This window comes from Staurois parvus, unplaced genomic scaffold (assembly GCF_062004578.1).
Source record: "Staurois parvus isolate SC_StPar_1 unplaced genomic scaffold, SC_StPar_1.0 ptg000151l, whole genome shotgun sequence".
NCBI lineage: Eukaryota > Metazoa > Chordata > Amphibia > Anura > Ranidae > Staurois > Staurois parvus.
In genome coordinates this window covers 13,367,657-13,439,745 of record NW_028317947.1, presented here as the reverse complement: position 1 = coordinate 13,439,745, position 72,089 = coordinate 13,367,657, and the positions used below count along the sequence as shown (strand labels likewise).

Below are 72,089 nucleotides of genomic sequence, written 5' to 3'. Positions count from 1 at the left end.
ATGTACAGCAGTGACTTATCTGCTGGCTGTAAGTGGTAGCTAATATAAAATTATACATAAAATTCCACTTCATGTCCCTTGCAAAAAAATAAACACATGTAGCACTACCCCCTTAGGAGTCGCTGACCTTTGGGTCCCCCTATAGTTCTGCACAGCCAAGCAACACACATTTGCACACTGGAGACAGTAACCAGTCCTTGAGCTTGGTTTTGATGTTTTATTAAGGGGTATTGAACTTGGATGGGGTTGAGGGGTGCATGGGATGTTCAAGGAACTGTGAACTGCGAGGACAAACTCCTTAGCAACTATGTACAAGTCTATGAACAAATGAACGTCTCTCCTCTGAGAGCATTCCAGTCCTCTCGTGTACCTCTTCAGACCCTAGATGAATTGTCCTCTTACCTGGCTGTACTGAGGGTATTCCCTGGGCAAGGGGACCCAGAGGCTGACAACTTAAAGAGTCCCAGCTGAGGAGCTAGTTGGGCTTTCCACATGACTGCCCTCTCTCCATTTTTGGCCCAGGGAGTATAAGATTACTCACACTGATCTTCCTGATAACTTATTGGGTCAGTGGCTGCTTTCAGGCCTTTCGCTGGGGTGGCTCCTTCCGTTCTGCTCAGGTTGTCCCTCCTGGAAGATGGTGATACAGTGGAGACTCCCTTGTCCAGCACCCCCCTGTAGGTAGGCTCCTTCCCTGGGCCCCCTCCCAGGCTCCACACTTCAGCCTCTCACTCTATCTTCCACTCGACACACTGACTGACATTCCCAGGCCCTCTGATTCTTAAGGGTTGCCTTCATCACCATGCCCAACCACCTGCCAGGGGATTGGCCAAGGTCCCTCAAGCATAGAGATCATAGATTCCTTCCTCCCTACATCTCTGCTCCAGAAAGCTCTCAGGTTTCTGGAGAGGTGGGAGAGCTCCAGAATCTCTGACCCTCAGAACCTTCCTAGCCTGTCCTGAGGTAACCTATGCCTCACTTACAGGCTTACTCATTCCAGGCTGCTACTCAGCCTCTGACTGACAAAAAAAACTTTCTAGCTAACCTGGAGGGTGCTACACAAAGTTTGTAGCAGGACCCCCGTCAAGTTTGTATTGCTGTCTGAGATTTCCCTTCTCTCTTTGTCCTCATTGCAATTTTCCTTGAACATGAAGTGAGTGAGAATCAACAATTTTACAGTTGCCACCAGAACAAGAGTAGATGGGAGCCTATAAATGTCATAGATTAAATCCTCTCAGTTTGGGGAGATATCCACTCACTTCTTGTTATGTCTTAAGAGTAGGAAATAAAGTGAACTCTGACCAATGAGGACACATCTGTTAGAGGTTCTAACCTTTCTTTACTCTTTTTTGAAACACAAAAAAAATTGACTGGAGTTCCACCTTGATATTTAATTATAGATTCCCTATAGAATTTATAATTACACTAATTTGTACTAAAAAAAAGACCAAAAGAGCTTTTTGAACTTAACAATAAACTTATTATGTTAACACAATTCTTTTTCAGAAACTTCTATGAATGTGACTTCAAAATGCCAAATTGGGACCTCTCTTCCCTTCCCTAGCGGTTACTTCCTGCAGAACCAATGGTTCCCCTCAAATTGTAATCTTTCTTCCTTTGAGCCCTTAATAAACATAAATAAATGTTTGGCTGGCAAAATGATATATTTGATGGGCGATTCAACAATTCGTCAATGGATAGAATTCTTCCCAAAAGTCATAAAGAGTAAGTATCCATGTTGATATTTTAAAGCATAACCCCTGGGAATGCATGATTTAAATAGTGGGCTTCTAATGGTCTCCAGGTGACACATTTTTAAGAAGTCTACTTCTTCACCTAAAAGTGGTATAAAACACAAACACAAAAATGTACAATATAGCAGAGTACCAATTCTTTAATGTGCTGGCTGTGTTACTTTTCTATTTTTTTTTTTACTTGGGGGTCCGACCAGTAATACACTTCCTGTCTTAGGATGTTTCCACCCTGGATGGGGGAGATACTTTGGACAACAAATGAATCAAAATAAACTCATGTGCTGCTATAAAATCTAAAAGTTAAACAAGAGACTAGAATTAGGGAACTACACATATAAGTGAACTCAGACGCTAAAACCAAAACATAATTTATAAAAAAAAACAGTGGTGCGGTGCTCCTAACTGTATGTCCTAATAAAAAAGTAGTGTATTATTAATTCATAATAAAACCTATATATAATATATCACAAAGCATAAATAAATAAACAAATAAATCCAGAAATTATTATACTGTATATGGTGCAATATATAGTGCAAACAGTGTACCCTAGGCTGCTCTCCAGTGTGTGTCACACATAAAAACATGTTAAGTGATCTTTTCCACATATAACATCACTAAAAATCATGTTCTCTTGAAACATCCAGTGCATAAAGTGTCCAACATATTCAACTTGAAAAACGATAATATGATCCAGTGTTTGATCCAGAATATCACCAATCTACCAATAGGTGCAGTGCCAACTTGCTTTAACCACTTGCTGACCAGCCATAATACATATACTGCAGCTGGGTGGCACCTACAGGCAAAATCATGTACATGTATGTCATTTTGCCTGCTATGGTTCACATATGGTTCACCACAGATTGTAGGAAACAAATTCATTTTATTCCCCTATCCACACAGTAAGTGATGATGGGGGAATTCCTCCCTTGAATCTATTGTGTGCTCCAGTCCGGGGGATATGGGGAGCCATCCCTGCCAGGAGAACACAATTATTATTGCTAGTGACTACTAATTGCATGCTAGAAATCTGACATGACAATCAACGGTAGATCTTCTTAAGGTCAGTGTCAAGACCATTCTTGCAAGACAAAGCATCCAGTAAAGGTGGTGTTATGTGTCTGAAAAACAAAAGGAAAGCAAAAGGACCAGACTTTTAAGATACACAATGACATGTAATATTTAAAACCATGTTGCGCATGCGCCGATCGCCGGGAAAATGGCCGCCGCGATAATCGCTGGCGCCTTTTCCACAATAAACTGGACATATAAACAGCTCTTTTGGACGTCCCTGCATATAAGCCCAGGACCCTTTGATAATGTGCACCGCACGAAACGCGTCAGAAGGCTGCAGTATCTGGACGTCTGACCACCGCAGGTGGTCATCCTGATTATTATCTGGTCAGTGTTGCATTTGCATTTTTACTTTCACTATACATGTTGTACCTTTAAATAAACTTTGTTCATACAGTATCACACTATGTGGTGTCCCTTATTGGGCTCTCTTCTATGAGAGTCCCCACTTGCAGAATCTGCTCTAAAAGGGGACCCCGGATGGTGACACGCTTGAGACACGCTTATGAAATTTGAAGCATATACCCAAGGTGCGATTGGAAGGTGTAGGATCCTGTCCCTATCTTGGCCATTGATGATCACTATCTGATACCACAGGATAAATCCTACATGCGTTTTTTGACGCACTTCTGGTGAGTGCGCATTTTCACCATGTGATACACAGAATCTCATCCCACGCACCTACTAGGATCTATTGGATCCCCATGTTTGACCTATTTTGGGACTTGTCCATCTCACTTAACTTCACCGTAGTGTGATTTGACATTTGCACTTTATTATATATGTTATATATGCCATTTACTATTATAGCACTGCACCTTATATATGGTTTTAGATATATATATGTTTATGTACTTTATTGGAAGGTTCTCTCTTGGTTACCTTTTGGTGTTCTAGCCACTTTGAGATCTCCGGATAGCGCTCGCATATTATCTATTTAATATTTAAAACCTGCTTTTTATTTACCACTGGAAGTAAAACATACATGTAATACATTAAAAGAAAGAAGGTTCACATGTCTATTTGATAGCTAATGATCTCATTTAGAGAGTTTAGTCACACTCCCAGTCCTAGTTTCTACAATCACATATGTTATGTTAATACACAATATACACTCACCGGCCACTTTATTAGGTACACCTTGCTAGTGTCAAGAAAATATTCATTAAACCGACACCACCAGCCTGATCAGCTGACATAAGGCAAGATAGAGCCATGCTTTCATGTTGTTTACGCCAAATTCTGACCCTACCATCTGAATGTCGCAGCAACCAGTTTGCCCATTCTCCTCTGACCTCTGACATCAACAAGGCATTTTTGTCCACAAAACTGCTGCTCACTGGATATTTTCTCCTTTTCAGACCATTCTCTGTAAACCTTAGAGATGGTTATGCATGAAAATCCCAGTGAATCAGCAGCTTTTAAAATACTCAGACCAGCACATCTGGCACCAACATCCCTGCCACATTCAAAGTCACTTAAATCCCCTTTCTTGCCCATTGTGATGCTCGGTTTGAACTTCAGCAAGTCGTCTTCACCACGTCTACATGCCGAAATGCATTGAGTTGCTGCCATGTGATTGGCTGGTTAGCAATTTGTGTTACCAAGCAATTGAACAGGTGTACCAGTGAATGTATACACATTGTACTGTATATTGTACTCAATCATTGTAGTGACAGCATAATTAGGACATCAAACTGGGAGTGGAAATAACTCTCAGCTGGACGCTTCTCCTGGAAAAGAATTCTGCTTCCTCAGGAGTATGAATGAGGTATATATTATTTCACCTGGAACCATGCTGACAAGTGATTCCGGGGCAAATACCATGATAGTGCCAAGGAGATACAATGAGAGAAAACACTACACTAATACAAAACTTCAAACTACAAAACAAAACTGCATGAGAATGGGGGCCAGTTCATAGGATTTTTGGACCTAAGTATTAAGGAGGTACTGGATAGATGTGGTCTCAGTAAGCCTTATACATATTACTGAGCCACCATTAGACCTAAGTATCCAGAACGTACTGGAGAGAGGTGGCCTTAGTAAGCCTTATACATATTGCTGAGCTATCACCATTGTCTATAAACAGTAAGAAGCAAACATGAGCAAGGAAAAACCTTAGCTCTAAATCCCTCAGGAACAGTCATTGAAAATGACTGTTCCTGATCTATTATAACCAAGTAAAAAGGGTTCTAGTCCACAGGGGCCAAGTGATATTTTCCTTGATGTAAAAAGGGAAGGGGGTGGTCTGGTATGGTGCTCACCCCTACAAGGCAGTGTTATTTGTCTGGCTAATCTCATGAGGGCCACATCAACTAAGGGGGTTGACTCCAGATGCTAAACATACTCATTCCTGAAGGGATGAAGCTTCCCCATCCTGCTTTGGAGCAACATTATTAAAAAAATATATTAGGAAGTCTTCATGGCTTTAAGCCACTTCAGTGTCCAATCAATTTACCTGGTTATCAGTTGTAAAAAAAACACCTTTCATTGGAAAGAGAAAATCAGACTCCTTGTTAAGACATATTAAAGCTCAACTGCAGGAATCAGAAAAAAAATCTACACTTCAAGTAGTTTCCCCCCACAATGCAAGGGTTAATTATTGTTGCTTATTATGTCTTGAGGGTAAGATATACTCAGCACTGTCCTCTTCTCCACAAATCTCCAATCTGTAGGCTGCCCCTTGGCGTTCCCCTGTACAATGCAAGGCTACAGGCTTTAAGTGTATATGGAGAAGGCAGGAGTGCAACGTGGCTGGGAGGACCTTAGAAAAGAAGCTGTGAAGGACCAGTCACACTGCTGGAAGAAGCCTGCTGGAATGCAGGATACGCATTTTTCCTTTTTCTGGCACCCATAGACATAACGAGCATTCAAAGGAGAAGTTCACTTTTGGGTTTCACCCATATTCAGGGTGTGACATGTAAAATGTTACAATTGTACCAGCCCCCACACCCCCCTGATCTCCCATTGTGACAGCTAGCGGGGTTCTTCTTTTTTTTGTGCCTTGAGTTGGACATTAAAGGACAGCTTTACTGGTAATAATGCATAGCATCTTGCATTTCTCATTGTGCCTTTTCTACTTTGCTCTGCAAACCACTATTCACAAGCCTTCACAGTTCACCACTTCAAATAGGATACTTAAAATCCTTTATTATTTTATGTTTGGCGGTCAAGGCCAATGTGCTTTGGCTAGAACCAGTCTGATTATTGTATAATAAAACAGGGCAGGAAGACACATGCTGAAGCATAACCAGAAGCACCAGGTAGTGTTGCTGGCATGATAACCTTTTAAGAACATAAGAAAGTTTGTGGGAGGTTGGGTTGCAGAGGTGCTTTCTCTTGTCCTGCATGGGCAAAGTGACAGCCAAGGATTAGGATTAGACTTTAGGGGGTGAGGTGTTATTTTAGGTATGAAGCAGATTAAGCATTACATGTTAGGGTTGAAATGAGCGTTTTAGGGGGAAGGTGAGCAATTATTTTTGGGGGGTTGATTACGGACCATGGTCAACTCATATAGGACAGATTACAGGTGGGGATGAAGTGCTGTTTATTGGGGCACTGACATAAATCCTGGGTGAGTTATGATGCCTAATGTACCCTTTACAAATTGCTCAAAATAGCAAATCATGGGCAGAAAATATTTATTGAATTTAAATACAGGTTTATCCTGACTGAGCTGCATTTGTTTAACTTTAAATCACTATATTATTGTTCGTGTTGAGGTTTTATAGTGTTTTGGTACTGTTTCTCAAAAAGTTCTAAAACTAGTCTTCTGCTTAACAATAAATCAAGATTTATGTGGTGGATTTTTGCCAAAGTCTGAAAAAAATGGACTAAAAAATATGCTTTTTATAACACATAACCATTTGATTTTTTTTTTTTTTTAACAGATCTGAAATTTTTTAACACCCATATAGATGGTTGGCATAAGACCTACGTGTCATTTGACTTACAAAACAACATCTACATTCAGTGGAAGAAACATGGACATCCATTTGTAACTATGAGCTATTTCAATGTCAAAGATCACTCCTACGTCGCCAATGAACTCAATCGGCTTGGTGGTGGCTCTAATACAATTGTTGTGTTATCTTTAGGACAGCACTTCCGGCCCTTTCCCGTTCCCCTGTTCATCAAAAGGCTTCTCAGCATACGAAGAGCCATAGAGAGCTTGTTTTTACGAAGTCCGGATACAAAAGTTATCATAAAGTCTGAGAACATCAGGGAGATTAACCCTGATGTAGAGAGATTTAGCGACTTTCACGGGTATATACAGTACCTTTTAGTAAAGGAAATCTTCAGTGGACTCAATGTTGGGATGATAGATGCTTGGGACATGACCACAGCAGATTGCTCTAGAAATGCCCATCCGCCGGAGCATGTTGTCAAGAGTCAGATCAACTTGTTTTTGTCATATATCTGTTAAAGACTTTTTTAATATATGTTTAATTTATTTTACTTTTAATATGAAAAATGTATTGTTAAAGCTAAACTCCCTGCAAACAATTAAATTCCCAGTTCTGTAGTATGGTATGGCTGATTTAATCTGCTATAGGATTTATGCTTTGGCCAAGTCATTCTGGATTTACAAAACCCTGTGAGACAGCAAAGCCTGGTTAGTGACATCAGTTTTCTCTACTGCAGATATCCACGACAGTTAGGTCACATTGCTGCCCCAGTTCGTGATTGGATAGTGAGAGGGGACAAGCAGCATTCTGGATTTCCCTGTCAGTAAAGGCAGTATACTTGATTGGCTCCTAGTGCCCTTCCCTCACAGTCTGAAATCTACTGTGTAGTGACTGGGGGTGCATGTGTGCAACAGACCTGGATGGCTACATTCTAGACCTGCTCTGCTCACCTCCCTAAACAACCATAGCTGCAGCTAACACTATTGTATCCCTTCAAAAACCTTACCTTTTTGCGCTCTAATCTTCTAACCATCTACTCCAAACATGGGATAGACTAACAAAGCCAAGGCCAAACCACAAAAACCAAAAACCAAACCTGAAGCTTCAGTGTAGAACTACTGAAAAGATGGAGCTGGCTCTACCTGTTAATGTAAGTACTAGAATCCAAGAGTTCTGAAGATGGCCTCATGTAGTTCCCTTCAGCATTACAAATGCCCTGCCCTGGAGCAGAGGCTCCTCTGCTAGACAAAATCAGAGGTAACATTCAGGAGGAAATAACTGCTTCTTGCAAATTATCAATCGAACTTCTCAAAGATCTCCAAGACCCTGATGACCACAAGTCCCTTTTGGAACACAGCATGGACAACACCACAGTTTTGGATGGTCACAAGAGCAGCCTGGAACAACTACAGGCTGAGCTTCATACCCTCCGCAATCAGCTGGAGGATGCAAGAACACCATCAGCTGTAGCAACATAAGGATATGCGATCTACCGGAAAGTGTGGTTGATCTTCAAGATTCCATCCTATCTCTTGTAGAGGAACTGGTGCCTGAAATGCCAGCTGAATGCCTGGAGATGGATCGGGTCCATAGTGCCTGATAGTTTACACCCACCCCGGGGATGTAGTGGTGACATTCTATTACCAGGTAACCCTCAAAGCATCTAATCTTTTTTCCAGGGTCATCAATATCAGATTTTTTCAGACCTAGCTCAATCAACCAACATCAATAGATGATCTATGAAACCCCTTCATCAAACCCTTCAGGCCCACTGAATCCATTATAGATGGGGTTTCCCATTAAAGAAGTCAAGCAATTCTTACTGGATCTCAGTCTGTTAACGCTATTCAAACCATTGTCTCAGCATCGCACCTCTACTGATACGAAATGGCTGGCTAAATCTTCTTTACCACAACAGAGCATGAAGGAACAATTCTCAAACAACCGGAGATCCCAAGCTATGGTACCCTAAAGCATTTAAACTGACAAACAGACGAGGAAGGATGCATACAGTATCCTTCTGATTGAGCTCTCAATCTTTTCTTTAATTCTTGTTAACGTAGTCCTTTTCCTATACAGCTGATTTATGGCTGACAGCATGTGTTTTTGATGTTCATATTAAAGCCTTATGGTTTTGATTTGTACACTAATTTCTGCTTTGGCCTGGATGAGATGCTTAGAATGTCATTGACCTCCCATTCCCATTTTGGGTCTAGGCATTACTCTTATTGCCATTTCGGTTAGAATTTTACAATGATCTGTTACTTTTATACTCTTCTTCTATGGTGCATGGACAGATTGATCATTATGTGTTGATATGAGCCACTACCAGGGGCGGACTGACCATTTGGAAACTCGGGCACCGCCCGAGGGCCCAGGGTCAGTAGGGGGCCCCATGAGATGCCCCTGGTACCTTTTTCATAGGCTTTTTTGAGTTTGGGCAAGGACACAGGGGCCCCATGATCCCCTATTGCCCGGGGGGCCCCATGAGTTGTCAGTCCACCCCTGGCCACTACCTACTTTTTTGACACCCTCACTATTGCTATGACCATGCTAGCAAAATGGTCCATTTATTGAACTCATGTTGTGTGTCTTGGTTTAAACCTCAGTTCTTATATTGTACTTTTTCAGTTAAAGCTGTGTGTATACTGTATTGTTTCATGCTGAGATCAGACTAAAATAGCAGTGGGCCCTGACAACTGCACAACCAGGATCATATAACTCTGTTCCATTTACTATGCAACAGTTCTGCTGATGTGGAACGCTGATAGCTATCCTTGCTGATCCTTTGTAGGTACACTATGTATTTCCTATGGTTATTATAACCTACTATCTTCACCCTGGGTTTGTGTTGCTCCTATTACACTGTTCAACAAATTTTTATTTTTTGCCAGTTTTGGAAACAAAAGGATCCATTTCTTAATGAATTTCACATTCTGAGTTCAAATATAACAATGAAATTTGTCAACTGGCTCTAGTTTTTCTGTAAACGGAAAGTTTTCTACTATAGGCGTAATGACTACATAATGCACAATAATTATATAGATAGATGTCTTTCCACAAATATAAAGCAAGTGATATTGACTACATAACAAAGCCTAAATGGCATAATATATTGCATAGGATTACCAAGAAAAATTATAGCCATAAGCTAAGTTGAATCATTTTAATACTTAGGATTCTCACTAGTTTTGTCTTCAGTTTGTGTTGGTTTTGCTTCTCTTGGCTTTTCTCTTGTATTCGAGGAAAGGGCTATCTCTTACAACTGCACGTGACTACACGCTTCAGGTTCTTCCTCACTTGACTCAACCACGAAGGATTCTGGTGCTTTAGGAATTGGAAGCCCCTCTCCATGAGGAACTGGACGTATTGCCGATGGAATATTTGGATAGTGCACAGATAACTTTTTCTTCTTATTTAGCCCTTTTACAATTGGAGGCACCATACAAAAGTAACAATTACTAACATGATCTGTTGGCTCTCTCCAAACCATTGGCACAGCGAAAGGCATAGATGCCTTTTTTCCATTCAACCATTGCTCCAGTGCCGTCCCACAAGAATTGCAGCATATATGTGGTGCCCAGCTCTTGTCCTGGTCTCCTATCTTGCAGCCAAAATACAAGTTGTAGGCTTTCTTAATCATTCCTGTTATCCTCCTTTTTTGTGAGATAAAAGTTATTTCACCGCAGATATAGCAGAAATTATCTGCTTTATTCACACAAGTTCGAGGCATTACTGAGTAGCCTATATAAGCATAAAACGAAATGTAAAGACTCTGTCGAACTACAATCAGCTACAGATACTGCAGCTTTTATGCAGTGAAGTGATGCAATTAAAGGCTAATATTGCATCATCTCAGTATACATGCAATTTTCTATTGGTCACCAGTATCAATTGCGCAATATGCAGCTGAAGTTGCATCATAATTTTGAATGGCTTACGTCATTAGATGGGTGAATATATCATGGAAACTAGAGCCAATCAACATTTTTTAGGGTCATTTTCGTTTTCAGCACCCCAAAATTATGTAAGATTAGCTAATTTTATGCCCAAAACTTTTTACCTGTTGAACAGTGTTATTAATATGTTTGCATTTTGTTAGGCTTTTTATTGGTCGCTGACTGTTTGCTCAGAATGGCTGTCAAGTGGTAACCCATGCCATACCCCTATCTTCTTCCCCTCCCTTCACCTATTCCCCTATTCCCTAATTCCATACACTTCTGTAGCATGGGACAGACAACTAAACAACTTCTCAGACCCAAACATGTATGGATACAATTCTCAATGCCTAACAGAATGGCTTTCATATGATCATATGAATACTAATCTACATAATAGAACTATTAGCTTTGGGGAGGGGTCCATTTGAAAGCCACCTACAAGTCCTGATTTCTTTGATTACGTTTTTCTTAGAGTTCATGGTACGTTTTTTGGGTACTGTACAGAATATAGTCATTTGTGGTTAGATTCCAAAGATGGCATTTCAGAGTCAGATTAAATGTTCAACTTTTGTTTTTGTATACTTAATCTTAAAAGTATTGCTCAGGGAAAGCATATATGGTGAAGTCTTCCACCACAGTTGATGGTTTAATACCACTATACGTGGCTTGTAAATTGTACTTATTTTATCTCACATGATACTACTTGTACTGTGATATACATGTCTGCCTATTCAGATAACTCAACCTACCAAGAACAACTGCCCTTCTAAAATAATTTCCTATCCTTCTTCGCCCTCCCCTCTCTCTCCCTTTCTTCCTTTTTCACCATGTCTTCAGGTTGAATCCTCCTTAACCTCCACCTTATCTACATTCCACTTCCCCTCTTTTCTCCCCCTCCTACTTCTACCCTCCACCCCTTATAAACCGGTCATTCAGGGCCATATCATTCAGCATGCTTCTTGATTGGGAGAAAAAGGAATTCCCATATTGAATATCTTGAAAAGGAATTAGAAATAGCTTCTAAACTCTTGAAAACAGTATTAAGCTCTGCCCATGTTTTATTTTTTTTCCTTTTTGTTAATGGATCCGAAGTGGTTAATACCTTAATGTGCTAGTATGCACTGAATTATAGCAGATTATGACAGAATTACCTGTAAAGCGAAGTCTTCCAGTGCTGTGCTGTGATGGTTCCTGGCGCTTCCATCTTCACCTGGTTTTCCGTCTGGGTTCGGGCTACTTGAACAGCAAGGCCACGATGACGTCACTTCCATGCATGCTCATGGGAGTCACTATCGCAGCACAGTGCTCTCTGCAGTCATAATACAGGCATTGTGCCATGAATGCAGAGTTAAGCACGCATCAGCAAAGGTCATCGGCCAAACCCACAAAACTATCTCATAAGAGCACAGATTTAAAGGTACGAAGTAGCAATACATTTTAAATACTTAAATAAAAGAGAAACTAAAAAGTCTGGGATTAATACCACTTTAAATAGTCAACTCGCAATAGGCAACACGTTGAACTAATACATACAAATTTTTCTCTCCGATCTAGGCATTGTATATGCACATCAAGTCCTCTGCACATCCTAAATCAATTCCAACATGATCTTGCAAAACTATACATTAAATCAAATGAGGCCCCAATGAGTGATATTCTTTCCTTTTTGAAAGAAGACCCTCATTCCTACAATAACTAACGATCAACGAGAGATGCTGGGCGCCGATACAGCAACCGAGGAAGTACTCCAAACTATCAATGAACTTAGCATTCCAGCCCTGATGGCTTTTTGGCTTTGTTTTATAAAAAAATATTGTAGCACCTTATCTCACAAATGTATTAAACCACTTGCCTACCGGGCACTTTTACCCCCTTCCTGCCCAGGCCGATTTTCAGCTTTCAGTGCTGTTGAACTTTGAATGACAATTGCGCAGTCATGCAATACTGTACCCTTATGAATTTTTTATCATTTTTTTTCACACAAATAGTTTTCTTTTGGTGGTATTTAATTTAATTTAGAAAAAAAAAGTTTCTCTTTGTTTCTATTATAAAATTGTGCAAACAGGTAATTTTTCTCTTTCACTGATGTGCGTTGATGAGGCTGCACTGATGGGCACCACTTATGGGTACTGCTGAGGCAGCACTGATGGACACTGATTGGCAGCACTGATGGACACTGATTGGCGGCACTGATGAGGTGGCACTGATGAGGCTGCACTGGTGGGCATTGATGAGATTGCTGCTGTTTGAAGACCACTGCCCTAGTTCATGCTCTGACCTTTTATACGTGTGGAAAACACCAGTAATTTGTTTGTTAGTAGCAATCTATTTCTACATCTTGCCTAGCAGGTATTAAAGTGTATGTTTTTGTATTAGAGGCAGGGAGCAGTGGGGCCAGATTTAGACCTTGGGGGGGCTAGGGCACTTCAGGTTCGGGGGGCCTCTTATACACAGAGTTGGTTTACATTCTTAATGACAGTCGCACATTTTTAAAATGCATGACACCATGTCATTCTGAGGTTGCACGTTCCCGCAGTTCGCTTGAGCCACCACAATTTGTTTTAAAAAGTGGTACAAAAAACGTTTACAGATGATGACCAGCAAAATATTACTTCCCATGACACATTTATTAAAAAAATATAAATTTTTTAATTTTTTATTATACATATATTATTTTTTATTTATTATTATTTTATATATTTTTATATTGTTTTGTATAGTTTTTGTATAGAGGTGGGGCCCTTCTGTCAGGGGGCCCAAGGCAGTTGTTCCTTTTGCCCCATATAAATCTGAGGCTTGAAATGGTACTAAGTAAATATCCCTAATTTGTCTTGAAAAAATGGGGATGTTCTCAAATTCCACAACCCCTTTGTAAGCAACTGACTGGAAAAGTACTTTGCAGAGATTAAGAATCACATTGTTTCTACGTATAGTTGCACTGCAATATCAGGTTTCACCAGCACATACTTTTATAGCGATATTAAACCCAAAACCAAAAATGAGATACCGTATATTCTAGCGTACCAGTCATTAGATGTGGTAGCTGCATTGGTTTTTATTTCAAGGCTATTTTTCCTTTTTGCTTTCACCTGGTAATATGGCCAGTAACACACCTCCTGTGCTAGTGTGCTCCCACTCTCTATGAAGGAGTACAGAGGGGACACCTTTGAACAGCAACAGTGTTAGTCTCGGGGACGGGACTCGAGTGTCCCAGGTGTTAGATGGACTAACAGATTTACATACATTAAAAAAATGAAGCTGAACTCCAGCTAACAAGCTATAATAATTTGCAGCAAACAGTTTTTTTCCATTTGGGATAATGGTTTTACATAAATAAATAAATCTGATCATTGTAAGCACCCCTGCCAATGCCAAATGGTTTGTATCATTCCTGTAACTGATATGTCTTGTTCCAGAACTTGTTCTTCTGAAAAACAACAGACTTACTTGGTGGATCACCAGATGAAGATAAATGAAAGAAGGACTATAAAAGAAAACTAATGCAAACATCACATCTATGAGTTGGTAAGCTGCAGTATAATAAATGTTCGCTTTTGGGTTTAATACTACTTTAAATCATAGCTGTTAGACCAGGTAGAACCCAAGAGGAAGGAATATCTTTGGTTAGTGAAATTAACCAACAAACCGGGAATTTCAGGGATAGATGAGAGAAGATGGCTGGATTTGGATTTGTTAGAAAGCTTAAGCTTTTCCCTGGAACCACAGTTGTTCCATTGCATGGGTGAGAAGTGGGGTTTATTTTTTTGTGAATATGAATATTGATTGGCTTTAGGAGCGTTACATGATGTCATTATCTATTTACACGCTATTGACTTTTAAGTTACTATTAGTTGCAATTCATTAGAAAAAGGAAAACTCCCTAAAAATCCATACCAGACTCCAAGCATGGAGCATGACTGGCCAGGAAAGGCGTGGTAAGCATGTAGATGTCTTCTTCTGAACCCTACTGAGCCACATGCCCTCAACAGGACAAGGGCCTCTTCCTCACAACCCTACTGGTGGTTGTGGGGGCTACAGATGGGGAGCTTAATGGAACATGAAAGCCCCCTACATGAATGAGTATGGAGTACATACAAAAAAAGTTGTTAACTTAAATTAGACACTCAAACATCTGACAATTCTTTTATAAAGAAAAGCAAAACTCCAAAAAAGTCCCTCATTGTAAGTCCATCGTCAATCATGATGCCCTCCAAATTTCCAGTAAAAAAAAACGTGAACCTGTACACACGACTGATCCTGATGACACCACCAGCTTAATGACCATTCCCCAAACTGTCACCAGTTATGTAAGGGAAGGGGCTGGGATAGTGTTGACATTATTGCCCAAATTTCGGCTAGTTGTCATTGATATCCATGCCCCTTTACTTATGTTGTAGGGATGCTCAGTGTCGTCAGTGGTTCCTAGGGATTACTAGGGTGCAAACACTTACTGCTTCCTTAGGAACCAGTGACAGCGGGAAGCTGGCGTATATAGAAGCAGTAGAAATACTTTACATAATACATTTTATATGATGCTTGGCTCTTGACTAAGCAGGGACTGAACGGGCAAATGATCTGCTCATCCGTAATGGTCTCCAGAACAGAAATCTTCCAATGGGGAAACCAGTTCTGGTGACAGCTCCCTGAGTAGATATTTTTTCCGACTTTAAATAGATATGCTGTCACTTACAGTTGTGTTTCCTTGATAGGAAATTAAGGTAAATCTCTACAATGAGACACAAATGGCCAAAACCTTAAGAGTTCTAACTTTTCCATTTTCATTTTAATGGTAAAAGAAAGATATTTATTTTAAAAAAAGTTATATGTTGTGATCTATGTACATATGAATGAAAAACTACAGAGAACATTATTATTTTCACCAAGCTGCTCATAATCACTTATTTACATTTCTAATAAACTGTAATATTCCTTTCAAGGACCTCTGTATTGAAAAATCTTGCAATCAAATCAATGAAGAGAACTTGTGAGAGCTGATACATTGTTTGAGATTTCAGTTCAGTACACAGGACTTTACAAGTGCACTGGCTTTCTTGCACGATCAACAGGTATTTTTCTCTATGTGCAATTTTTTTAGCCTGAAACAAGGAAAACTAACATCTCGTTTGCAACCTAATAGATATTCTTGAGTTGGGAGGGGGAAGAGTGTCTCTACTGTAGTCGGTCCAGCCAATTCTTTTTTTATCTCTTTTCTTTCCTTGATCTTCTACTTTCTTTACTGTTGCTTGGACCTTTCCAGCCTTTAGGGTTCTTGATAGCATATCTGGGTGCGATACCTTGGACATTCCAAATTGGACGGCAACTGTACTGTTTACTATTGTCAATATACAGTATTACATTTTTGTTCTTGGATTTTTTGTTCTTGGATCTTGGATAGGCCAATCAACAAAGCTTGGGTCCAAAATGTAATAACCCCCAGTAGCTAATGTAATTTTGTTTTAAAGAAAATCTGTACCGAATGAAAAATGTAGACTGCTATTACTGACCTCTCCATCTGCATCATGCCAATTCAATGGCTTTAGAACTTTGAAGATAGCTATAAAGAGGTATGCAGATCAGGACACCTGATTCTGGTAGCAAGCACATGTGGCTTTGCATGGACCTTCTCATTTCAGTTAGTTATGTTGTTTTCCTGTGGAGGGAGTGAAGATCCAGGATGAAACGTGTTGAATCCATTAGCAACAAACATTAATTTCTTTGTGGTGAAGTTCTGTTCTCTTGAATATTTTGGTAATGTTGCACATCTGAAAGACTTATCTGAAATGGTCTCTGTAAGCTGTGTGGGTTTTAAACTAATTGCTGCAATGTATGACCAAGCATCTAAACTAGTTGAGTCCTTTCTGTTGTTGAGGGACCACTTTTTGATCCAACAAAAAGATACACTTGGAGAGGTATATTTTTATGTGTATAAAGGCAGAGAAGCAGTAGAAAAATAATTGGTCTAGGTCTCAAAATTGTGGGTTCCTTATTAGGCTACATGTGGGTTCCAGCGAAACCTCTTTGTTCTGCAGGTGTAAATACGGAAAAGGACTGATGAAAGCCAAAGGTGCCAAAGAGTGACATTATTTTCATTTTACTACCAATAAAGTCCAAATACTTAATTACATACAGTATGCTGTCTATTGCAAACCATTTGCTGATAACACACCCTAATTGATCACCCACTCCAAAACATTAGTATGTTTGTGTCTCAGAGTGGCAATCCTCAATAATGGATATGGAAAAAGCTTAATGAAAAGATGGAAAGCTATGGAGCATTGAGTTCTTCCCTCCAAAAGCAATCATGCCAAAATGTAAGCTCTACTAACTATATTGTGGTTAACATTTAGTTAATGGTTGTTTCTCTTAGAGGAATCTATGGCCTTTTTTGTTCTTGTTGTATACTGTGCCTGCAAAATGTTGATGGTCTCATCCTACATACAATATCATCCCATTACTACCTGACATCTGCAAATCTTACTTTGACATTGCATTGTCTCCTTTGTTTTTACAATGCTGACTTTGATATTTTCTTGCTATGACAATATGACATCAAAATTCTGTGATATCATAGTACTCATAGTACATATCAAGACATCATTATATTGACTTCTGCATTGTCAATAATAGAAAAAAGAAACACCAGAGGGCGCACTCTGAGTGTAGTATTAAAATCACATTTATTAATGAACTGAAAGACAAATGGAAACTTACCAGGGGCGGACTGACCATTTGGAAACTAGGGCAATGCCCGAGGGTCCGGGGTCAGTAGGAGGCCCCATGAGATGCCCCTGGTACCTTTTTCATAGGCTTTTTTGAGTTTGGGCAAGGACACAGGGGCCCCATGATCCCCTATTGCCCGGGGGCACCATGAGTTGTCAGTCCATCCCTGCAACTTACACTTGTATTGAAAAGAATGCACTTATCATATGACTTCAGTCAGGCATGGTGGTTACCCTCTCATCAGTAGCAGTAGTGGAGGATCCAGATCAGACAGTGGAGAGTTGGGTATGCCAGAGATATCAGAAGCCTCAGATAGCGTGGTAACCAGTGAGGAATGATGTCACATGTCGGAAGGTGTGAAGGGGGTGTGGCTGTGTTTTGAGGTCACTCAGCTTTTTTGTCAAAACTGATCCTACCATCCATATGCAGGTCTTAAATAGCTGGTAGGACTATAAGACCCAATTAAACTACCAGCAATGATGGCACTTTATACTGACTATAAATGTCACCAAGGCACTATTTGGTATGCAAATGACTATATAAAATGCTGTTGGAGTTGTAAAGGAAGTAGCAAGTATTAGTACTGAGACTGCTGTTGGGTGCCGCCATCTTAGATGTGATGTTGGCAGCCACAGCAGACTCAAAGCTTTCACTCAACTGACACTGTATAGTATTCCCTTTCACTGCTTCCCCAGCAGCTACTTAAACATTTATGTAGAAAAAAGGACAACCATCGGGGGGACATCCCATACACATGTAGGGGGCCTGAGTGTCTCTAGGTGCCCCAACCAGGGTAGGGTTGCCCCCTGTCTTCACACTCCCCTTCAATTGTAAGCTCCACTGTTCCCTGGCAGACTGGCACTATTTGGGTGGTCCCACCAATCACTCGCACCCACACACAGCTGTAGGCCGCGCTCTCCCCTGTTCTCTGGTCCACAGTGAGGCCCTGCCCTGGAACGGTCCTGCTCAGTCGGTGAAGCTCTGGTGTGAATGGTGGGATGTCTGGCATGAGGGAGGGTGCCATGCAGAAGAAGTGCTAGTTGGTGTTGGTAGGAGGAGGGGTTGGTAGGTCCGCTCTCACTATTCAGTTCATCCAGGTGAGACTGACATGGAGCTGTGCTGGAATGTGTGAGGAATGCAACTGGAGGCCACACAGGGACGGGCTGCATGTGTGATGGTTTAGGCAGCTTATGGGGCCCCCGGGGTCCACACCGTTCTGCTCTTTTATATTGTGTAGGAGGAGCCACAGGGACCACACTGTGCTGCACTTATATTCTGTGTTTTAGGTCCTTGGGGCCACACTATACTGCTTTCCTACATTGTATTCTGGAGCACCCAGGGGCCACATTCTGCTGCTCTACTGTACTGTGTTTTGGGGCCCAACACTGTGCTGCTCTTCTATGCATTGTCTGGGGGCTACACTGGATGCTGACAGTATATGGGGTGACACTAGGTTTGTCACCTGTCTGGGATTCACCTGGACATTCCAGATTTTCAATCATGTGTCGAGGTTTCAGTCTGCTTGAAACCCAGACACCTTACTGTTCTGTGGGCGTACCAAAAGTGAGGCCTCCCTGTCACATCTGGACAGGAGGGTTGGCATTTATTAGAACCATTCACCTGTATTTTCCTGGGTTGAAGGACATGGGACTGAAGAAGGAAGAGGAAATGGGATGGAGGACATGGGACTGGAAGTGGAGGAGCACATGGGATGGAGGAGGAGAATGTGTGATGGAGGAGGAGGGCATGGGATAGAGGAGATGGGACTAGAGAAGGAGAACGTGGGATGGAAGAGGAGGACAAGGGATGGAGGAGATGGGACTGGAGAAGGAAAACTTGCAATGGAGGAGGAAGAGGGCATGGGATGGAGGAGATGGGGCTGGAGAGGGAGAAGGAGGAGGATATGGGATGGAGGAGGAGGAAGACATGGAATGGGGGAAATGAGACTGGAAGAGGAGGCCATGGGATGGGAGAGAAGGGACTGGAGGAGGAGAACATGGGATGGAGGAGGAGGAGGACATGGAATGGGGGAGATGGGACTGGAGGAAGGCATAGAATTGAGGAAGAGGAGGACATGGTATGGACGAGATGGGATGGAGGAGGAGGACATGGTGGGACTGCCAGGGGACGGGCCCTAGGGAATGTTGGTGGTCAGGGCCGGGGGCTGGCCATGCCTAAAGCTGTGTAAGGGGCCCAAAAAATTCTGATGGCTGCCCTGTGTAGGAAGGTGAGGAGAGTGAAGGAGGAGAGGGCTATGACAAGCAAGGAGGCAAGGAGTGTTAGTGAATTGACATATCCTAGCGAGGTCACATTTTTTTTTAGAAAATTTAAACATAGTAAGCCAATAAAAAAAAACTATAAGTAAGCATTTAAAATACTTGATCACTCTGCACATTTACCTGCAATTTTTTACATCGGTGACAGGATCTCTTTAAACTATGTTCCATTTTGACACAGTATCAGATGCTAGCTGTCAGACCCAGCTGTTGCTGACAGCTCTGGACCCCACTAATGAACAGAAATCAATTAGAGCAATTCCTGATCATGTGATCACTTTATCAGCTATGACATAGGGATCACATAGAAGCTGGAGATTCATACAATGAAAAAGAGTTTTCAGACTACAGATATCACTGCATAAACTGCAATAAAGAAGAAAACTACATACAGTATGTACAAAACCATTATACATTATAACTAGAGATGAGCGAAGTATTCAAAAATTCGATTCGACTGATTCGGCGAATTCGTGGAAAATATTCGATTCGAGTCGAATATATTCGCTGTGAATTTAACTTAAAAAAGGGTGTTTCTAGGCTTCAGAGAGACTTTATATTAGTGCAGAACACTGTACCTTTAATTTAAATGCCCTTGGAGTCTGCTGGGGAAGAGAAATAATACTGTCAGTCAGTATGACATGCAGATGAGAGCCGTCGATCTTAGAATCACCACACACTTCACTCATTTGGCCAGTCACAGGGCCAAAACCAGTGTTTGGAGCCACAGTGTGGTGGTGGAGGCAGCAGCAATGGGAGGCCATACAGCAACCTATGACAAAATGGAAACCAGCAGGAGTGTGAGGAGACCTGAAAGTGGCACATGGCAGAGTGGGAGCAATGGGAGGCGGTACAGGGACCCATGTCACCCTGTGGACCCAGCAGCAGCATGACCAGGCGGTACGGGGGCCCATGGCAGATTTGGGGCCTGGCAGCACCTATGGGAGGCCTGTAATCTGCCAGCAACCTATGACAAAATGGAAACCAGCAGGAGTGTGAGGAGACCTGAAAGTGGCACATGGCAGAGTGGGAGCAATGGGAGGCGGTACAGGGACCCATGTCACACTGTGGACCCAGCAGCAGCGTGACCAGGCGGTACGGGGGCCCATGGCAGATTTGGGGCCTGGCAGCACCTATGGGAGGCCTGTAATCTGCCAGCAACCTATGACAAAATGGAAACCAGCAGGAGTGTGAGGAGACCTGAAAGTGGCACATGGCAGAGTGTGGCGATGGAAACAGCAGCAATGGGAGGCGGTACAGGGACCCATGACACACTGTGGACCCAGCAGCAGCGTGACGAGGCGGTCCGGGGCCCATGGCAGATTTGGGGCCTGGCAGCACCTATGGGAGGCCTGTAATCTGCCAGCAACCTATGACAAAATGGAAACCAGCAGGAGTGTGAGGAGACCTGAAAGTGGCACATGGCAGAGTGGGAGCAATGGGAGGCGGTACAGGGACCCATGTCACACTGTGGACCCAGCAGCAGCGTGACCAGGCGGTATGGGGGCCCATGGCAGATGTGGGGCCTGGCAGCACCTATGGGAGGCCTGTAATCTGCCAGCAACCTATGACAAAATGGAAACCAGCAGGAGTGTGAGGAGACCTGAAAGTGGCACATGGCAGAGTGGGAGCAATGGGAGGCGGTACAGGGACCCATGTCACACCGTGGACCCAGCAGCAGCGTGACCAGGCGGTACGGGGGCCCATGGCAGATTTGGGGCCTGGCAGCACCTATGGGAGGCCTGTAATCTGCCAGCAACCTATGACAAAATGGAAACCAGCAGGAGTGTGAGGAGACCTGAAAGTGGCACATGGCAGAGTGGGAGCAATGGGAGGCGGTACAGGGACCCATGTCACACTGTGGACCCAGCAGCAGCGTGACCAGGCGGTACGGGGGCCCATGGCAGATTTGGGGCCTGGCAGCACCTATGGGAGGCCTGTAATCTGCCAGCAACCTATGACAAAATGGAAACCAGCAGGAGTGTGAGGAGACCTGAAAGTGGCACATGGCAGAGTGGGAGCAATGGGAGGCGGTACAGGGACCCATGTCACACTGTGGACCCAGCAGCAGCGTGACCAGGCGGTACGGGGGCCCATGGCAGATTTGGGGCCTGGCAGCACCTATGGGAGGCCTGTAATCTGCCAGCAACCTATGACAAAATGGAAACCAGCAGGAGTGTGAGGAGACCTGAAAGTGGCACATGGCAGAATGTGGCGTTGGAGACAGCAGCAATGGGAGGCGGTATAGGGACCCATGACACACTGTGGACCTGGCAGCAGCGTGAGGAGGCGGTACAGGGGCCCATGGCAGATTAGGGGCCTGGCCGCAGCAATGTGAGGCACGTAATCTGCCAGCATCCTATGACAAAATGAAATACACCAGCAGTGTGAGGAGACCTGAAAGTGGCACATGGCATGACACACTGTGGACCTTGCAGCAGCGTGAGGAGGCGGTACAGGGGCCCATGGCAGATTAGGGGCCTGGCAGCAGCTATGGGAGGCCCGTAATCTGCCAGCACCCTATGACAAAATGGAACCCAGCAGCAGTGTGCGGAGACCTGAAAGTGGCACATGTTTGTGGCATGATTCATGGCGGATTTAGTCAGTTGTGTCAGGAACTGGTGGTTTGAAATCCAGACTAATCCACGCCTGATTCATTTTCACAAACGTGAGTCTCTCCACACTTTGGGTGGACAGTCGTGTCCTCCGCGGAGTTACAATACCTCCTGCCGCACTAAACACGCGCTCCGATGCCACGCTACTGGCCGGGCATGACAGCCTTTCAAGGGCAAATTCAGCTAGTTGGGGCCAAAGGTCAAGTTTCGTTGCCCAGTAGTCAAGGGGATTGTCTACCTCGGTTGGCAGGGTGCTGTCCAAGTAGGCCCAAGCCTGTTGTTTGAGCTCCTGCTCCAGGTCCACCTGATGCTGCTGCTGCTGCTGCTGCTGCGGCTGGTTAGTAGTTTCCTCACTGCGCTGGTGAAGAAAGCTACTCATCATCGACTGCAGACTGAGGCAGCCGCTGCTGGTGGAGCTGCCACTGCTCCTACCACCCCACCCCTCCCCTGCTGCCATGGCAACGGAACGCGAGCGCACAGGGCCCACAGTGTCTGAGGATGGACGTTGGCGCAGAAAGGCAGAGACCAACTGACTACATAGGTGGTTTTTATAGTACGTAATTTTGGCCTCCCTCTCAGCAGGTGTGAAAAAGGCCACCATTTTGGAACGGTAGCGAGGGTCCAACAAGGTGGACAGCCAAAAGTCATCCCTCTGTCTGATGGTTATTATTCGGCTGTCGCTACGCAAGCAACCGAGCATGCTATGGGCCATTTGTGCCAAGGAATGCGAGGGACTCCCTGCCTCCATCTCCACAGCATACTGCCACGGTGCGTCTGGGTCCTCTGTCTCCTCCTCCTCCTCCTCTACCAGATGCTCCTGCTCCTCCACTCCTGTCCGCTGAGTGGAAAAACCACCCATTTCACTCAATAATTCCTGAGCACAAATGTCCTCCTCTACCTCCTCCTCTTCTTCCTGTCCTGGCCCCACAGGGGTCATGTGGCGTTGAGATCTGTGCGCCACGTCTACCGCACCCTGACCAGCCATTGTTAACAGCATTTGTTCCAGGACGTGCAACAGAGGAATGACGTCGTTCATCCCATAGTCCTGCCGACTCACGAATAGCGTGGCCTCCTCAAAGGGCCTGAGCAAGCGGCAGGTGTCACGCATGAGCTGCCAATGGCTGACATCAAAGTTACACAGGGGAGTACCTTTATCCGCTTGTAACATCAGGAAATCGGTGATGGCCTTTCGCTGCTCGTAAAGGCGGTCTAACATGTGTAGGGTTGAATTCCACCTTGTTGCAACGTCGCAGATCAGGCGATGCTGTGGAATTCCGTTCTGCCGCTGCAGCTCAAGGAGGGTGTGCTTTGCGCTGTAGGAATGGCTGAAATGCATGCAAAGTTTACGTGACATTTTAAGGATGTCTTGCAGTGGGATGGTGGATTTTAGGAACCGCTTGACAACCAGATTGAACACGTGAGCCATGCATGGCGCATGGCACAACCTTCCTTGACGCAGAGCAGACACCATGTTCTTTCCGTTGTCGGTCAACATGGTTCCGATTTTCAGTTTGCGCGGAGACAGCCATCTGTCGATTTCTCTGTTCATTACACTCAGAAGTTCCTCCCCTGTGTGACTACGTTCGCCAAGGCATACCAGGTGCAGCACAGCGTGACACCGTTGCGCCCTGCACATGTGATATGCCGGTCGGGTAATGGGACTTGGCACGGGGGTGGCGGCTGAGGACACGGCGGAAGAAGAGGTGGTAGAGGCGGACATATTTGCTGGACCAAGGACGTGCAAACGTGGAGGCAAAAGCGTCGTGACCTGTCCAAGTTGCTGGTGCGGCTGTGCCGGCACCACGTTCACCCAGTGGGCCGTAAATGACATGTACTGTCCCTGACCGTAGTTACAGCTCCACACGTCGGCGCTGCCGTGCACTTTGGCAGAGACCGACATGCTCAAAGACTGGCCCACCATCTCTTCTACATGTGAATGCAGGGCTGGCACTGCCTTTTTGTCGAAGAAATGCCGGCTTGGCACTCTCCACCGCGGCGCGGCACAAGCCATCATTTCTCGGAAAGGTGCTGAGTCCACCAGTTGGAAAGGGAGGGACTGCAGCACCAGCAACTTGGACAGGAGGACGTTCAGCTTTTGCACCATCGGGTGCGTGCTCGCAAACTGTTGTCTCTTGGAAACGGATTCCAAGAAAGACTGCTGACGGAATCCGTGAAGAGGAGTAGCAGGAGAAGGAGCATCTGAACGAGCGGAAGATGCCAACGAGCGACAACTCCCATCAGCAGAGGTGTTGGAGCCTTGACTGGCTGATAGAGGGCGATTGACGTCGGGTGACGGAGCAAGTAACGGAGCGGGTGATGGAGCGGGGGCTGGGGCAGGCAGAACCGCCGTATCTTTATCACGGTTTTCCCAGGCCACCAAATGGCGACGCTGCATATGCTGACGCAACGCTGTAGTCCCAACATGGGCCCCCTGGCCACGCTTGACTTTCTGGCCACATAGTCGACATACGGCTACGTTTACTTCCTCGGGCGGCTTGACGAAAAATTGCCACACCACCGAGTAGGAAACTTTGCCCCCGCTACTCCTCACTGGCTGACTGCTACTTCCTCCGTGCGCACCGGCACCACTACTGGCCGTGGTGGTAGGCTGCAGTGGAGCTGGTGCTCTACTCCGTGGCCGTTTGGCTCCACTGACGCTGCTGCGACCCTGCTGCCTCCTGGGCAACCCACCGACTGTTTCGCTCGCTGCCAAGCTGGCACCCTCTTCTCCTGATGATGCGGAAGAAATTGCCTGATGACGACGAGGCTGCCAAGTGCGATCAACCTCCTCATCATCAAGAAGGGTCTCCGCCTCACTACTAGCCCCCTCGGCTGCGTCTGGGTCAGGAGACATACCTGTCTCTAGACCGGCTACCGAGCCACTCTCCTCGCCAGTACTTCTTCGCCTGGCTGCTGAAAAGGCGGATGTCTCCCCCCGTTCCTGACCGCCCTCTGTTAGCTCTTCCTCACTGTACAGTGGGGCTGAGCCCACAGCATGCGATACTTCGCTTGGTGAGGGAACAGCAAAGGACAGGGGCAGGTAGAGGACACGTGATTTCAGTGGGCTTGCTCCCGGGCCATGCCAACTAACGGTTGTGTCTGACGTACACACCGACCATTGGCTGTAGGTGTCAGAGGTGACCTGGGAAGAGGAAGACGACCGAGCCAACCAATCGATGACGGCAGGGTTGTCGGTGGAGACACGACCGCTGGGTGACACCGGGAGCACTGGCCTCTGGCTGCGACTAGTGCTGCCTCGACCCCTTCCTCTGCTGCCACGTCTGCTCGCTCCTAAAACATTGCCTCCTCTGCCACTCCTCTGCATGTTGTCTGACATACTCTTTAATTCAACGATTCTGTGTCCCTGAGTAACAATTCTGTGTCCCTGAGTAACAATTCTGTGCCTGTCTCTGAGTAACAATTCTGTGGCCCTGAGTAACAATTCTGTGTCCCTCAGTAACAATTCTGTGTCGCTCAGTAACAATTCTGTGTCCCTCAGTAACAATTTTGTGTCCCTCAGTAACAATTCTGTGTCCCTGAGTAACAATTCTGTGTCCCTCAGTAACAATTCAGTGTCTGTCCCTGAGTAACAATTCTGTGTCCCTAAGTAACGTTTCTGTGGCCCTAAGTAACGGTTCTGTGGCCCTCAGTAACAATTCTGTGTCCCTGAGTAACGTTTCTGTGGCCCTAAGTAACGGTTCTGTGTCCCTCAGTAACAATTCTGTGTCCCTCAGTAACAATTCTGTGTCTGTCCCTGAGTAACAATTCTGTGGCCCTAACTAACAATTCTGTGGCCCTAAGTAACGGTTCTGTGCCCTCAGTAACAATTCTGTGGCCCTGAGTAACAATTCTGTGTCTGTCCCTGAGTAACAATTCTGTGTCCCTAAGTAACGTTTCTGTGGCCCGAAGTAACGGTTCTGTGGCCCTCAGTAACAATTCTGTGTCCGAGTAACGTTTCTGTGGCCCTAAGTAACGGTTCTGTGGCCCTCAGTAACAATTCTGTGTCCCACAGTAACAATTCTGTGTCTGTCCCTGAGTAACAATTCTGTGTCTGTCCATGAGTAACAATTCTGTGTCCCTAAGTAACGTTTCTGTGGCCCTAAGTAACGGTTCTGTGGCCCTCAGTAACAATTCTGTGTCCGAGTAACGTTTCTGTGGCCCTAAGTAACGGTTCTGTGGCCCTCAGTAACAATTCTGTGTCCCGGAGTAACAATTCTGTGTCTGTCCCTGAGTAACAATTCTGTGTCCCTAAGTAAAGTTTCTGTGGCCCTAAGTAACGGTTCTGTAGCCCTCAGTAACAATCTGTGTCCGAGTAACGTTTCTGTGGCCCTAAGAACGGCTCTGTGGCCCTCAGTAACAATTCTGTGTCCCTCAGTAACAATTCTGTGTCCCTCAGTAACAATTCTGTGTCTGTCACTGAGTAACAATTCTGTGGCCCTAAGTAACGTTTCTGTGGCCCTAAGTAACGGTTCTGTGGCCCTCAGTAACAATTCTGTGTCCCTGAGTAACGTTTCTGTGGCCCTAAGTAACGGTTCTGTGGCCCTCAGTAACAATTCTGTGTCCCTCAGTAACAATTCTGTGTCTGTCCCTGAGTAACAATTCTGTGGCCCTAAGTAACGTTTCTGTGGCCCTAAGTAACGGTTCTGTGGCCCTCAGTAACAATTCTGTGTCCCTGAGTAACGTTTCTGTGGCCCTAAGTAACGGTTCTGTGGCCCTCAGTAACAATTCTGTGGCCCTCAGTAACAATTCTGTGTCTGTCCCTGAGTAACAATTCTGTGGCCCTAAGTAACGGTTCTGTGGCCCTCAGTAACAATTCTGTGTCCCTCAGTAACAATTCTGTGTCTGTCCCTGAGTAACAATTCTGTGTCTGTCCCTGAGTAACAATTCTGTGGCCCTAAGTAACGTTTCTGTGGCCCTAAGTAACAGTTCTGTGGCCCTCAGTAACAATTCTGTGTCCCTGAGTAACGTTTCTGTGGCCCTAAGTAACGGTTCTGTGGCCCTCAGTAACAATTCTGTGTCCCTGAGTAACAACTCTGTGTCTGTCCCTGAGTAACAATTCTGTGGCCCTAAGTAACGGTTCTGTGGCCCTCAGTAACAATTCTGTGTCCCTCAGTAACAATTCTGTGTCTGTCCCTGAGTAACAATTCTGTGTACCTAAGTAAAGTTTCTGTGGCCCTAAGTAACGGTTCTGTGGCCCTCAGTAACAATTCTGTGTCCGAGTAACGTTTCTGTGGCCCTAAGTAACGGTTCTGTGGCCCTCAGTAACAATTCTGTGTCCCTGAGTAACTTTTCTGTGGCCCTAAGTAACGGTTCTGTGGCCCTCAGTAACAATTCTGTGTCCCTCAGTAACAATTCTGTGTCTGTCCCTGAGTAACAATTCTGTGGCCCTAAGTAACGGTTCTGTGGCCCTCAGTAACAATTCTGTGTCCCTGAGTAACAATTCTGTGGCCCTAAGTAACGGTTCTGTGGCCCTCAGTAACAATTCTGTGTCCCTCAGTAACAATTCTGTGTCTGTCCCTGAGTAACAATTCTGTGGCCCTAAGTAACGGTTCTGTGTCCCTGAGTAACAATTCTGTGTCCCTGAGTAACAATTCTGTGGCCCTAAGTAACGGTTCTGTGGCCCTCAGTAACAATTCTGTGTCCCTGAGTAACAATTCTGTGTCTGTCCCTGAGTAACAATTCTGTGGCCCTAAGTAACGGTTCTGTGGCCCTCAGTAACAATTCTGTGTCCCTGAGTAACGTTTCTGTGGCCCTAAGTAACGGTTCTGTGGCCCTCAGTAACAATTCTGTGTCCCTCAGTAACAATTCTGTGTCTGTCCCTGAGTAACAATTCTGTGGCCCTAAGTAACGTTTCTGTGGCCCTAAGTAACGGTTCTGTGGCCCTCAGTAACAATTCTGTGTCCCTGAGTAACGTTTCTGTGGCCCTAAGTAACGGTTCTGTGGCCCTCAGTAACAATTCTGTGTCCCTCAGTAACAATTCTGTGTCTGTCCCTGAGTAACAATTCTGTGGCCCTAAGTAACGGTTCTGTGGCCCTCAGTAACAATTCTGTGTCCCTCAGTAACAATTCTGTGTCTGTCCCTGAGTAACAATTCTGTGTCCCTAAGTAAAGTTTCTGTGGCCCTAAGTAACGGTTCTGTGGCCCTCAGTAACAATTCTGTGTCCGAGTAACCTTTCTGTGGCCCTAAGTAACGGTTCTGTGGCCCTCAGTAACAATTCTGTGTCCCTCAGTAACAATTCTGTCTGTCCCTGAGTAACAATTCTGTGTCTGTCCCTGAGTAACAATTCTGTGTCCCTAAGTAACGTTTCTGTGGCCCTAAGTAACGGTTCTGTGGCCCTCAGTAACAATTCTGTGTCCCTGAGTAACGTTTCTGTGGCCCTAAGTAATGGTTCTGTGGCCCTCAGTAACAATTCTGTGTCCCTGAGTAACAATTCTGTGTCTGTCCCTGAGTAACAATTCTGTGGCCCTAAGTAACGGTTCTGTGGCCCTCAGTAACAATTCTGTGTCCCTGAGTAACAATTCTGTGGCCCTAAGTAACGGTTCTGTGGCCCTCAGTAACAATTCTGTGTCCCTCAGTAACAATTCTGTGTCTGTCCCTGAGTAACAATTCTGTGGCCCTAAGTAACGGTTCTGTGGCCCTCAGTAACAATTCTGTGTCCCTGAGTAACAATTCTGTGGCCCTAAGTAACGGTTCTGTGGCCCTCAGTAACAATTCTGTGTCCCTGAGTAACAATTCTGTGTCTGTCCCTGAGTAACAATTCTGTGGCCCTAAGTAACGGTTCTGTGGCCCTCAGTAACAATTCTGTGTCCCTGAGTAACGTTTCTGTGGCCCTAAGTAACGGTTCTGTGGCCCTCAGTAACAATTCTGTGTCCCTGAGTAACAATTCTGTGTCTGTCCCTGAGTAACAATTCTGTGGCCCTAAGTAACGGTTCGGTGGCCCTCAGTAACAATTCTGTGTCCCTGAGTAACAATTCTGTGGCCCTAAGTAACGGTTCTGTGGCCCTCAGTAACAATTCTGTGTCCCTCAGTAACAATTCTGTGTCTGTCCCTGAGTAACAATTCTGTGGCCCTAAGTAACGGTTCTGTGGCCCTGAGTAACAATTCTGTGTCCCTGAGTAACGTTTCTGTGGCCCTAAGTAACAGTTCTGTGGCCCTCAGTAACAATTCTGTGTCCCTGAGTAACAATTCTGTGTCTGTCCCTGAGTAACAATTCTGTGGCCCTAAGTAACGGTTCTGTGGCCCTCAGTAACAATTCTGTGTCCCTGAGTTACAATTCTGTGGCCCTAAGTAACGGTTCTGTGGCCTTCAGTAACAATTCTGTGTCCCTCAGTAACAATTCTGTGTCTGTCCCTGAGTAACAATTCTGTGGCCCTAAGTAACGGTTCTGTGGCCCTGAGTAACAATTCTGTGTCCCTGAGTAACAATTCTGTGGCCCTAAGTAACGGTTCTGTGGCCCTCAGTAACAATTCTGTGTCCCTGAGTAACGTTTCTGTGGCCCTAAGTAACGGTTCTGTGGCCCTCAGTAACAATTCTGTGTCTCGGAGTAACAATTCTGTGTCTGTCCCTGAGTAACAATTCTGTGTCCCTAAGTAAAGTTTCTGTGGCCCTAAGTAACGGTTCTGTGGCCCTCAGTAACAATTCTGTGTCCGAGTAACGTTTCTGTGGCCCTAACTCTGTCCCTAATACAGAGAGGTCTGCCTCTCTTGAATGACTGGAGGCAAATGGAGAATTCTAAAATGGCCGCCATTTATAGCTCGACCATTACACAGTGCTGGCTGGCTGGCTGCTGATTGGCTAATGCAATCACATGTCATTAATGAATGCATTATGGGTCAGCGCGCCTTGTCTGCGCGCCTTCCCAGACATCCCCGCTCCGTCGCCGCACATGTCGCCGCCATTTTAGGAAAAATTTCGATTCGCGCATCCGAAGTATGGTAATTTTCGGATTCGGCGCGAATCGAAATTTTTCCAATATTCGAAACGAATTCCACTTCGCCTACTTCGATTCGCTCATCTCTAATTATAACTCGTGTACAGGAAATATTTTTCTGTATACATAAGGTCCTGGGTCGACAAGCTTTAATTCAATTCAATAGGGTTTCGCAGTCCCCACCAAGTCCATGGGAATGCAAAACCCACTTGAATCCTGTCAAATGTAGGACAGAAAGAGATCAACTGTAACTATGCTTTAGGATTGTCTCTATTTTAATGTAATAAGGTGGCACAGAATAACAGAAGTAACTTTTTTTTCAGTTTATGAAGTTGTGATGATTTCTTCATGGAACCAAATGTTTTTTCTTGCTGTTGCACTCTCGGCTATCTTGCTGATAAGCTTTACAATGCATCACCCTGCAAAGGTAAGTACTAATCCCCCAGACTGTTAAAGTACATCTAAAGATGCCTGAATGATAGTCTGGGAGCAGTTCCACAGGGGAGAGGAGACATCTCTGCATGTAGTTTGCAACAAACTGAGCTAACTTGCAGATGGAAAATATTTCAAACATAAATCACCAGCACCAAAATTAAACAAATTAAATATACAAATAAATGCTGCTGCTCATCAGTGCAAACACACACCAAAAAAAAATTAAAACATAAAAACAGCATCTACAGTCAGTGAACAGTCCATGAGCTTGTTTTTTTATTAGGGGATGTAACTTGGATAGGGTAATAGGGATGATGGGATTCCCAACTTCTTTTCCTTGAAAGCCGTCAATCTTTGGGGATCAGTAGCAACAGCCCCTTATGGGCTAGGGACTCTCAGCCTATCTGAAAGTTATTTAAAACATAAAAACAGCGCAAGAATATATAAAGATATAAAATTATATATCACTCCAAAGTACTATAATAAAATATATATATATGTGAAATTATAAGTCCGACTCCAAATAAGTGAAAAAATATTAAATACAATATATAAAAAAAATCTCTGAAAGTCCTCTTTCCATAGAAATGAAACGTGCTTCCACCAAAGATAGTGTTCAAAAAATATACCGCACTCACCAGATACTGGTGAAAAAACACCTTTAGGGTTTTTTTGGGATCCTAGACCCAGTCAGTAAGCCTCCAGATCTCCACTCCAAACCAAAGTATAGCCAACCTTCAGGATCATCAGACTCCACTCTCCAAGAACACTCTTTGAAAACAGATCTTTAAAAACGCCCTGGAGGAGGGGCGAAACGCGTTGATGCATTTCCGGTTCCACCGCCATACGCAATACGTCACTTCCGGTGAGTGGAACGAACGCCAGCAAGCGGCGTTCCCGAGGTCCATTTTGTGTATGGGAGATTCTCTGTGCTGTCATCTCTTGCTGACCGTGGGATATCTGGAAATTACCCTGGTGCTGTGACATTTTTGATTCATTTAAATGCAATTAAAATGCTGATTTTAATCATTAAGAAAGTGAGTGGCTTGGTACTTGAGTATTGAGTATAACCAAGTGTTGCAGTATTACGCTAGATATTTGTTTTTTTCCCTACATTGCACTGAGTGTTCTTGGAGAGTGGAGTCTGATGATCCTGAAGGTTGGCTATACTTTGGTTTGGAGTGGAGATCTGGAGGCTTACTGACTGGGTCTAGGATCCCAAAAAAACCCTAAAGGTGTTTTTTCACCAGTATCTGGTGAGTGCGGTATATTTTTTGAACACTATCTTTGGTGGAAGCACGTTTCATTTCTGTAGGGAAAAAAACAAATATCGTTCCACTCACCGGAAGTGACAAATTGCGTATGGCGGTGGAACTGGAAATGCATCAACGCGTTTCGCCCCTCCTCCAGGGCGTTTTTAAAGATCTGTTTTCAAAGAGTGTTCTTGGAGAGTGGAGTCTGATGATCCTGGAGGTTGGCTATACTTTGGTTTGGAGTGGAGACCTGGAGGCTTGCTCACTGGGTCTAGGATCCCAAAAAAACCCTAAAGGCGTTTTTTTCACCAGTATCTGGTGAGTGCGGTATATTTTTTGAACACTATCTTTGGTGGAAGCACGTTTCATTTCTTTGGAAAGAGGACTTTCAGAGATTTTTTTTATATATTGTATTTAATATTTTTTCACCTATTTGGACTGGGACTTATAATTTCATATATATATATATATATATATATATATATATATATATATATATATATATATTTTTTTTTTTTTTTTTTCTTAGTACTTTGGAGTGATATATAATTTTATATCTTTATATTTTTTGCGCTGTTTTTATGTTTTAAATAACTTTCAGATGGGTTGAGAGTTCCTAGCCCATAAGGGACTGTTGCTACTGATCCCCAAAGATTGACGGCTTTCAAGGAAAAGAAGTTGGGAATCCCATCATCCCTATTACCCTATCCAAGTTACATCCCCTAATCAAGTTACATCCCCTAATAAAAAGACAAAAAACAAGCTCATGGACTGTTCACTGACTGTAGATGCAAGTGTGGAAAATGAGTGTTGCCTGGCTGTGCGAAGCTTAGAGGGATCCAGATACATTGCGGCCCTCAAGAAGGTAGCCCTACACATATATATTGCTTAATCCACCCTGCCCGCCCCATTGCAGACTATCATTACCTCAAAACCTTGAGCACTTTAAACTGGTATTTATAACCGTATTTATTTATTAATTCCAGAGCTCAGATGCAGTCCCATATTCCAGCAATACAACTGTAAACTATAGAGAAGAAATTGCAACAGTTGCCAGCTTCTCATTAGAGGATGAAATTCAAGCTTCTCACATCTTCAAAAACATTTCTGTCTTGATTCCTTCTATCACGTTCACCCACAAGGACCACACCACCAGTGCTAAGAAGAGCAGAGCCACCATACTGAACCCAAGAAAAAAGTACTGTGTTGGAGAGACGATAATCGTTCAGATTGAGATGTTTGACTATTTGGGTAACAGAAAATCATATGGAGGAGACTTCATAAGAGCTAGGATCTTTTCTCCAGATCTTCAAGCTGCAGCTTCTGGGAGAATTGAAGATTTTAACAATGGAACCTTTCACGTCTATTTCACTTTATTTTGGGAAGGAAAGGTTTTCTTCTCATTGGTCCTCTACCATCCAAGTGAGGCTGTTTCAGCATTGTGGAGAGCGAGGAACCGGGGCTATGGCCTCATTTACTTCATAGGATTTTTTACGAATGGAACTCATCAAGTGAAGTCTGAATGTGGATTCCAAGTGAATACAAAGAAGGAAATATGTGAATATAGAAAGGAAGAATATAATGAGACATTTTACTGCGCTAAACCAGAATCTTTCCATTGTGGGTCTTTAATATACCTTCAGTCTTTCAACAGCGATCTCTCTTTTCTAAGCGCACTTGAAAAATCTCTCTTTGAAAGGTCAGTACATATCTTATAGAAACTGTTTTATTTTTTATCAAAAAAAAAAAAATTAAATCAAATTAATTTTTTGTGGGACAACAGGGAAAGCAGCAGCACTCTGAAGTGGCATCACTGGAATAAAATGAAAATTTAATTTTAAACTGGATTACTCAAAATGGTACACAATTTACAAAATGTTACATAACCTTGGCCAGGGAATTTAAATCTGAACTCCAGGTATACAGCTAAATTCATATGTGAAAGGAGCTGTTTTATTTGCCAAATGATTAGTAATGTAACGATTAATACATAGTAATATATTGACTTTTTGTTACAATGGTGCATTCATTTGTGTCATTTATATCTGTCTGGAGTTCAGCTTTAACCCTTTTCTCTGTCAGAGCCATTTTTGTACACGTTTAAAAAGTCTAGTTGAAGATTAGTTAAATCCCCCAAACATTATATATTTTCCAAGAGCAGACACCCTGGAGAATAAACTAGTTGTTGTTCTAATTTTTTATTTCACACGCTATTAGCGTAATGATTTATGAAGTGCAAACTTTCAGTAAAAAAATACACTAAAGTTAATTTAACAAACGCAATAAATTATCCAATTTTGTAAACTGTAAAAGATGAGGTTGCAATGAATAAAATGCTACCAAATACTCCAAGGCTTAAAATAGTGTATGTCTGTGGAATGGTAACAAACTTCACTACCCTATCTTTTCCATAGGCAATGCTTTAAATGGCCCATCAGTTTCGAGTTAGCCATGAATAATGAGCCTAGAATGAATGCTCTCACTCCAACGTGTGCGACGATATTTCAAATGTGTATCGCAATTGACGTTATCATGCATTTGTTCATACGTTGGGGGGGGGGGTGGATTCAAAAATGTTTTTAGGGGTTTTAGTTACACTTTTTTTAAAAAAATGTTCTAAAGTTTATTTTTCACCATATAGTAAACAAAAAGTCCCCTATGTGATGATTTATTTGGGGACAGGTTCTCTTTAATGAGACATCAGGGGTCTAAAAGACCCTTGGGGGTTTATTTACTAAAGCTGGAGAGTCCAAAATCAGACTCCCTTCTGCATAGAAACCAATCAGCTTCTAACCTCAGCTTGTTCAATGAAGCTTTGGCAATGAAACCTGGAAGCTGATTGCTTTCTATGCAGAAGGGAGTCTGATTTTGGACTCTCCAGCTTTAGTAAATAAACCCCTTGATGTCTCACCTGCCCTCTATTGAAGCAGACTGCACTACATTAACTTCTTCTGCGGCCATACTGACTGGGAAAAGAGACATCAGAACCTAGAAGTGATGTTTTATACGTTGCTTCTGCCATGCCCGTCCCAGGTCTGCCGATGGATATGTGGAAACAGAGACACATTGGGTGGGGGATTGGCTTAGTAAATGCGGGAAAAATTCACTTTGCAAGGAATACACAATCACACTCAAGGATTGATTGGATGATGGAAGTCAGCAGAGCTTCGCTTAATTCACTAAGCCCTGGGGAAAATCCCTTTACAAAGTGAAAACTCCCCTGTAAACTGAAGAGCCTATTTACCTTTAGCAAGTTGATGCTTTCATGTCAAGTTCTCCATTTCTTTTCAGGCTCAATAATGCAGAGAATCCTGTTTAATTCAGCATTAATTATCCATAGATCCCGTCCCATAACCCCATCATTTTGCTCATTATGAATAACCCCGCTTAAGATCTCCAGTCTAAAAAGCTTGATGTTTAGGTATACCTTTTCTTCCATTGTCCAGTCTGGACCAATGTATGTATGTATATTTTATACCTGACCGATCCCTCTGTAATTTCAAATCACTGTGGTAGCACTCAGTGTACCAGATATCAGTGTTATATATGACACTGATATCTACATCAAGTGCTATTACCTGTATATAACACTGATATCTGTACACTGAGTGATATTCCCTATATTTAACACTGATATATGTACACTGAGTGCTATTCCCTATATATAACACTGATATCTGTACACTGAGTGCTATTCCCTTTATATAACACTGATATCTACATCAAGTGCTATTACCTGTATATAACACTGATATCTGTACACTGAGTGCTATTCCCTATATATAACACTGATATCTACATCAAGTGCTATTACCTGTATATAAGACTGATATCTGTACACTGAGTGCTATCCCCTATATATAACACTGATATCTGTACACTGAGTTCTATTCCCTATGTATAACACTGATATCTACATCAAGTGCTATTACCTGTATATAAGACTGATATCTGTACACTGAGTGCTATCCCCTATATATAACACTGATATCTGTACACTGAGTTCTATTCCCTATGTATAACACTGATATCTACATCAAGTGCTATTACCTGTATATAACACTGATATCTGTACACTGAGTGCTATTCCCTTTATATAACACTGATATCTGTACACTGAGTGCTATTCCCTTTATATAACACTGATATCTGTTCACTGAGTGCTATTATTTATTTATTTCAGATACTTATATAGCTCCGTCAATTTACACAGCTCTTTACATATATATTGTACATTCACATCAGTCCCTAACCCTCAAGGGGTGTACAATCTAAGGTCCCTAACTCACATTCATACATACACATACTAGGGACAATTTAGACAGGAGCAGGAGCGGACTGACCATTTGGAACCTCGGGCACTGCCCGAGGGCCTGGGGTCAGTAGGGGGCCCCATGAGATGCCCCTGGTACCTTTTTCATAGGCTTTTTTGAGTTTGGGCAAGGACACAGGGGCCCCATGATCCCCTATTGCCCGGGGACCCCATGATTTGTCAGTCCGCCCCTGGACAGGAGCCAATTAACCTACCAGCATGTGTTTGGAGTGTGGGAGGAAACCGGAGTACCCGGAGGAAACCCACGCAGGCACAGGGAGAACATGCAAACTCCAGGCATTCCCTATATATAACACTGATATCTGTACACTGAGTGCTATTCCCTATATATAACACTGATATAATTCCAAAAAAGTGCAATATTGATTTTTTTTTTCCAGAAGCAATATTGCTATTGAAATCCCAAAAAACTTTGAAACTATTGGTGTGTATTCATGTACAGGTGAGTAATTCTTCACATTTTACAAATCTTTGAAAATATATTGTATTCTGTTTCAGAGGACTCTGCCAAGGGTTAATCCTGCTGTAACATATGGTATGTAGTGCTACCCTCTCCAGGGCCGCTGAGTTTTTGGGTCCCCCTAAGGTCTGCACAGCCAGGCAGCACACATTTTCCACACTTTCATCCAAAGCCAGTAAAACAGTCCTTGAGTTTTGTTTTTGTTGTTTTATTAGGGGTTAACAACTTGGATGGGGTCTAGGGGTATATGGGATGTCCAATGGAAATGTACAACTTTGGAGGACAAAAAAATCAGCACACAGTTTTTGCAAGGAGCACTTGGTCCCCTTAGGTGAACCTCCTCAGACTCAAGGGGAAAATCAACTCATCCACCTGGCTATCTTGAGAGTGTCCCAGACGAAAGGATTCCGAGACATACTAATTAAGTAGTCATAGGGAGAACTAGTTGGGTATTGCACCAGACCGCCCTCTCCACTCTTTGGCCCAGGATATGTAGAAGTACTCACACTGTCCTGTTCCTGTAGTTTAATGGGTTACAGCTGCTTTTAGGCCTTATGCTGGGCTGACCCCTTCCCTGCTGACAAGCTGTCTCTGCTAAGTAGACTATCCTTCTGTCCAGCTTCAGCCTGTAGGAAGGCCCCCTCCTCTGGGGCCCACTCCCAGGCTCCACACCAGCAGCACCTTCCTTCACTCCATTTTCTACCCGACTCCCCTGTTGACCAGGCTCCCCTATTTAAGGGCTGTCCTAGCCAACATGCCAGGCCTGCTGCCTGAGGATTGGCCAGATTCCCTCAAACATGCAAATCCAGGCCAGATCCATGCATCGGATCAAGAGAGCAGCTGCTAAAATACCATAACATAGCAGCAAACAGATATTTGAAGCTGCTGGTGCCTCTGGAGTCCCACGGACATCAAGGTGTAGAGTCCTCTAGAGTCTTGCAACTGTGCATAAACCTTCTATTCGGCCACCACTAACCAATGCTCACAAGCAGAAACGGCGGAATTGGGCAGAAAAATACATGAAGACTAATTTTCAAACAGTCCTGTTCACTGATGAGTGCCGTGCAACCCTGGATGGTCCAGATGGATAGAGTAGTGGATGGTTGGTGGACGGCCACCCTGTTCCAACAAGGCTGGGACGTCAGCATGGCGGTGGTGGAGTCATGTTTTGGGCCGGAATCATGGGAACAGAGCGGGTCGGTCCCTTTAGAGCCCCCAAAGGTGTAAAGATGACCTCTGAAAAGTATGTGGAGTTTATGACTGACCACTTTCTTCCCTGGTACAGAAGGAAGAACTATGCTTTCCGTAATCAAATCATCTTCATGCATGACAATGCACCATCTCATACTGCAAAGAATACCTCTGCATCAATGGCTGCTATGGGGATAAAATGAGAGAAAGTCATGGTGTGGCCTCCATCCTCCCCTGACCTCAATCCTATTGAGAACCTTTGGAGCTTCCTCAAGCAAAAGATCTATGAGGGTGGGAGGCAGTTTACATCCAAACAGCAGCTCTGGGAGGCTATTCTGACATCTTGCAAACAAATTCAAGCAGAAACTGTCCAAAAATTCACAAGTTCAATGAATGCAAGACTTGTGAAGCTGCTATCAAATAAGGGGTCCTATGTTACAATGTAACGTGACCTGTTAAAATGTTTAAAAAGTTAAAATGTTGTTAAAAGCTTTTGATTTCAGTAAATATGCTGCAAACACAACAAATGACAATTTTCAGTTCTTTACAACCTATAAAGCGTTTTGAAACTTACTGTGTGTAATAATTTGGAACAGTCATTGGAAGTGTTTTATGTTTAAAAAAAATCCTGTTATCATTAGGAGGTTTGTTCAATAAAATGTGAATTGTACTCTTAATAGTTGATAACATGAGAATTATGCTGACTGTTATTTACATCAATTATTTAGGTAAATGAGAAAAATATCATTTGCATAATCATTTGGAACACGGTGTAGTACATTCACATCAGTCCCTAACCCTCAAGGGGTGTACAATCTAAGGTCCCTAACTCACATTCATACACATACTAGGGCCAATTTAGACAGGAGCCAATTAACCTACCAGCATGCCCTTGGAGTGTGGGAGGAAACTGGAGTACCCAGAGGAAACCCACGCAGGCACAGGGAGAACATGCATACTCCAGGTTGGTATTTGAACCAACGACCCTAGCGTTGTCCCTTTGCATTGATTCAGTCAAGTTGGGCATCCCATAATCTCTATTATCCTATCCAAGTTATTTCCCTTAATAAAATAACGAAACCCAAGCTCATGGACTGTTCACTGACTATGGATGCAAGTGTGGAAAATGTGTGTTGCCTGGCTGTGTGAAGCTTAGGGGGCCTAGAAACACAGCGGCCCTTTAGAGGGTAGCACTGCATCTATATATATAGAGAAGTAGACTGGGAGGTGGACAAGTAGAAGGGAAGGAGAAATAAATCCACAGTAGAGCAGGCGACACCAATAGGTGAACACAGAAGGCAGCAGCACAGGTGAATAGAATCACAGGTCTAGCTGAACCATTGCATCATGGGGGTAAGGATTTCACATGCAGGAAACTGCAGATTAAACTGTGAAATATTGAACTGGACTCAGAACCAAAGACTAGGAACCCCTTCCTGCCCGGCCTATTGTATGATGACGGCTGAGTGGGAACCCTACTATCCTGGATCGCGCCATGACAGATCACTACACCGGCCCGCTGCCAGTGTCATGTGCAGGGGCGGACTGACCATTGGGGAACTAGGGCACTGCCCGAGGGCCCAGGGTCAGTAGGGGGCCCCATGAGATGCCCCTGGTACCTTTTTCATAGGCTTTTTTGAGTTTGCGCAAGGACACAGGGGCCCCATGATCCCCTATTGCCCGGAGGCCCCATGAGTTGTCAGTCCGTCCCTGGTCACGTGATTGCTGTGACCAATCACAGCAGATCACATGACAGTTGTAAACAATGAATGGCTTCCTTTCATGCCATTTACGGCTTACAACTGTAACCATCACTCTCAGTCTGCGGACACGTAGGATATTGTCCAATGGGCTGAAAAATCTCTGTGCAGGGTGAGGCTGGGAGTGATACTGTCATATACAGTGGCAGGTCAGAGACACCGTGGTTGTGATAAACTAAAATAGATTGTAAGGTGTGTGGCTAGTTTAACTCCTACTCCCGGGATCTAGTCATCCCATAGACCGTGGACAATTATATATAGATGTTAAACAAACTAAAAAAATCCCAGCGCCAATCAAAGAAAGTATACAATTATGCTGCTGTGCACCAGTGAAAACCACCAATAATAAATAATACAAAAAACAGCGCAAAAATAAAATAAATAAAAATAATCACAAATAAATAAATGTCCATGCAAAAATATATATATAATATATTTCAAACATAAGTCCTTATTTTCCCAAAAGGATTTTCAAAACAATGTTCCAACAAGTGCTTCCACCTAATCACCACGTGAAAAATAATATTGACCGCACTCACCAGATGGAGGTGAGTAATAAGCCTCATAGGATATAAGGGATCCTATAGCCCCTCAGGAGGAACTCAAATCGCCTTCACCCTGCTTAGATACAGCAATCGACTCCACTCTACTTCTCCATGGAATCCTCAATAATGTGCAAGGAAAGAAAGGCTACATAGTGTAATACTGCCACTCAATACCATATAAATCCATAGAATAAGGACACTCACATGTTTCAATAAAATAACAGGCCTTGTTTAATAGCCTCAAAGGCTTCAAAGAAACAAGTTTCCAAATTGTAAATATAGGGATCTCACGCTTTAAGGATCACTGTAGAGGATGACCAGCTTTCCACCTCAAAAATGGCTGCTTGAACCGCAAAAGTCGGCGTGCGTTCCAAATACCGGAAGTGACGTAGGCCAAGAAGACGGCAGACTGGAAGTGCGTCAACGCGTTTCGCCCCACCCACAGGGCGTTTTCAAGACATTTATTTATTTTTGATTATTTTTATTTATTTAATTTTTGCGCTGTTTTTTGTGTTATTTATATATAGATGTTACTTATTTCTGTACTCCCATTGCTGTAGTCTGCAGTCTTCAATGCCCCATGTTGATAATTATTACCTTTCCTTCCAGGATACTCGTGGCAAATATTAAAAATTATTTTAATCAGGGCTGGGGCAAGGGGTGGACAGGAGGGGTGGCTGCCTTGGGCACTGTGGTATCATGTGAGGTGGGGAGGCACCACAAGGAGATTGGGGGGAGGGGTTTTGTGTTGGGAGGGAGAGGCAGGGGGTAAGAATTATTTAGGAAGCTGTGCCAGGATTGGTGATTTGGAGAGATTTGTGTTGGGAGGGGAATTTTTTTTTCTGGTGGGGAACTTGTACTAGTAGGGATGAATGGGGGGTATTTGTGCTAAGAAGAGAAATTTTGGGGGGAAGGTGCTAGAATGGAGGATTTGGAGAGAGGAATTTGTGATTGGGGGATTTGGAGCTGGGGAAGAGGATTTGTGCTCAGTGGGGAGGTTTGAGGGGTTCAAGGAGGAGGATTTTTTTTTTTGGGGGTGGAGGATTTGTGCTGGGGGGGAGAAAAACATATCTATAAATCCTGTGGCAGGTAGTACAGATCCATTAATTTTTATTTCTGCTCCTATTTTCACAGAATCTCCTCCTCCACCTCTAGAACAATGCAAAATTGGGATGGTACCTCCATTTCCCAGCGGATTTGTGTTACAGAATCAATGGAGACCCGTGTTCTGCCACATCGCCAACTTCACACTCCATGAACAAATGTACGCCTGTTTAAATGACAAGATGATATATCTCATGGGGGACTCTACTGTACGACAATGGTATCTGTACTTAGAAAAAACATTTAAAGGTAATAATAAAACTATTATTTCATGTAGTTGCTCAGAAACAATTGAGAACTGTCCGTGATATTTTTTTTTATTTGCACTAAAATACAATTTTTCAGAAGATTTCGGGGTGTGTCCGCTCCTTCAAAGTCCAAGCAGTACTAATACACAGAGTTTTAGCACTAATCATCTCATTCAGTTGCTCAAAAATAATTTTTTTTAAAATGAGTTGCTTTAAAAAGCAGAAATCTGCCTAGTGAAATAGGTAAAAAGTAACTACAATTGAATGAGCCGGGCCCTCTGTTTCTTTTTGTACCAAATTGTATTGTAACTGAAATGTCTGCCTTCATTTTGTAAAGTGCTGAGCAAACTGTTGGCGCTATATAAATCCTGTATAATAATAATGCCTTTAGTTGAGTTTTTCATATCACCATTGCTTTGTGTACCGTCTTAAAGAAAGAACACCTTCAATAGTGCATTCTACAGCATTTACTGTTTTGACATTATGCAAAAAATGACCACTATTGTTCTATGCATTGACCTCCACTATTGTTCTATGCATTGACCTCCACTATTGTTCTATGCATTGACCTCCAGTATTCTTCTATGCATTGACCTCCACTATTCTTCTATGCATTGACCTCCACTATTCTTCTATGCATTGACCTCCATAAGCCCAGTCAGTCTGAACAGTGTGGTCACTTGCTGACTTGTCACCGTCCAAAGGCAGCTTAAAATGATACTAAAGGTTCAGCTTTAAAAAATATAACAAACATGTCAATGCTTTTGCACAGAGCAGCCCCCTTCTTCCTCTGGTCCCTCCCCCCTGCTGAGTGCCCCCAGAGCAAGTTGCTTGTTCTGGGGCACTTGTGCGTGCTTGCTCCCAAGCCGTCTTTGTCCCTAAAACACACAGAGTACGGCTCGGCCCCGCCTCCGATCCCTCCTTACTGGCTGTGATTGACAGTCAATGGCTCCCACTGCTGTGTCTCAGCCAATGAGGAAGGCGAGACCCAGGAGAGTTACTGCTCTCATGCACATTGCTGGATCAGAATTGGGCTTGGTTATGTATTAGGAGGCTGAGGGGGATGCTGCACACAGGTTTTTTACCTACATGCATAGAATACATGAAGATAAAAAACCTTCAGCCTTTACAAGCACTTTAACTCTTCTATAAGACACAGAAGTTGGATCCAACACTATTTTACTTCAGAAAAGTGAAATACAAAAGATGTTTTTTTCAGTCCTTTGAAATGTACAAAGATATTGACTGTCTGTGGGCTCTGTCTGTGAGAAGAACGAAGGCCTCATTCACATCTGAGCATCCTGTAGTCCACAGTTCCAAAACATGCTCAACGTCAAAAATCCCAAGGTTGCCAGTTGTGCCTGTTCACATGACCAGCATAGTGTTGCTTGAAGCTTGTAGCTTGAAAAAGTACACAAGCTTCTTGTGAGCTACAAATGTCACACATTTATAGCCTCAATAGACTTAAGTGAAAGTGCTTGAAAAACACAGAAACTCACTAAAATATAAAAATAAAATAAAAAACACAAAATGCACATATTGATCAATTTGTTTCTGGCTTTCAAATTGCCAAAAAAATACTTGAACCTCAGACAGGAGTAACCTAATACAGTTTAATACAAAAACAACAATTTAAGAAATACATATAGGTGGGACAGAATATTCACCTTTAATCCAGAGCCATCCCTCGCAGTAAGACCTTGTTTAGACTAGCAGTTGGAGGGGAGCAAAAATGTGCGGCTGAGTCATGTTTTTGCGACCCGCCAACCGACCCCCCCCTTAGGCTCCATTCATATCTGAGTTAAGCATTTTATGCATTTTTTTGTGCATTTTGTCGCACGTGTCTTTGTGCGTTTGAAAACATTTGTGCACGATTTGTTCAGGCGTTTTCGTAACCCCGGAATATGGGTTTAACAGGTAACCTATTACGAAAGGTGATCCTTTAAACTGTCTAATATAAAAGGAATTGTGTTCCAAAAGGTAAACGTTTTCAGCTGATGGTCTACATTGTTGCCCTGTTTGCACAGACACTAAAACTACCAGGATACCATCAACGTTCAAACACCGTTTAAGCAATGCACCTTTTTGTATTTTTTAAAATCAGGATTGAAACGATTTGATCTACATCGGACAGGACTGGAGTCAATGGTGCTATCAGTTGATCTGCAGAGGAACATCAGGCTACAGTGGAAGAAGCACAGCCATCCAATTGTTGCAAGTCGGTTTTACTTAGTAAAAGATGATTTTTTTGTAAGTGAGCAAATAGACTATCTGGATGGAGGTCCACACTATGTCATCGTTATCTGCCTGGGCCAACACTTCAGACCTTTCCCCATCCACCTTTTCATCAAAAGAGTTATTAGCGTGCGTAAAGCTTTGCAACGTCTCTTCTTGCGGAGTCCGGACACAAAGGTTATCATTAAAGCAGAGAACACCAGAGAGACGAGTATAGATGCCGAGAGATTCAGTGACTTCCATGGCTACATTCAGTATCTTATAGTGAAGGACATCTTCAGGGATCTTCAGGTTGGTGTGGTCGATGCTTGGGACATGACCACAGCCTACAATACAGATAATGCTCATCCTCCAGAAAATGTTGTCCAAGACCAAATACATATGTTTTTAACGTATATTTGCTAGTTTAGAGTAGTTGCTGATTGAAACCATAAAAATAGGGGAACGACTAGAACAGAAGGACACAGGTTACTTCCTAACAATCCTTGAAATATAACTACTAATAATACTTGATAAAACTCTCAGGGTAGTGTTGAATACTAGCTTGGTTGGCAACTAAACTGAGAAGCTGAAGAAAAAGGAATTACTCCTATGGCATTTTTTGGTTCAGGGTTTGGATGCTGAAAGCAAGTGAACATAAAACTTTGCAGTCTCTGACTATAAACTTTAATAAAGACTAAACCTCCACAACCCCCTAAATATACATAACAGACACTTATACTTGATGACCAAATTGTATGCCCCCCTCCCTAAATTCCAGAAAAAAACACGGCTATATATGATATTTGGTCCTGCTGAATGAACTAAAAGTCCAGCTTATAAGGTAATGTCCAAACCTGAAACGTTTAGTCCAACACAGTCCAAACCTGGGTTCCATCCAATTTGAGAGTTCATCCCTAGTCCAAAGATTTTGTATTTGTTATCTATAGAGAAAGGTGGAGTATCTGGCTGCATGTCCCCAATATTAAATTCAAGAGCAAATTACCCCCTTTGTTATCTATGAAATAGTTTTTGTTATAGAAGATGAATTGTAAATACTTTGTCTTGCTTCAGGAACCAAAGTTCCTAGCAAATATCCCTGGTGAAGAGGACATTTTTTGCCTAAAGACACATTGACTATACTGCTCTACACACAATAAACATATCTGTGATTGAGGTTGACTTGCCTGCCTTTTGTCATCGATCATTCTCCACTCCAGCATGAAGCTGAGGGCTCATTGAATTGACTTCTAAATTCACTTTTGTCACATTTATTATGTAGTTAGTATACCGAAGCATGGATATGTAGAGCAAGCTACCTGGTTCTTTCTCAAGACTTGATGGTATCTTGATGGTGTTGCTGTGGGAGAGTTTCCCAAAATTCCTATCTAGTGAAACCATTGCTTTTATACCAGTAAGTAAAAGGAAATCTCTGGACAGGATAGTATTGTAGTAAAACCTGAAAGGGGTCTGAAGTCATGATCCTTTACCGATCTATCAAAATTAAAAAAAATTAAAAATTAAAAATTTGGCTAGACATAAACTCTAACCTCGATGTGATAATGTTCCTCAGCATTCAAGGTACTTCAGCTTGAAACTACCCATAATTAGCACCCAAGGAGAAAGGAAGAAATTGCCCTAATCAAGAAGGATGTCTTTGACCTCCACTCCAGCTTGTCCCTATGCAAAGCCAGAAGAGGTTCCTTGCAGGATAAGGCCGCTCTTTCAAATGCTCAAATCATTGTTGGCTGCAGAAGTCTTACTGCCAATTGTCCATGCCTAGTCTAGCAGGATGCCACAGCAAGACGTCTGATTGCTCCTCAATGGTTGATGAATGCCACCGCAGTGGCTGAATCTGGATCTGAGGACCTTCCAGGAATACGGTTCAATGTTGTTCACCCCACCTATAAGCTGTGAGCAAAATTAGCACCCAAACCGAAAAGGCCAAAGTTGACCAACTTCAGCAGCAGGTCCTGCCCTTTCTTCACTCCCTTCTTGCTAAAGCATCCAAAATGTCTGCCTTTTCGGCCCACCCATTGGCCTGGCCCAGCCTAGAGATGCCTGCATATAGCTGCAGCAGTTTTCAGGCCCCTTCCATATACTGTGACTATTGGGGTGACCAAAGCCTTCTGGTACTGTTGAAATTTGGGCACTGCCAGTCCTCTCCTACTAACCCATCACTGTGATGAGCTGCTTTACTGGCCAATTAGAATGTTAGAGATGTGGGGGGGGGCGGGGCAGGCAATAGTCACATTTTTATTGCTCACAGATTTAATTTTATATATGCCAGACAAGCATTATATATTGTTAATTCACTGATTTATGTAGACAGGTACTAAAGTCAGAAGGAAAATGTCATCCACAGGTATATTTCTGTATAAAGTGCTTATGACACTGGCAAATCACGTAAAAAAAGTACATTTCTGTTTCTTTGAGAAGTAACTGTTTAGGTCTGTTTTTTTATGATTTGCTACTATTTGATAATTAATTTAAATGTTTTTAAAATGGATCTAAACTGAAGAATAAAAAATGTCATTTATGTTGAAGCTGTCTGGTTTGTAGACATGGTGACTGTATTACAAGGAATTATCGAGAATGGAGCAGGTAGGGATTCAGCTGAGCTACCACATAATTATACACATATACAGTATGTGCTGAAGGGGTGTAGGATTATAATAAAATGCTCAGAGTTCCAAAAATATCTGTGCCAGCTTCTCAACGAGACTGAAGTAATCTCTGCAATATGTAAAGGGAACAGCAGAGGACGCCAACTAAGTGCAGCATATAGGAAAATACTTTTAATATAAACAAGTGGCAACTCGCAAGGTGCATAAGGATAAGAACATGACATCCACTCCACAGTTAGCACACTGAGGCTCAACAGCTGACCACACAAGGTGGATGACGCGCTCTTAATCTTCTGAGTTGCCACTTGTTATTTTTAATAAAGTATTTTGCTATATACTGCACTTAGATGGCGCTCTCTGCTGTTCCCTTTACATATTGCAGAGATTACTTCAGTCTCTCTCAGAAGCTGGCACAGATATTTTTGGAACTATGAACATTTTAGTATAACTCCCTTTATGGTGACTGAATTAATTTTCTTTTTAATTTTTTTTTAGCCTTCATTTTCACCTAGGGATCCTGGTAGTAACACATTGTCTGTCCTGGGGTGACAATGTGCTCTTGTATTTTTGGAAAACAATGCTGTCCTCCTAAAATAGGGAGTGGGTTAGGAATACAGAGCCCCCCACCACCACCACCCACACTCCTCCTCATCCCTATAACATAGGGGATAGGCATTTTGTATTCTACAGGCAGAATTGGGCGGGGCTTATAAAAATGCTTAACAGCAGAGTGCACAAGGAATTAGGAACTTATAGAATAGAAATACCAAAATACTTCCAATTTAACTGATATAAAAGTGAGTTCATTGCAAGGATTTAAATGTAAACGTATGTTCCTATTTAGGACATACTACAGATCAGGGGCGGACTGACAACTCATGGGGCCCCTGGGCAATAGGGGATCATGGGGCCCCTGTGTCCTTCTCAAACTCAAAAAAGCATATGACAAAGGTACCAGGGGCATCTCATGGGGCCCCCTACTGACCCCGGGCCCTCGGGCAGTGCCAGAGTTTCCAAATGGTCAGTCCGCCCCTGCTACAGATGTTTGTTTATTTCAAAATTCTGTGCATGTGAGTTTTTTTTTTATATAATTATTCACATACAGTATGTATATATGGAGATCGATGTTTTCTTCTTTTGCAAAAAAATAATAAAGAGATTTCTTAAAAATAATTACTGTGTGCAATTCCTTCAGATTTTCCCAGGATAGCAATATACAGAATATAAAGCTTTAATTTTCTAAACTTTTTTTAAAGACGTTCCAGCTATGTTTACAACAGAAACCTCTGAAACATTTGAGCTTTTATAGTTCACACTGGGAATATTGCAAATAAATGTATTAATGATTGCACAAGCCAAGATGGCCTTTGTAGTGAAGCATAGGGATCGCCAGGGCCATGAATAAGGGGGTACTGCCAGTCCTCCTGTATGGGGCCCAGGTTAGGAGGGGGGCCCCGGCAGCTGGATGAATCAGATGTGGGCAGAGAGGGTGAGCGGCGTTGTGGGAAGGAGATGGAGAAGCACTGTGGGGGCGGGGGCACACAGAGGGGCCTGGGCAGCAGGGGGAAAACACATGGTGCACAGGGAGGGTGATGGTGTGTGCAGGGGGGCAATTACTGGAACTGATCCCCTGTATGGCTCTCTCTGCAGAAGCTGAAAGCTGGCTTCTTCTTCTTTCCCTCCAGCTGACTTTCAGCTGCTGCAGAGAGAGCCAGACAGGAGTTCTGTTCCAGTAATTCCCCCCTGCCGCACCCATCACCCCATGCTTCCTGATTCCCCCATCTTCTTCCCACCAGCAGCTGCAAGCACACAATATGATCTTTCAGGATGGAAAGTTGGTGAAGGGTCTGGTAAATATGTCACATTTATCAGCCCCTTCGTTTCCTGAATGAAGACAAGGAGTGATCAGTACCAATCACTCACAGTGTTCATTCATAATTGAAGCCTAGTAAACTATGTTTTTGTTTGTGGGGGTGGCCCGGTTAGGTTGGCTGTATGGGGCCCCGTGGTTTCTATCAGAAACCCTGGGGATGACCCTGGACTTTGGAAGATTTTCAAAGAAATCCCCTTTTTGGTGACAATGCTAATGCAGTATAAGTTTGGCGCTTGGAAATCCCACCATTGCCGGACTTGGAAGACGCTTACCACCTTAAAGAAACTTCTTGCAGTTTGAAGTAATGCTTATATGTAAGGTTCTAGGTTCCTAAGATGTGCTGATGGAGGTTATTTTGGAACTCACCTGGAGGGTTCCTGGATGACCTTTTAACACAGCAATGATTTTGATGGACACATGCCTATTGTGATCACAAGGGAGTCTTCCGGAGTCTCATCTCCACTGTAGAAGAAAGTATTGTCCAAAACACCTTGGGATTGAAGAGGACTGTACCCAATATGTCTTGGTCACATTTTGTAGCCTCATGTTTGCTTTTATGATCTTTGTTTTTAGTAGGTTTCAAATAAAATACATTTTATGCAATTTTACGTGTGGACATGTGGAATGCCTGAAAAGTCCCATCCAAATCTAGAATGTTTTTGTTAGAAGCAGGGCTTTGTATCTCAGAGAATAGGTGAAGGAACTCCCCCTTTCTGAATCACCCCTTGTCTCTGCCTCCTACCCACCTCTGAGCACAGTCCCTTGGTTCCACCCCCTACTCATATCTCATTACTACCCTTTTTAGAGAGTACAGAACCAACCCACCACCAACAATAGACCCCTCCCCCCAGTAACAATGGACCCCCTAATAAAATCCTACCCCAGCAACACCGTATACACCCAGCAGCAACAGATTTCCCAGCAACTATCATCAAGAGACCTCTCCTTCAACAGTAGATCCCTCCGAGCAACAATTGAACCCCCAGCAACTTAAGACCCCCCTAGCAACCATGGATTCCCCACCAGCAACAATTGAACCCCCAGCAACATAAGACCCCTAGCAACAATAGATTCCCCACCAGCAACAATAGACTATCCCCAGCAACAATAGACCCCATTCAAAAATAGATCCCCACCAGCTACAATAGATGCCCCAGCAGCCAGCATCAATAGACCCTCCAGCACACCCCAGCACCCCTTGCCATTACATACCTTCAGTGTGTGTGCACAAAGTGCATGTTTGGGGCCCTGTAAGACTGTCAAATTGGGACCAGTGGCTGTGCCTGTACAGCCACTATGTCCCAATAGACGTGAATGGGACTGCCTGCATGCGTATGTGCGGAACACCTGCATGTACAGATACAGTCAGGTCCAACAGATTCCAAATGCAAATAGCACACTTGAAATGAACTCTGGACCTTTAATTTGCTCATTGTAATTGGGATAAAGAGGGAATAACACACACCTGGCCATGGAACAGCTGAGAAGCCAATTGTCCCATTACTTTTGGTCCCTTAACAAGTGGTAGGCACATATGCAAACTGTTGTAATTCCTACACTGTTCACCTGATTTGGATGTACATACCCTTAAATTAAAGCTGACAGTCTGCAGTTAAAGCACATCTTGTTCGTTTCATTTCAAATCCATTGTGGTGGTGTATAGAGCCAAAAATGTTAGAATTGTGTCGATGTCCCAATATACAGTCATGGCCGAAATTGTTGGCACCCTTGATATTTCTCCAGGAAATCATGTATTTCTCACGAAACGTATTGCATTAACACATGTTTTGCTATACACATGTTTATTCCCTTTGTGTGTATTGGGACAAAACAAAAAAAGGGAGGAAAGAAAGCAAATTCGACATAATGTCACACAAACCTCCAAAAATGGGCTGGACAAAAGTATTGGCACCCTTTCACAACTGCGGATAAATAAGAATGTTACAAGCATGTGATGCTCCTGTAAACTCACCTGGGGCAAGTAACAGGTGTGGGCAATATAGAAATCACACCTGAAAGCAGATAAAAAAGAGAGACGTTCACTTAACCTTTGCATTGTGTGTCTGTCTGTGCCACACTAAGCATGGACAACAGAAAGAGGAGACGAGAACTGTCTGAGGACCTGAGAACCAAAATTGTGGCAAAATATCAACAATCTCAAGGTTACAAGTCCATCTCCAGAGAACTAGATTTGCCTTTGTCCACAGTGCGCAACATTATCAAGACGTTTGCAACCCATGGCACTGTAACTAATCTCCCTGGTCGTGGACGGATGAGGAAAATTGATGAAAGATTGCAACGCAGAATAGTCCGGATGGTGGATAAGCAGCCCCAAACATGTTCCAAAGACATTCAAGCTGTCCTGCAGGCTCAGGGAGCATCAGTGTCAGCGCGAACTATCCGTCGACATTTAAATGAAATGAAACGCTATGGCAGGAGACCCAGGAGGACCCCACTGCTGACACAGAGACATAAAAAAGCAAGACTACAGTTTGCCAAAATGTACTTGAGTAAGCCAAAAGCCTTCTGGGAAAACGTCTTGTGGACAGATGAGACCAAGATAGAGCTTTTCGGTAAAGCACATCATTCTACTGTTTACCGAAAACGGAATGAGGCCTACAAAGAACAAAACACAGTACCTACGGTAAAATATGGTGGAGGTTCAATGATGTTTTGGGGTTGTTTTGCTGCCTCTGGCACTGGGTGCCTTGACTGTGTGCAAGGCATCATGAAATCTGAGGATTACCAAAGGATTTTGGGTCGCACTGTAGGGCCCAGTGTCAGAAAGCTGGGTTTGCGTCCAAGATCCTGGGTCTTCCAGCAGGACAATGACCCCAAACATACGTCAAAAAGCACTCAGAAATGGATGGCAAAGAAGCGCTGGAGAGTTCTGAAGTGGCCAGCAATGAGCCCAGATCTAAATCCCATTGAACACCTGTGGAGAGATCTTAAAATTGCTGTTGGGAAAAGGTGTCCTTCCAATAAGAGAGACCTGGAGCTGTTTGCAAAGGAAGAGTGGTCCAAAATTCCGGGTGAGAGGTGTCAGAAGCTTATTGATGGTTATAGGAAGCGACTGATTTCAGTTATGTTTTCCAAAGGGTGTGCAACCAAATATTAAGTTAAGGGTGCCAATACTTTTGTCCAGCCCATTTTTGGGGTTTTGTGTGACATTATGTCATATTTGCTTTTCTGCCTCTGTTTTATATTTGTTCCAATACATACAAAGGGAATAAACATGTGTATAGCAAAACATGTGTTAATGCAATACCTTTTTTGTGTGAAATACTTGATTTTCAGGAAAAATATCAAGGGTGCCAACAATTTCGGCCATGACTGTATATGGACCTGACTGTAGGTACATCTGAGTGAATAAGGCCATATAGAGCAAAACAAGGGATTAACTTAAATCCTGCTGCTACGGGGAGCAGGAGGAGCTGCTGTGTGTAAACTAAAGGTAAGTGCCTACATGAAACTATGGATTTTATCCTTGTGACGACGAAGGTTGTGGATGATTAGCTCAGCACTGACACATTATCCTTTATATCATTTTTAGGCAATCAATATAAAACATTGCCTATTCATATTTACATTTTCAGCCAGCAGGTGGCAATCCTGTCTTCATTTTACATGTTTACCTGTCTATTCATATTTTCTCTGTTAAAAAAAAAAGAAAAAAAGTAATGGGTTGTCTTCATTTTGTCTGCTCCAGTTTCATATATTCCACCCATTGTTGTTAATGTTGAGTTAATGGCTGATGCTCTAAGAGGCACCATGCACTTTTTTTCTTCTCTTTTTTTATATTGTACCTGCAACATGTTGATACTGTCAGTGTGAGTATAAGTGACATTAAATTTTTTACTTTGATGTATTAATGTTTGCTTTGTGCTTAAAATGCTGACTTTGATATTTTTATATTTTCTTGCAATGACATCAAATTTCTGTGACATTGCATTACTCATCATGACATCATCATATTGATTCCTGCTTTGTTCATCCAATTTTACCATACCCACAGCCCAGACTCTGACATCTCACCATTCCATGGGGAATACCAATAGCAGCTATACCCTGACAGTGCCAACTATGACATCAAGATGCTCTCTGCAGACTCATTCCTGGACAGAGACTCCAAGTCTCGAAACCAGAAGCAAGACCATCAGAAATCATTTTGGAAGAAACTCGGAAATTTTGTTTTAAGAAAGTCAAATGACTAAAAGATGATTGGATGCTATGGATTACTGCACTTTGCGCTTTTTGTAACCTCTACAAATCACTAGATATCGCCAGACAAAGCCCCAATGGTTAACGACTCCCAGTGATGTCATTTCGCACACTTTGTAGTTATATGTCAACATCGAATTCTTTTTCCCAGACACAAAGTAAATCACAGATTTTTCCAATAACACAGTAATGATGAAAAAATGACTGGGACCATTGAAAGTACCTGGCTCACATGGGATGTGACAGAGCGGGCTGACGCTGGATCTGTTGGAGTGTGCTGAGTACAGGAGAGCCATGCAATGTGCTGAGAGGTGAGAGCTGTGCGACTGGACAGCAGTTGCTGAGCTGAGTAGTGAACCCAGCAGTGACCGGCGGTGTTTGAATCAGGAGTGGCAGGAGTGAGAGCTAAGGCTGAGAGGGCGCCTGTGAATACTGAGAGCTGGGAGTAACTAGGAGCATTGTGAGTACTTATGGCTGTGAGTAACGGGGAGCATTGTGGATACTGAAGGTTATGAGTAACCAGGAGCTTTTGGGGGTACTGAGGGCTGTGAGTAAGTGGGAACACTATGAGTACTGAGGGCTGTGAGTAAGTGGGAACACTATGAGTACTGAGGGCTGTGAATAGTAATGAAAATCGTGTGTACTGAGGGCAGTGAGTAATTGCGAGCATTGTGTGTGCTAAGGACTGAGAGTAACTGGGATATCATAAGGACTAAGTAACTGGGAGCATTGTGAGTACCGAGGAATGAGCAACTAGGAACATTGTGAGTACTGAGGGCTGTGAGTAACAGGGAGCATTGTGAATACTGAAAACAGTAACTGGGGGCATTATGAGTACTGAGGACTGAATAATTAGGAGCATTGTGAGTAGTTAACTGGGAGCATTGTAAGTGATGAAGACTGAGTAACAGGAAGCATTGTGAGTGTTGAGGACTGAGAGTAACTGGGATATCATGAGTGCTGAGAACTAAGTAACTGGGAGCATTGTGAGTACTGAAAACCGAGCAACTGGGAGCATTATGAGTACTGAGAGTTGTAACTGGGAGCATTGTGAGTACTGACGACTGAGTAATTAGGAGCATTGTGAGTACTGAAAACTGAGCAACTGAGAGCTGTTAGTAACTGGTAGCATTGTGAGCACTGAGGGCTAAGAGTAGGGTTGGGTTGGGTGATTAGCAAGTGGGAGCAGAAATAGAGGACACACCACACCAAGGATCGTGTGACAAAGAGGAGGCATGGATGCCAGGTAACGTGTCGTCAGTGAACAGAGGAGAGGACGCTGGGGAGTTTTGTGATTAGAGAGCAGGAGGAGAGGACACCCAAGGCCATGTGATCGGGTGCAGGAGGGGAGGACATTGGGGGCCGTATGATCAATTGCAGGAGCAGAGGACATCAGGGACAGTGTGATCAGTGGTCGGGTCATCCCGTACAGCTAGGAAATAACCAGTGCTCAGAATAAAATAGAGTCAGGAAGGAAGAATAACACTCAATTGTGTAAAATATCATTTCTAATCTTCTTGGACTATCCCCATTACACTAATGGGTACCATTGTAAGCTCGAAAGAGCAGGGCCCTCAATCCCCTCATGTTTTGCATTGTATTGGTATTGGTCTGTCACATGTTTTGTCCCCCTCTGTAATGTACAGCGCTGAGCGAACTATTGGCGCTTTATAAATACTGTATAATAATAATAATAATATCCAACAGGAATGGTGCGCTTTATGTGCCACGTATACGCTCCTTGAAAATCTGGTTGAGCGAGCAAGTTGTTTCCTTGGAAAAGAATCTACAGAAGCCACTGGCAACTCTGCAGAGCATTGTTAACCTCAAAGCAAGTTTGAACCGTACCCATCAGGTGCTGGCAGGGGCCTGTACAGAGGTGGGTGGACATATGGAGTTGCAGGCACCAGAGCAATGTAGTTGGGTTACAGTTAGATGGGGTAGAGGGAAAGCATTAGACAGGCCAGTCCTGAGCTGACAAAACTCAATATATTTGCCGAGTTGTGTGATGTTGGGGATATTAGTCAAGAGTGGCATTACTGGAGCAGAGTGACTCCCCTAGCTTCCAGGGGAACAACTCCTCCAGTAAAGACCAGGGCAAAGCTAAAGGAAAGGGTAGACAGATTCTGGTGGTAGGGAATTCAATTATTAGAAGAACAGATAATGCAACATCACAAAGCCCATGATCACTGAACAGTGTGTATTTACAAGGAGCTCGGGTTTGGCATATTGCAGTTTGGATGGACAGATTGTTGGGTGGGACTGGGGAGGACACAGCTGTCATGGTACAACACTGGTGCCAATGACAAAGTAAGAGGAACATGGAGTGTCTTAAAAAATTATTTTAGGGACTTAGAAGCTATACTAAAAAACAGACCTCCAACATGGTATTTTCAGAAATACTGACTGTACTTTGAGCCACACCAGAAAGTCAGCAGAAAATTAGGGAAATGAACAACTAGCTGAGGAACTGGTTCAGGAAAGGAGAGTTTTGGTTACCTGGAGAACTGGGCTGACTTTTCATTTGGTTACCAGCTCTGTAGCAGGGATGGACTGCACCTAAATGGGGTGGGTGCAGCTCTGTTGAGAGAGAGGATGGCCAAAAAGTTAGAGGGACAGAGGACAGGGTCAGAGGAAGCTATAGGGCAGTGTGTGATTGTCTGAGGGTTCTACTTATTGGTACATTATTGGTAGTGTAACTAGAATACCTAAACCCAAAGTGAGTAGGTTGGCAGAACCCATTTGCAACCTCAGAACAACTAAGAAAGAAATTATATATGCCCATACAAAATTAAAAGGCATTTACACAAATGCTAGAAGTCTAGCTAACAAAATGGGAGAACCGGAGCTGCTGATACAGGTGTTTGACTTCATGGGAATAACAGAAACTTGGTTGGACAGCTCATACGACTGGCTTGCAATTGTCCAGGGGTATACCTTGTATCAGAGAGACAGGGAGGGTAGAAGGGGGAGGAGTGTTCCTATACATCAAGAACGAATTGCTAGTGAACGTGAGGGACAACATTGCTAATGAGACAATGGAGGAGGTTTAATCCTTGTGGCTGGGGCTTCATATGGAAGAAACATATGGGAAATTAATAGTGGGCATATGCTACAGGCCACCAAACTTGAAGGGTGATTAGGAGTCGGATCTCGTGTCATAATTAGGAATGGCATCCAGGCAAAGCAATTTTTATTAATTGGGGACTTCAATGATCCAGATATTGACAGGGCAGAATGAACTGCTCACTCATTTAAGGCTTGTCATTTCATAAATGTCTTAGAGGAAAACGTCATGTGTCAATTGATGGATGCCCCGACTAGGAATAATGCATTGCTAGATCTACTAACTACAAACAACACAGATCTGATCATAGATGTGGAAATGCCGGACAACTTAGGAAACAGCGATCACAGAGTAATTACATTCAGTATAAATCACAGAAAAAGGAGGCACAAGGGTAGTACAAGAACATTGAAGTTCAAAAGAACCAACCTTTCTAAACTGCGCTCAATACTACAAGATATTAAATGGGTTATAATTCTAGAAACAATGAACAATAAAATTTTGAGGTCGGCTGAGATAGTTTTTTGGTGGGGGGGGGGGTGGGGCGAGGGTGGTGAGGTCAGGGGGGGCGGATTTTCATGTCGGATGAGATAGCTTTTTTATGGGGGGGTGAGGTAAGGGGGCGGGTTTCAAGGTCAGCTGAGATAGTTTTTTTGGGGGGGGTGGGGGAGGGCCGGGGTTTTGAAGTCAGGGGGCGGATTTACATGTCTGATGAGATAAGTTTTTTTTTTGGTGGGGGGGTGGGGAGGAGGTGGTGAGGTCAAGGGGGGCGTTTTTGAGATTGGCTGAGATAGGGTTTTTTTTGGGGTGGGGGGATGGGGCAGGGGTGGTGAGGACGGGGGGGCGGGTTTCGAGGTCGGCTGAAATAGTTATTTTCTTGGGGTGGGGGGTGGGGCAAGGGTTTTGAAGTCAGGGGGGTGGGTTTCCTTGTCAGATGAGTTAGTTTTTTTTTGGTGGGGGTGGTGAGGTCGGGGGGGCGAGTTTCGATGTCGGCTGAGATAGTATTTTTTTTGGGGTGGGGAGGTCAGGGGACCGGGTTTCAATGTCAGCTGAGATAGTTTTTTTTTCTTGGGGTGGGGTGGAAGTTGTGAGGTGGGGGGGCGGGTTTCGAGGTCGGCAGAGATAGTTCTTTTTGGGGGGTGGGGTGGTGGGGCCAGGGTCTTGAAGTCGGGGGGGGTGGGTTTCCATGTCGGATGAGATAAGTTTTTTTTTTGGTGGGGGGTGAGGCGGGGGTGGTGAGGTTGGGGGGGGCGGGTTTCGAGGTCGGCTGAAATAGTTATTTTCTTGGGGTGGGGCGAGGGTTTTGAGGTCAGGGGGGTGGGTTTCCATGTTAGATGAGTTAGTTTTTTTTTGGTGGGGGTGGTGAGGTCGGGGGGGCGAGTTTCGATGTTGGCTGAGATAGTATTTTTTTTGGGGTGGGGAGGTCAGGGGACCGGGTTTCAATGTCAGCTGAGATAGTTTTTTTTTCTTGGGGTGGGGGGGTGGGGTGGAAGTTGTGAGGTGGGGGGGCGGGTTTCGAGGTCGGCAGAGATAGTTCTTTTTGGGGGGTGGGGTGGTGGGGCCAGGGTCTTGAAGTCGAGGGGGCGGGTTTCCATGTCGGATGAGATAAGTTTTTTTTTGGTGGGGGGTGAGGCGGGGGTGGTGAGGTTGGGGGGGTGGGTTTCGAGGTCGGCTGAGATAGGGTTTTTTTGGGGTGGGGGGATGGGGCAGGGGTGGTAAGGTCAAGGGGGCGGGTTTCGAGGTCAGCTGAGATAGTTCTTTTTTGGGGGTGGTGAGGTCGGGGGGGGCGGGTTTCGAGGTCGGCAGAGATAGTTCTTTTTGGGGGGTGGGGTGGTGGGGCCAGGGTCTTGAAGTCGGGGGGGCGGGTTTCCATGTCGGATGAGATAAGTTTTTTTTTTGGTGGGGGGTGAGGCGGGGGTGGTGAGGTTGGGGGGACGGGTTTCGAGGTCGGCTGAGATAGGGTTTTTTTGGGGTGGGGGGATGGGGCAGGGGTGGTGAGGACGGGGGGGCAGGTTTCGAGGTCGGCTGAAATAGTTATTTTCTTGGGGTGGGGCGAGGGTTTTGAAGTCAGGGGGGCGGGTTTCCATGTCAGATGAGTTAGTTTTTTTTTGGTGGGGGTGGTGAGGTCGGGGGGGCGAGTTTCGATGTTGGCTGAGATAGTATTTTTTTTGGGGTGGGGAGGTCAGGGGACCGGGTTTCAATGTCAGCTGAGATAGTTTTTTTTTCTTGGGGTGGGGGGGTGGGGTGGAAGTTGTGAGGTGGGGGGGCGGGTTTCGAGGTCGGCAGAGATAGTTCTTTTTGGGGGGTGGGGTGGTGGGGCCAGGGTCTTGAAGTCGGGGGGGCGGGTTTCCATGTCGGATGAGATAAGTTTTTTTTTTGGTGGGGGGGTGAGGCGGGGGTGGTGAGGTTGGGGGGGTGGGTTTCGAGGTCGGCTGAGATAGGGTTTTTTTGGGGTGGGGGGATGGGGCAGGGGTGGTAAGGTCGAGGGGGTGGGTTTCGAGGTCAGCTGAGATAGTTCTTTTTTGGGGGTGGTGAGGTCGGGGGGGTGGGTTTTGAGGTCGGCTGAGATAGTTTCTTTCTTGGGGTGGGGGCGTGGTGCCAGGGTTTTGAAGTCGGGGGTTTCCATGTCGGATTAGATAAGTTTTTTTTTCCCCGTAGTAGCAGGATTTAAGTAAATCTCTTGTTTTGCTCTATATGGCCCTATTCAGTCAGATGTACCTATCTGTACATGTAGGTGTTCTGCACATCCGCATGCAGGCAGTCCCATTCACGTCTATTGGTACATAGTGGCTGTACAGGCACAGCCACTGGCCCCAATTTGACAGTCTCACAGGTGCGGGAACAGGGCCCCAAATATGCACTTTGTGCACACACACTGAAGGTATGTAATGGCAAGGGGTGCTGGGGTGTGCTGGAGGGTCTATTGATGCTGGCTCCTGGGGCATCTATTGTCGCTAGTGGGGATCTATTTTTGAATGGGGTCTGTTGTTGCTGGGGATAATCTATTGTTGCTGGTGGGGAATCTATTGTTGCTAGGGGGTCTTATGTTGCTGGGGGTTCAGTTGTTGCTGGTGGGGAATCCATGGTTGCTAGGGGGGTCTTAAGTTGCTGGGGGTTCAATTGTTGCTAGGAGGGATCTACTGTTGAGGGAGAGGTCTCTTGATGATGGTTGCTGGGAGATCTGTTGTTTCTGGGTGTATACATTGTTGCTGGGGTAGTATTTTTAGGGGGTCCATTGTTCCTGGGGTAGTATTTTTAGGGGGTCCATTGTTCCTGGGGGAGGGGTCTATTGCTCTTGAGGGGATCTATTGTTGGTGGTGGGTTGGTTCTGTACTCTCAAAAAAGGGTGGTACTGAGATATGAGTAGGGGGTGGAACCAAGGGACTGTGCTCAGAGGTGGGTAGAGGGCAGAGACAAGGGGTGATTCCAAAAGGGGGAGTTCCTTCACCTATTCTCTGAGATACAAAGCCCTGCTTCTAACAAAAACATTCTAGATTTGGATGGGACTTTTCAGGCATTCCACATGTCCACACATACAATTACATAAAATGTAATTTATTTGAAACCTACTAAAAACAAAGATCATAAAAGCAAACAAGAGGCTACAAAATGTGATCAATGCATATTGGGTACAGTTCTCTTCAATCCCAATGTGTTTTGGACAATACTTTCTTCTACTGTGGAGATGAGACTCTGGAAGACTCCCTTATCACAATAGGTATGTGGCCATCAAAATCATTGCTGTGTTAAATGGTCACCCAGGAACCCTCCAGGTGAGCTCCAAAATAACCTCCATCAGCACAACGTAGGAACCTAGAACCTTACATATAAGCATTACTCCAAACTGCAAGAAGTTTCTTTAAGGTGGTAAGCGTCCTCCAAGTCAGGCAATGGTGGGATTTCCAAGCGCCAAAATAATACTGCATTAGCATTGTCACCAAAAAAGGGATTTCTTTGGAAACCTTACCAAAGTCCAGGGTGATCCCCAGGGCTGCTGATAGTAACCATGGTGCCCCATACAGCCAACCTAACAGGGCCACCCCCACAAAAAAAAAACAGTTTACTATGCTTCAGTTATGAATGAACACTGGGAGTGATGGGTACTGATCAATCCTTGTGTTCATTCAGGAAAGGAAGGGGCTGATAAATGTGACATATTTACCAGACCCTTCCCCCACTCTCCATCCTGAAAGATCCTATTGTGTGCTTGCAGCTGCTGGTGGGAAGAAGATGGGGGAATCAGGAAGCACAGGGTGATGGATGCGGCAGGGGGGCAATTACTGGAACTGATCCCCTGTCTGGCTCTCTCTGCAGCAGCTGATAGTCAGCTGGAGGGAAAGAAGAAGAAGCCAGCTTTCAGCTTTTGCAGAGAGAGCCAGACAGGGGATCTGTTCCAGTAATTGCCCCCCTGCACACACCATCACCTTCCCTGTGCACCATATGTTTTCCCCTGCTGCCCAGGCCCCTCTGTGTGCCCCCACCCCCACAGTGCTGCTGGCTTCCCCCATCTCCTTCCCACCATGCCGATCACCCTCTCTGCCCACATCTGATTCATCCAGCTGCCGGGGCCCCCCTCCTAACCTGGGCCCCATACAGGAGGACTGGCAGTACCCCCTTATTCATGGCCCTGGCGATCCCTATGCTTCACTACTAAGGCCATCTTGGCTTGTGCAATCATTAATACATTTATTTGCAATATTCCCAGTGTGAACTATAAAAGCTCAAAGGTTTCAGAGGTTTCTGTTGTAAACATAGCTGGAACGTGTTTAAAAAAAACGTTTAGACAATTAAAGCTTTATATTCTGTATATTGCTATCCTCGGAAAATCTGAAGGAATTGCACACAGTAATTATTTTTAGGAAATCCCTTTTTAATATTTTTTTGCAAAAGAAGAAAACATCGATCTCCATATATACATGCTGTATGTGAATAATAACAAAAAACCTCACATGCACAGAATTTTTAAATAAATAAACATCTGTAGTATTTCCTAAACAGGAACATAAGTTTACGTTTAAGTAAATCCTTAAAATGAACTCGCTTTTATAGCAGTTAATTTTTTTTTTATACGTTTTTATTAGTTTCAATATCTCAATATTACAAAATTCAATTATCACATCATTCAACAAAACAAACAAAAAAAACTTTTTCCTTTTCTCATTGCACCAAAGTGCACATGCCTGATGAAGGGGTCCTGGGAGACTCTGAAACGTTGCCTTGCTGTAACTATGTGATCGTTCATTAAAACGTTTGGACCCATATTGGTGATCCTCGGTGTGCTGGTGACATTCTCCCTTGCTGATTCTGTTCGGTTCCAGCCGACGGTCGCTGCATCACACACTTATACACACCGCCATTTTTAACGCAGGAATGTTTGCGTTTGTATTGTACACTTGCATAGATACATAAGTAGCCTCCTGTTTCCCGCTTCTAAAATTACAAACTACAGATGGAGAAGAGAAGGGGGGGGGGGTGGGAGAGAGAGAAAAAAAATTGGAAGTATTTTGGTATTTCTATTCTGTAAGTGTTGATCCTGCCAGTTTTTAATTCCTCGTGCACTCTGCTGATTCGTACGAATAGCAAATGTCCCAATGCCCGGGTACTCCTTTTATGGGGATATGGACGTAGGCGGGACATTAGTCCTCTGCCAATTGACCATGGGGGGCTGCTCCTGTACCTGCCCACAGGATGTTCTGGATATTGACCTGCCCAAGTTCAATCGGCCCAAGACCGGCTTGAAACACTAAGTCGGGGATTGGATTTCCAACACCAGCGCATCAGTCCGATCGCGACCGTACCAAACACCATCTGACTGTCGCCATCCAGCGCCACCTAACCATTTCCTGCATTTTCCTGGCCTTCTGACTAAACCACAAATATGATTTTTAGTGCCGATGTAGCGCACAGAATGCCCTACAAGAAGGTAGCATGCTCATCTCTCTGCAACTAAAATTTTAGCTTTTATGAGAGATTAAACATACTTCTTTGATGTATGTATATTCCTTTTAGAGCTTTCAATGTCAGGCAGACAACCCGTCTGCTGTCATTTCCTCTAAACCTTCTTACATTTTTTGTTCTTGAGTTTAGATCCATTTTAAATACATTTAAAATAATTATCAAATAGTAGCAAATCATAAAAAATCAGACCTAAACAGTTACTTCTCAAAAGAAACAGAAACGTACTTTTTTTTTTACGTGATTTGCCAGTGTCACAACCACTTTATACAGAAATATACCTGTGGATGACATTTTGCTTCTGACTTTAGTACCTGTCTACATAAATCAGTGAATTATCAATATATAATGCTTGTCTGGCATATATAAAATGAAATCTGTGGACAGTAAAAACTTGACTATTGCCTGCCCCCCCCCCCCCCCACATCTCTAACAGTCTAATTGGCCAGTAAAGCAGCTCATCACAGTGATGGGTTAGTAGGAGAGGGCTGGCAGTGCCCAAATTTTAACAGTACCAAAAGGCTTTGGTCACCCCAATAGACACAGTATATGGAAGGGGCCTGAAAACTGCTGCAGCTATATGCAGGCATCTCTAGGTTTGGCCAAGCCAATGGGTGGGCAGAAAAGGCAGACATTTTGGATGCTTTAGCAAGAAGGGAGTGCAGAAAGGGCAGTAGGTCAACTTTGGCCTTTTCGGTTTGGGTGCTAATTTTGCTACTGAAGTAGCTTACAGCTTATAGCTGGGATGCACAACATTGATCCGTATTCCTGGAAGGTCCTCAGATCCAGATTCAACCACTGCGGTGGCATTCATCAACCATTGAGGAGCAACCAGAAGTCTTGCTGTGGCATCCTGCTAGACTAGGCATGGACAATTGGCAGTAAGACTTCTGCAGCCAACAATGATTTGAGCATTTGAAAAGAGCGGCCTTATCCTGCAAGGAAACTCTTCTGGCTTTGCATAGGGACAAGCTGGAGTGGAGGCAATTTCTGCCTTTCTCCTTGGGTGCTAATTATGGGTAGTTTCTGCCTTTTTCCATGAGTGATAATTATGCAGCTGAAGTAGCTTGAATGCTGAGGAACCTATCACATAGAGGTTAGAGTTTATGTCTAGCCAAATTTTTTATTTTTTTTTTTCATTTTGATAGATCGGGAAAGGATCATGATTTCAGACCCCTTTCAGGTTTTAATGCAATACTATCCTATCCAGAGATTTCCTTTTACTTACTGGTATAAAGACAATGATTTCACTAGATAGGAATTATGGGAAACTCTCCCACAGCAACGCAGATAGAAATAAAAATGCCTTTATGTAGAGTAAGGGAAAGGCTAGAACTCCTGTTAGCTTTATATTGCTATGAATAGACGTGAAGATACCATCAAGTCTTGAGAAAGAACCAGGTAGCTTGCTCTACATATCCATGCTTCGGTATACTAACTATATAATAAATGTGACAAAAGTGAATTTAGAAGTCAATTCAATGAGCCCTCAGCTTCATGCTGGAGTGGAGAAAGGTCGATGACAAAAGGCAGGCAAGCCAACCTCAATCACAGATATGTTTATTGTGTGTAGAGCGGTATAGTCAATGTGTCTTTAGGCAAAAACTGTCCTCTTCACCAGGGATATTTGCTTGGAACTTTGATTCCTGAAGCAAGACAAAGTATTTACAATTCATTATAAATGGTATTTAAAGTGCCGCGCTCCTATTATTGTGCATATGTATCTCTAAATCCACTCTACGCTTGTTAAACTCAATCAATGAATATATAAATCATATATAAATCATAATAATAATCATGAGTGATAAACCATAAATTAATCAATTCAATGAAATTATTACCAGTGAATTACCAATACACACATCATAACCTAGATGTGTGTAATGAAAAATGTTGAACCTTAATATAATGTGAATATTAAGTGAATATTGAAAATACATATAATTAGTGCCATTCTAATTATATAAACAATCCAGTAATAATTGTGCAACTATACACTCCCATGTGCACGTGCATAAGTGTGATGAATAAATAAATAATTTAAATAAAAGTCTTTATAAAGAAGTGCCAAAGTGAGGGTGATTCCTTGTTTCCTCTCGCCAGGTGTCTTATGATCTTCCTATGCGCTCACCTTTATGTTTGCCTGAAAGAATTCAGGCAAATACGCTTTTTGATCCTTCCAGGATCGATGAATAAAGGCTCTGTATTATAGATGTGCCAAGGTGTGGATGTAGGTACTCCTGTACTCTCCTCTTTCTCCTTTGTTCCACTGCTCATATATCAATTGTGAGACCAGCTTTATCTCCTTATTCCCCTCCAGGGGTCATCTCCTTCTCATTTTCCTCCTCTCACCCATATGCAATTTGGGGGTCAGATATAGAGAAAATAAAACAAACAATGGTGCGTTATCCTTTAAAATGATGGAAATTTATTTCTGCCTGTAGCGGTATTGCACAGCTAGATACATTTCCTTGATGGTACAGGGCGGCAAATATATCATATAACAATCCTGGGTGAGCAATCCTCAATCTCTGCTCTCCCTCCCTGCCTGCCTCTGTCTGCAGTCGGAATTACCGAGCCTCACCGCTACCACGTCGTGACGTCAGAGCCCCTCCCCTACGCGTTGCGTCACAGGGTCACGTGACTTCATCAGGGGGATAGTGATTGGATGCCACGACTAGTAATGCCCATATATATATTGCTCGGCCGCCATCTTTGTGAAGCCCACATGGGCGCGGCCATTTTCTAGTTGATTTTCTTGTGCCTACACTGCACCTCAGTGTCTGTCCGTACAGATCCACTTGAGTGCAGGGATAGATCTGTCTGTCAGACGTGGCTACTCGGGTCAGCTGTAATTCATCTCTCCTATTGCTACTCACAAATTACTTTGTATAAAGCTGTGTATATATCTTACTGCAGGAAAACCTTACAAATATGTACAATCTTTATTACATCTCAAAACATAAATAAATATATATAAAATCCCCTGATATTTATACTGGTACAACAAATAACAAATGAAAAATAAAAAAATAAAAAAATATATATAGAATACATTTATATTGATGTTGGTGTAAACACTTATATCAAAGCCCCTAATATATCATTTATCAACCATCCTAATCTAGGTAATGTATGTAACTCCCACTTCACTCTCAGCTTATTTAATATTAGTATGATTGAGTATGCACCCTATCTTATGCTAAGTTTATTACAGATACTAGATATTGTCTACTCGCACGTCTATATTACTAAAAAGTTATTAAAAATATTTAAAAAATATATTAAAATGTATATTAAAAAAAATTAATAAAATAAGTATAAATATTAAATGTAGATATACTTTATTAAAATTAGGAAGTGATAATTATATTGAGAGCAATCCTCATCCTATGTTGATTTGGTAGGCTTCAAATTGACGGGGAAACCCAAAACTCATGGGTTTCAGTAACATTTTGACTGCTGAAGCCGGATTGAAAAGTAGATGTTTATTATACAAGCATGTAGCTAGACCTCCATGCAGGGAGAGCAGAACAATACATGGTGTTGGATTCAAAGTTATGCTCTGTCTATCTAGGGCTTTCTAATACAATTTATATGCTCTACAGTGGGTGGTAACTAGCTATCTGATCTTTCTTTGAAGAGTCATCTGTATCTTTGGTGTAACTCATTGAGATGCGAATAGTACACGTTATTGTTACTTCCATTGTCCTTTGGGTTTAACAGGTCTTCAAAGGCTGTGATAATAATCTTGTAGACAATAGGTGGTATGAATGATGCTGAACTGGAAGTAGGAGTGAAATGTTGAGCCAGCAGGAGAGGGAAATAGGTTGTTAGGCCATCTAATTCAATAAATGGCTGCTCCATTTTCCCTTACAATCCCTCCTCTTGGACATCATATTGTCCAAACAATTATCCCTTCCTAAAAAGAAATTTGAGAAACATGTTTGCTTTACAATTCCTCCCTTAAATTCTCATACATCTCACTTTGTTTGCCTAATATTTCTTTCTAGTTCATATTTCTCCTGATATATATATATCCAATTTACTTCTGCAGAAAAATCTAATTTTGCTTCACAAAGGCTGAAAAATGCAAAACATTAAACAAAAATTAAAAATCAAAAAGTCTAAAAAAACTGTGTGTTGGGCTAACTGTTTATGAACGCCAAGTCTGCAGTTGATTCCTCCAATGTATCCCTGACAGCTAGTCCTCCATAAGACTGTACTGCAACACCTAAGAACTCGTACAATGTTCATACATAATATTTTCTTCAGGACCATCGCAGTCCACATGACAAGAAACTTCCGGTAGGTGTGCAGATCTGCTGCAATTATAGCAAATTGAGCTTTGACTTCTATTCATGGACAGCTGAAATGATAAGTGGAAATGTTCTTCAGATACTCAAAAGTTTTGAAACCACTTTTCTCCATCACTGTTGTTTGTGGCTGATGTCAAGAAGTCCAGGAATAAGGGAGGATATTTTTGAAGATGGCGTCATTCAGATTGCTAGTCCAACATTAGGTATTTAACAAAAATGCCCATGAAGCCATGGCGTTTTTATTTTTCTGCCGAAGTAAATCTGTGTTATAGAGACAATAAGACCTAGAAAAAAAAAAGAAATACATCTTAATATGAGGAGAAACCACTCTCACTTTGTATAATGTGTTACTCAGTCGTCATCCAAACTTAACTACACTATTCATAATTCAATCATAAACAATCGGCCATCTTAAAAAGGGCCTATCATGTATGGCTGGGATCAGTGACCAGGAACATGTAAGCACAGAGACAGGAGACTTGGAGAGCACAGAATACAGGACTTAGAAGAATGGCAGGAGGACAGTTCAGCACTGGGGCACTGGTCTTAAAATCAAGCAGGACACAAAATGCTAGTAAGAAACACTTGTAGCACTGGGGATCAGGGCTCACAGGGAATGCAGGCACACAGGATACAGCTGATATATCAAGGATTCTAAGACAGGAAGGATACCCAACAGTATCATCTGGGGAGAACACAGCATGTCCGCACATGCAACAAGGGCGAGGGCCCTTGTAAGGGCCGAGGCGCAGAGTCTAAGGAACTGCCTTGTCTTCTCCAGAGCTCTTGAAGGTAGAGATGGGTTTGCTGCAGACAGTCCCCAGGTTGCGGTCCTCGTACTCACCCAGGCAGGAAGCTACTGGGAATTACTAACTGATAAATAAGAACCCCTTGCAGTGATGAGGCACAGGGATCACTGGACAGTAGGGAGCTCAGTTCAAGCTGACATGCATAGAAACACACAGACACTGGGAACAGAAAACTAGGAGTAGGTAGTAAAGCAAGCAAACAAACAGGGGTCTCTAAGAGCAGATAGAGATGTACGGTGACACCAAACAGGAAACAGGATTGAAACACATTCGGAGACACAGAGACAATCTGCTAGGACCTTTAAGGTGTAAAGCCTGAGGCAATGAGCCACATTAGAATGAGAAGAGATGGCCTGGCTGGGCTCATTAAATCAGCAGGAGGTTAAGCAGCCTTAAACACACGTCTTGTGGGACAATAGGCAACAGCAGAACCTTATAATTTAAAGTCATGGAACTACATGTACCAGCATACCCCTGCTGCTCTTTGGAAATAGAGGAGACAGATCTGAAGAAAAGCTGAAGACCCCGACATAGATTTAATTTAAAATCTTGACAATATCTAACTAAGCTTAACAATCAATATAGTAACACTAACACACATTCATTATATTTCTTAGGATATTATAGGTGTTAAAATAGAGAAACAATTATTCAACTCAATAGTCAAACTTTCACAATAATATAAAAACTTTATAAGATAGAAAACGCTCAGTTCTATTGTCACTGGTATCAGGGGATTTCTGGCTTTGGTTCGTTTGGGGACCTCCCTTAGAGTGTTGAACTCGTGAATACCAGAGCCCATACATGTTAGATCAGAACACACAACAAAGAAGATCTAACACCCAATAAATAGGCAACTAGGAACTTCCAAAAAAAGGTACAAACTTAACCAACTACACCGATATCAGCTAATGGGGGTGAAACATTTAAGTATTTACAAAAGAAAACAGACTAATAAAACAAGGAAGAAAACAATTTGGAACAATACTTCCATTGGTTGATTTTTTTTTTTTTTATGAAGGCTGTGATCTTCCGTTCTGAAGGCCTGAAAGAAGTCCAACCAAGGCATTGATCTAATCTGAGGAATAGGCATCAATTACATTTAGTAACAAACATGACACTTTCCTCCTAATAAACCAATGGTTAAAGATCTAACAACAAAACATACAGTACATACTTTTAAAATTTTCTCTCTTAGTTGTTCTAACAGTGCACTTTTCTAATACCAAAAATTATTGACGTCAAATTAATTATTACCACGTGGATTTTGTTTATGGTATACCATTAAGAAAAAATTATTATTATACACCATGGTTAAAAATGAGCAGCTCAATGTAAACCTTTTAGTAAGCTACCATTCGTGTGCAAGAGTTATACTTCACCATACTGAACACACTGGAAACTTCCAAAACTGTATCTTCTAAAAAAAACAAACACAAGATAGTGAATACACATAACAATTCACTATTAACATCTGATTTCCTTTTAGAGTTCACTTGGCTCAGTAAATTTGCATGACCATACAGCTGTTCTCATTCACAAACCATGCAATTAACCTGTGTTAAAGAAAAAGGGGGGTCAGCACTCGGTGGGCTGTCAGCACCTTAAACATATGAGACAGCACTCCTGATTTTTAAACTTTAAATAAGATCAGTGAAAATGCTTTTTACATGTCACTAATTCTTTTAATATTCCCCTTGACTTTTTATCAATTTTAATAACGGCAATGGGTGTGGCTTAAATGTCCAAACCAATTTTACATGTTTTTTGTTTTTTTTTTTTTTCCCTACATTAAAATTTATCACATTCCTAAAATGGAAAGTGCAAAACTTCTGCATATTACACTTATAGCTTTACGATTTTAAGTGATTAGTTACCCCAATCATGTCTCAATTTGTTTAAACTTCTAAAAGTCAAAAATCAAAATTTAGTAATTTTAAGATCAAAATGTGTTTATCTTCTAGATGTTGCCATGACCAACATGGTATTGACTCGTTACCTTTACGTGCAACATCACATCACCTTAAAACATAAGTAACAAACACAAAACAAATCATTATGCCACTGATATTGAATCAGTATTGTCAAATATTTTGCTGACAGGGCACTTTAGGCACATTAATACAGTCAACCCAGACAATACAACATACAATCCATGGATCTCACACATCTTATCACAACAACATACTCTCACAATTAGCTTGCTTAAATTCTAGACACAAATATGAGCACATTTCTCTAATAAGGCTGCATTCTCTCTCTTATATTTTTTTTCTGGACTGTACCTCAAATCTATATATAGATCTCATTATTACCCTTTTTTTTTACATTCCTTCAAGAGTTTAATGTGAAATTTCCCTTCTAGGGGTACTAAACCCCTGTGTGCCTTGGTTCCATTCCTTGAGGGATTCAGCCACTCCTGTTCCAAAGTTATATATCATGTACTTTGGCAATCCAGGAGGAGCTCCCAGTGGTATCACACAGATACCCATTTGGGGTGTACACGGTGGTACAATTCCCCATCTCACACGGTGGTGAGACTTCCTCAAGAATTAATCTATTACTAGGCCCCCACGATCAAATGCAAGATACGATATACCTAGATAATGTCAGAATTCATCTATTACTAGGCCCCCACGATCAAATGCAAAGATACGATATACCTAGATAATAGCAGGAACCGTATATCTGGCCCCCAATCCTGGCCAAGGATATATACCAGACTATACTATGCATAAATTAGCCACACAGACTGAACAGGGACACCTCAGTCACATAGGCTGAGGGGATTCAGTTATACAGAGTAAAACAATTCAGGAATGTAAAAAAAAAAAAAATACTTCTTTCTACAAAAAGAGAGACAGTCCACTTATATGTAAAACACATGGCAGCGCATAAAGAGATCAATACAGTACAACCAAAGCAACCAAAATTTCAATAGGAAAAGATTATAGAACTTTTTAGAGAAAGTATAGTATCTGATAGCTTTGTTTCCCTAAAAAGTCTTTCACATCAGTTTATAGACACTGCTGTAGAATAGAAAAGACAGTTCCTCTACTTATGGTGTGACTTTATGGAGAGCCACGCAGAAGAGAAAAAAGAAGAAAGCTTCATCAATCAAAACTGGTACTAATGTTTCAAGCAGTGCTGTTTTTTTAAGCAGCCTGTCACCCATCGCAATGGACCACATGGCCCCACCACACTTAGTACCTTATCAGTCATACCTCAAGATATTTTGAGTCAGAAGACCCGATCCCTGACCTGCCCAGTCGCCCGGTAACAGGAACTGCAGAGATCCTACCTAACCACACATTGCACCTGAAATAGGGCAAATCGTTCAGCAGAACACATTCATGCAAAAGGACAGTAATAAGTAACATAGTATGGAAAGTAAAAAAAGAAAAGAAAAAAATTCAACAGTCAAGGTTCTTGGAAAGGGTACTTTTCCACAACATCGACTTTACAGAAAAAGGCACAGCACAAGGGGAAATCATAGTAAGCAGAAAGTTAGCTTACCAATGCCAGCAGAGATGACTTCCCAGGTTGTGCTGTCCTTCTGTGTCTAAACGATGTCTGTAGAGTTTCCCTTTCCGGCTCGAAGGACCAAATTGACGGGGAAACCCAAAACTCATGGGTTTCAGTAACATTTTGACTGCTGAAGCCGGATTGAAAAGTAGATGTTTATTATACAAGCATGTAGCTAGACCTCCATGCAGGGAGAGCAGAACAATACATGGTGTTGGATTCAAAGTTATGCTCTGTCTATCTAGGGCTTTCTAATACAATTTATATGCTCTACAGTGGGTGGTAACTAGCTATCTGATCTTTCTTTGAAGAGTCATCTGTATCTTTGGTGTAACTCATTGAGATGCGAATAGTACACGTTATTGTTACTTCCATTGTCCTTTGGGTTTAACAGGTCTTCAAAGGCTGTGATAATAATCTTGTAGACAATAGGTGGTATGAATGATGCTGAACTGGAAGTAGGAGTGAAATGTTGAGCCAGCCGGAGAGGGAAATAGGTTGTTAGGCCATCTAATTCAATAAATGGCTGCTCCATTTTCCCTTACAAGATCAAATATTGTTGCTTCTACATAATTATGCTTATTTATTACTAATGAAACATGCCAGATCGAATTCTTTGTTCAACCCATTCGGAGCTAGACAACCCATTTCGTATATCCACTTGGATTCCTTCTTACTTATTTCTCTTATTAAGTTATCTCCCCTCCAGTGTTGTACATGTTTTTCTACACCCCAAAACTCCAGAAGTCTTGCCTCTTTATTGTGATATTTCTTAAAGTGCTGTGATAAGTGGTGGTATTTATACCCTCTATTGATGTTATATACGTGTTCTTTTATTCTTTCTCTTAACATTCTTTTCGTGCGACCAATGTATATCAGGTTACACGGACATTTCAAGGCATATATAACCCCTTTTGTGTCACATGATATAAATTGCTTGATGCTATACTCTTTTCCACTGATGGGGTTCTGAAATGTATATCTTCTTCTGGGGTTATTTGCCACTCTGGTGCAGCTATAACATCTGCCACAGGTAAAAAACCCCTTTCTTTGGAAAAAACTAAGTTGGTGTCTTTTAGTGGGTGGTTCAAGTATGTTTTTGACCACATTATCTCTAATATTGGGAGCTTTTTTGTATATAAACCTTGGTATTTCCGGAATATTATTCTTCAGATGTTTATCTAATGTTAGAATCTTCCAATGTTTCTTTATGATATTCTGTACTGATTTGTACTGTGTATTGTATTGTAGTACTACTGATAGTTCCTCTTTTTCAGTGTTCTCTTTCTGTTTATCTACTACCAACTTATTACGATCCATGAACCCTACTTTCTCTCTTTCTTCTTGTATGGTTTCTTTTTTGTACCCTTTTTGTATGAATCTTTCTGATAGTATTCTACTTTGTTCTACGTAATCCTTCATTTGAGTGCAGTTCCTTTTGAGCCTAATAAATTGGCCTCTGGGGATATTTGTTAACCACGCTTTGTGATGGCAGCTATCTATAGGGATGTATGCATTTCTGTCTACTGATTTAAAATAATTTTTAGTGCATAATTGTGTTCCTTCTTTAAATATCTGAATATCCAAAAAGTTTACAAAACTATCATGTATAACATAACTCAATTGTATATTTGCTTCATTCCTATTTAGATCTTCAAAGAATTTAGTCAGTTCTTCTTTCTCTCCATTCCATATAACCAATAGGTCATCAATGTACCTTTTGTATACTAATATTTCCGTTTGCATATTCTGAAATACACTGTCATCTTCCCATTTCGCCATATATAGATTAGCAATGCTAGGGGCGAATTTAGCGCCCATAGCAACTCCCCTACTCTGGGAATAATAAGTGTTACCATACCAAAAATAATTGTGAGTGAGACAGAACTTTAGGCATTTTATAATGAATTTTTTATGCTTACTCGGGA

At 42.9% G+C, this 72,089-nt stretch overlaps 2 protein-coding genes across 2 annotated transcripts in view; both read left to right on the top strand.

Annotated features, from left to right (window-relative positions):
- Positions 1-7,357, top strand: part of LOC149464501 (NXPE family member 2-like) — a 20,960-nt gene extending 13,603 nt beyond the window's left edge. Inside the window, exons 4-5 of the mRNA XM_089674730.1 lie at positions 1,507-1,725; positions 6,723-7,357. Of these exons, the coding sequence (XP_089530856.1) occupies positions 1,507-1,725; positions 6,723-7,258 (755 nt within the window). The 3' untranslated portion in view covers positions 7,259-7,357. The remainder of the gene's footprint in view (positions 1-1,506; positions 1,726-6,722) is intronic.
- Positions 7,358-14,095: 6,738 nt separating this feature from the next.
- LOC149464500 (NXPE family member 4-like) lies at positions 14,096-45,081 on the top strand. The gene is made up of 7 exons (XM_089674472.1): positions 14,096-14,206; positions 15,619-15,747; positions 30,546-30,649; positions 32,897-33,609; positions 36,624-36,685; positions 41,334-41,552; positions 43,656-45,081. Exons 3-7 carry the CDS (start codon positions 30,560-30,562, stop codon positions 44,189-44,191), a joined length of 1,620 nt encoding a protein of 539 aa, XP_089530598.1. The 5' UTR covers positions 14,096-14,206; positions 15,619-15,747; positions 30,546-30,559; the 3' UTR covers positions 44,192-45,081.
- The last annotated feature ends 27,008 nt before the right edge of the window (positions 45,082-72,089 follow it).

Excerpts from the sequence above, each read along its gene's own strand:
- LOC149464500 (XM_089674472.1), top strand. The coding sequence starts at position 30,560 with ATGATTTCTTCATGGAACCAAATGTTTTTTCTTGCTGTTGCACTCTCG. Across the intron at positions 36,686-41,333 it reads TGGTGTGTATTCATGTACAG|AATCTCCTCCTCCACCTCTA; the intron begins GTGAGTAATTCT and ends CTATTTTCACAG. Across the intron at positions 41,553-43,655 it reads CTTAGAAAAAACATTTAAAG|GATTGAAACGATTTGATCTA; the intron begins GTAATAATAAAA and ends TTTTAAAATCAG.